Genomic DNA, 72,089 nt, shown 5'->3' with positions numbered 1-72,089 from the left:
GCTGTTCAGGTCCAGCTCTGTCGCTGGTGGGGAGAATCCAGGCAACACACACACCCACTGCTCCGAGCGTCACTTTGAACATACGCTCAGACACAGCTGGTCTCGGAGCTGTGCGCACACACACACACACACACACCTACACCCACACCCACACAATCGTGTACACAAACACAGCTGAGCTCCTCGACAGTCCTTATACCCGCACACGACCACACACACACGCACAGCTGGTGTATCCGCAGCTGGATGGAGACAGTTGTGATGTGTTTTCCTACGTTTCTGTAGGAATCCCTGTTTTAAGGAATCGATGAGACAGAGAGAAGGAAGTCGCTGTATCTTAATGCCTTGATGACATTAAGAGCCCTGCACCTTGAGTCTCACCCATCATGACTTATTTAGCTTCGGAGACGTATACATCCTGCTTCCAATGAAAGGAACCTTCATGTAAAGGTACATCAAAGCATTTCTGCACTTATATTTCCTCAAGCCATGACAGCAATCCTTCATCAGCCAAATCTCTGTAACTAGGCCATTTCCAGAGAGAGCTGGAAAGGTTCCAATCAAACCAGGGCAAGAAAATAGAAACAGCAAACACTTTTGAATACTTCACGAGTGCCTGGTTTATCTCATCTGGCAGTGATATATGCACCTCTGAGTCTAATTGAGTGGCTGACGAAGCAGATCCAGCATGTAAATCCACATTTACCACCAGGGTTGGTTCCAGTTCTAGTGGAAAAGAAGAGGGAATGTTCTAGTCTTGGTGCGGACTCATCGATCTGTCATTTCCTTGCTGTTCCCACTCTTCCCAAGAAATACCACAGTTGGTCAAAAACCTCCAGCAAGCGGAGCTCTCCTCGCCGGGTCTCAGTCTCGTAGGTCACGTTTTAATTTGCAGCAACGTCTCAAATGTACCACGGTCGGCTGTCGTTTGACACACTTTCCAGTGTAAAATCCGTTAGAATAAAAAATCAGCTGTGTTTCTTCCGTCTGTGTTTTCCCTCTGTGGTGCAAGGAACAAGCTCTTACCAGAGTGGCCTGTCAGCATCAATATTTAACAGGAACCTCTTGCTGTGTTGTTGTCACCGTTAAAGTTTCCGCGGCCCCCGTCGCCGCGCGCTGGATGAGATGTTCTCTGGTCTCCCCTGCTGTGGTCTGCAGTGTCTTTTGTGCTCTGTTAAGTCCTGTTCTCCTTATCTGAAGTTTGGCTTTCTTCTGATCTGCTTTGCACTTCTATGTCCAGTTCTCTGGTCTGTTCTGCTCTTCTTTCAATCTCTCTACTCTCTACCTCATGCTCTGTTCCTATGGTCTACCTTCTCCAAGCTTGTCTTCCCATATGCAAACCTCAGTCATGTTCTCTCAAGTCACACAGGACTTTCTTCCCCGTAGCTGCTCAAGTAGTTTTTCAATCGAGGCCGTCCTCCTGTCCGTCCCTGTTCTGCGTCCGCTGTCCGCCCCGCAGCAAACCTTCATTCAACCTTCCCTCAACCGGCTTCAGTCATACCTCATCAAATCCTCTACTTTCTCAACCCACCCTCTTCTCGCCCTCCTCTCCGCTCTCTCCCTCTAGCTGACTGATTCACTCGGCCTATATCTCAGTCACTAGCCTGTCAGTGTGGCTTCTGCACTCGTCCTCTCCCTCCTCTGTGCGAAGTCGTCGTTCAGAGCCGTCCCATTCTCTCAGTCTCTATCTATTTCTATCTATATCTCTCTTTCTCATTACCTCTCCCTCTCCCTCTCTCTTCTGTCTGCATGCAGAATACACTATATTCTAGCTGGTCTGTTCTGAGTCACACTTTGCTCCCCTCCCTGTTCCTTCCACAAGCTTGCATGTGTTTGGCTTTTCCTCTGTTTTTTTCCCCCCTCTCTCTAAAAAGATGTCAGGGTCCGTTTGGCACTTCTCTGTGGCCCAGACACCAAAACGACTCCTCTGCACCCCGGTGTTGCTCCTGCTGAGACAGATGGGCCGCCAGTCTATAGATAGACAGTCAGGTGGACAGATAAAGACAGAGAGAGACAGACACAGGCAGACTGTATCTAAATGCCTGTCTGTTTCTCTTTTTGCTCCTGCTGATGCTGATAGTCTTTGATCACAGGTGACTTCTTCTCTTCTCTCCTATGACTGGAGAAGTGTCTCTTCACTTGAAGGATCTCTTGTTTTGTAGTGGTCAATGATGCAAATTTGCTCCTTCTGTCTCCCTTTAGCTGCTGCTGCTGCTTCTTCAAGACTTTTGTCATAATCTGAAAAAAGAAAAACAGAAGCAGATGAAGCAGCGGTAAATGCTGCCTGAAAAGACACGAGTACAGCAGAGAGACTAGAGGGAAAGAGGAGGATGGGAGAAGGAGAATGGGGAGATGAATTAAAAAAAAAAAAAAAAGATGCCCTCAGGATCTGTGGAACTGACAGCAGAGGAGATAAGAGATGGGAGGAGGATGAAGAGGGGCAGGGAGGTGGAGGAGAAAAGCGTGTGTGTGGGTGGAATGGAGAGATGATGGTTCAATGGATACGGAGTGATGGGAGAGGAGGGGCTTGCCGGGGAAACGTAAGGGAGATGATGAAGGGATGAAGGGATGGATGGATGGATAGAGGGAAGAGTGAATGGATACAAGGAAGGAGGCATATATGGATGGAGGGAGCAATGGGTAGCTAGATTGCAAGAAGGATGGATAGATGGATGGATGGATGGATACATAGAGGGAGGGATGATGGACAGAGGGAGGTGTGAGGGGTTGTGTGGACAGACAGAGAGAGAGATGGACATATGCTTGGATTCATGGATGGATGGATGGACGGATGGATGCATGGTTTGTCAGGTTGAGTGTCATCGGCTCTTCTGTGACATCGTTCAGGAAATCCTCCTGAGAGAGAGCGATGAAAGGAGAGAGAGTGATGAAAGGAGATACATTAGCCTTTCTCAGTCTCTCTCTCCCCGTTAGTTTAATTAGTCAGAACCATCAGAAGAATTCAGAATGTCTTCCATCTCTCTCTCTCTTTCTCTCTCTCTCTCTCTCTGGATTTACCTGTACTTAAATCCTGCTGTGCTTTTCCCCTTTTCTGGTTGTCAGCAACACACTGCTGTCTGTGCTAAACCTGCTCCTTTCCTCTCTGTTAATTTCTACCTCTCCAATCCATTCTCTCTCTCTTTATCTCTCTGTCTGCTCCTGCAGCCTCAGTCTGGAACCTCAGTCTGTGCTATCACTAAAAAGCAGCACCCCCTCCTCCCTCCTCCTCCTCCTCCTCCTCTCTCTCTCCCACTGTTTCCCTCATTTCACTCCCTCTCCCCCTCCTTTCTCGTTCTCTCTATATTTGTCCCTTTCTGCCTCTGCCTGCATCTTCTACTCTCCCTCCATCTCGCTTTCTCCACCCCTCTCTCTCTCTGCTTATACTTCCTCCATCGCTTCTCTCTCTTTTCTCGCTCCCCCATAACCTCCTCTATGCCTCCCCCATAATTCAGTCGCCTCACTCTTTCTCCTCTCGCTTGTCCTCCCTCCTTCTGTCTCTCTCCTTCCCTTGCTTTTCTCACCCCTCCCTCTCTAAGAGAAGCTGCTAGAACAGAGTGGACAGGCTCTGAAAGTGGAAGGCTCTGAGGACACCATGTGAACACCATTCATAACCCCGCCATATGAATTATACACACACATACATTCATATTTTCACATGCATGCACACACGCACAACATGTGAAACACTCACACACACACACCTTCACCATCTGGCTGACTGAAAAGACGGAAAACACATCTAGCTGACAAACAAACAACGAGTGACACGCTGTGGACCAAGCAAAACATTCTTTTTTCTTCATGCATGCATACCTGAGCAACATTTGCAGTGCATACACACACACACACACACACTGACACACACACACACACACACACTCAGACACACCTACACACACACACTGAAACGTGGTACTTTGAAGACATAGATAATGGAAGAGGTTATTTTCTGCAGTGTGACCAGCGCTGGAAAATGATAAAAGATTGAACAGAGAATATATGTAGTACATGTTCATATGACTGCACCCATGCGCGCACGCACACACACACACACACACACACACACACACACACAGTCAAACAGTCAAACACAGAGAGAGGAACTTTCTCATTGGAAAAGGAAATGCTGTATGACAAACAGCATCTGAATCATTGAACAAATAAATGAATCATGACCCACATGATATGTGTGTGTCCACAAGGGAGTGTGCCTATGTGTGTTTGTGTGTGTGTGTTTATATGCTTTTGTGTCTGTTTCTGCATATAAAACGTGTGCGTGCATGTGTAAAGTATGAAATGTATTTGTATCACATTGTCCAGTGTGTGTGTGTGTGTGTGTGCGCGTGTTTGTATGTGTGTGTGTGTGTGTGCGTGTGTGTGTGTGTGTGTGTAGCTGGTTAGAACTCTGTCCTTTTGGCCTCCAGCATCACCCAGTACCACCATCTGTGCAGTCAGCCAGATGGGAAGGGTGTGTGTGTATGTGTGTGTGTGTGTGTGTGTGTGCGTGCGTGTGCGTGTGTGTGTGGGATGCACTTATGTGTTTGGGTGAGTTGATTAAAGATCATTATGTCCTTCATTGTTCTCACCACTGGCTCTACTGGTTATTGGTTTCTAGCATTTATTTTTCCATGTTTTCGTTCCATGGAACATTTTGAAAGTTGTCATGCAAAAACCTCATTTTCCCAATTAGATTTTTCAGTTTTGCAGTGATAGATTGGAGGGTAATTTCAATAATAAAATCACAGTTACCAATAACAAAAATTTTTACTTTTGTTATCATCCCCTCTACATATCAGATTGAAGTTAAATCCCCCCCCCAAAAAAAAGAATATCCCCATCCTGAGTCGTTTTCCTCATAAATAGTTGTCTCCTTCTTTCAGTTGACACCCAGATGAAAAAATTGTTACATTTACTTTTTCTGGCGTTAGTCTTCTTAATACTTTGATTTTATCAAGCAAAAAAATAAAGATTGCTCACCAGCATCCTGAGGCTTGAAATGTTTTGTTCCAAAACCCCATCTGCAAATGCACACTATGCACTAAAACACTTGTACAAATACACACACACACACACACACACACACACACACACACACACCACCCAGCTGTCATCTCACCTTACTCTCAGGCATCTGACTTGGCTCAGAATCAAGTAGGTCAGAAACAGAAACGGCAAGATAAAGACAGAAACAGAGAAAGATTTGGGAGTGAGATACCAAGGCACATTTACTTACTGACGTACTGATGTAATATCTAACGGCCAAAGTATTATTTAAAAAAAAAAAAAAAGAACGCCGAGATCAGTGGACAGATGAAGATCCCTGAAGTTTACTTGGCAACCACAAGATATCAAGGATGCATCGGATGGTGACTTGGCTGATAGGAACAAATGGGAAGCCCGGAGCCCCAAGATTCATTGCGAGAACGACACATCACGTCCAAACAAGCCGGCACTAATAAAGTCTATAGTGACGATTACAGCAGCTGGGAAACTGAACACCTGTGTGTCTCGATCTGTATGTACAGCATATAGTCAGTTGCAGCACTGTTTTTTCTTAATCTGGACATATTAGTTGACATTATCTGAACATAAGTCGGTACATATGACACTTTCTCTGTACTACCTCAATAATACACATGCTTTTTTGCACACTGCCTACACACCACAGCACTTTCTGTACATATACTGTGTGTATGGCCTTTTTTAGGTGTGCTAATGTACTGCTGTAGGATCACTTATCTGCTTTGTTCAGTTACTCATATGACTCTTATAGTGACTCTTATGCTGCAAATTCTGATAATAGTTCCACCATTTCATACTGGTATACATATTGATATTTTCTTTCAATATTTTCAGAATGTTAGGTTTATACATACTTATATTTACATACAGTATATAGCATATATTCCATATTTAGTAATTCATATTTAAACAAGTAACATATGTAAGGATAGCAACTGTAAGTAAATCCATACATGTAAGAAACTCTTTCCTATACTTCCCATTCATACAGTCTATTTAACATATGCTGAGCTGCCGGCTATGTTTATATAGCCCCACAATTGTTTATAATCTTTTTATGTTAATATTATATATTTCTTTTATCCCTGCTGTATTGTTTTACTTTTGCTGCTCCTGCAATGACCCAATTTCGCCACAGGGATCATTAAACTTTCATCTTATCTCATCTTATCTTATTAATTGATGGTGCGACCTCGAGCACCGCAGCCCATCTCACACTGTAAAGATGTTTTTTCTCTGTGCTCGTGTTCTTGAGAGGCTCGTTCTCCCCAAGACAACTTGGGAAGAACGTTCTCCACTAGGACACAAGTAAGATCACACTTCATTAATCCCTGGGGGAAATTAGGTTGCAGCAGTGAAAGTAATAGAAGTCAATGGAGTATCACAGTATCACTATATTACTAGAACGATAAACAGGAAAAGTGTTGACTTGGACTAATTGGTATTGATAATCACCTTCTGTATCTCAATTGTTAAGGAATGTAGACAGACACTTGGACAGGCAGACAGAAAGACAGACAGATTGGTAAACAGAATGAGACACAAACACACACACACACACACACACACACACACACACACACACACAGATAGACAAGCAAATAGGTAGGAAAATAGATGAATATAGATACTGACACATGGATATATGGCGGTAGGCAGGCACATACCACCAAGGTAGGCAGGCAGTCACATGCATTCAGGCAGTCTTTTAATGCAAAGTTAGCTGCTTCATTACCCCGATCAGGCCTAGGCTGCTCCCTTCTTCTCCTTCATCCGTCATCCATTCTTTCCTTCTCTTCTCCATCCCCTTCTATTCTTTCCCTCTCATCATCTCTCCTCCTTCACTCCGCAAACCCCAGCTTACCTCTATAAAATGCATTATTTTAAACAGCAGAGCAAAATGAGGAGAGAGGAGGGGGGTGATTAAGACAGAGATAAAGAGACAGTGTGAGAGAGAGAGAGAGAGAGAGAGAGAGAGAGAGAGAGAGAGAGAGAGAGAGAGAGAGAGACCTAAATAAGGAACAAAAGACAACAAAACATACCAGGGGCAGAAATTATGTGTGTGTGTGTGGGGTGTGTGTGTGTGTGTGTGTGTGTGTGTGTGTGTGTTTTTACACACGATGAAGCCTTATGAAACCGCAGGCAACTTAATTCTGTTTTTCCGGTTCAGTCCTTCCCCTCTTCTCTCCTCCTCACTTGCATTCTGTTTTGTTTCTGATCTCTCCATTGTAGGTAGGGCAATGCTAACAAGCATTACATGTAATGGGATTATAGTAATCTATATGACATAAACATTACAAAAATGTAATACATTATTGTTACTGAAAAAAGAACAAAATATTCACCATATTAGAGATGCCTTTCAAAAAGTAGGTGATTATTTGGTGGATTACTCAAAAATCTTGAAGGGGAAAAAAAGGCATATAATTGTAAAATTCTGTCTCTTCCAAGAACTGGTTTGTAGGAGCTGTACAGTACTTTTTGCTCATACCTGTTAAAAATAATTAAATGTAATTTCTCTGTTGTCAGTGTCTGTTATCACTTCATTTTCTTAAAATTTTGTGGACATAGTAATCCAAACGTGACAGAATAAAAAATCAGATTGCGTCATCAAATTTGAGTAATCCAGTGGATTATGCCACTGATTACAATTTGTATTAATCGGCGAGCCTCCACGCCCACTAAGTACGCCACCAACCCAGAACAGCCTCAATTACAACGTTCATGAATCTACACTGTGATATATGATCTGTGTTCCAGCAGATTTGTCTTAATTTCAAACCAAAAGACTAATGAAAAGAGCTTTAGAGGCTCCACTAAGCACTTGACAGAGCATCTCATGTAAATAAACCAGTCACTCATGATCTGGATGCTCACACTTAAAACATTTAGAGCAAGCTTAAGTGAAATTTAACATGCAACAATCTTGGGAGGAGTTCAATTAGTTACACATCAAAGACAGCTAACAGTCATAACGGTAACATTTGTTGGCATAAGCTATCACACATTGCCTTTTATATAGTCTACAATGCTGCATACATTTGTTTTCCATGGTAATATTCAAAATGTTCTGTTTATTCCAGTTTCCAAGGATTTCTGTGATTGAAAGACAGCGTATCCCAAATGTGACGTTAACAAGGATATGTGTGCATGTAATCACTGGGCAGCTCCAGCCCCTTGCTAATTTCAATGGCAGAACTGTTTTATTGTAGATAGATGGCTCTGGGATCATCCCATCCATTCCTGTCCAGTCCCATCCAACCAAAGGTTATACATTGTCTTAATCAGGCATTAGATCTATTAGAGGTAATTATAATGTCACTGTTGGCTTGTCTTCTACCAAAGATTACTGTTACTCTTGCTCTCTCGCTTTCTGCTCTCTCTCTCTCTCTCACTCTCTCTCTCTCTCTATACAGTATACAGTATATCAGTTCTGACAGAAATCTACTAACTCTAGCTAAAGTCCAAGTTGGAATGTGAGAATCCTGCCCTTGCACATGCACGCACACACACACACACACACACACACACAGAAAAGGAGACAGCCTGGGGGGGATGTTAAAGACTGAGTGAGAGATAACGCAAGGGATCACCAAGATATCAATGGAAGAGGATGAGACATACATGCAGGCATGTCCAAAATACGCACGTGTGCATGGACACGCACAAAACCTATCTGCAATATTGTGTGTGTGTGTGTGTGTGTGTGTGTGTGTGTGTGTGTGTGTGTGTGTGTGTGCACATATGTGTGTGTGTACGCAGAGACACAACTGTGTTAGTGTGAGTGTAAATCTGGGTCATCCCCTTGTAACCTGCATGAGGGTATGGCTCTCCCTCGTGTCGATGTTTGGGACTGCAGAACATTTATGGGGTTGAGGCTTCTGTAATGGAGTGCTTCTTAAAGTTTGGTTTGAGTTTCTGGTGGGTACATAGGCAATCACTGTATTTTAATGAGCCTGAAGCTTAGGCCAATACTACATTTGCCCAATTTGGCCTCTCAGATTAATCCTGGGATTGGGTTAGAAACTATTCACAGCTCAAATTAGGACCTGAGACATCAAGCTTCATATTCCAAGTCTTAGTGATGGTTAGGAGTAGACCTTGAACTGAATTCACCATGTTTTCACACAAGGAGTGATTCTGCAAAGTAAAGGCTGCAGTGATATTTGCATAGATTTGCTCTGATGACAGAAAATCTGACAAAACCTTTTGACAGTTCAAACCAATAGTCATGTGATGTCCTTTTGGAGAGGGGGATAACCAAATGGTTAGAGAAGGAAGCTTGTGGAGGTCGCTGGTTCCCAGGTGAATTCCCAGGCTGAAATCTGGATGGAGGAAGCCTTCCCTACACAACTACCTACAGTGTGTCCTTGAGCAAGGCTTAGTCCTCTGCTTCAGTGGCCAGGGAGCTGCTCAAGAGGAGGTGCTCAGGTGGGAGTGTATGTATGTGTACAACCCTCTCTGCTCCTTCCCCAGGCTGTAGCTATACATGGGAATATGTCCTCAGTCAACTTGCTTGGTTAAATAAGGGTTAGAAAAATTCCACCTTTTAAACAATGTCTCCCCTAAGGCTTTATTTAAAAGAGCAAATAGCAAGTTCACTAACAGCTGTGGCTGACTAGCCTGAAGTGCACTTTGATTGTAAGCATTTGGCTGACATTGTTATGTAGAGTAACTGAGAAACATGTGCAAATGGTAGGATAAATGAATTCATGTATTACCATCATCACTGCAAATAGCCTGGCAATTAAACAGCAATTAAACAGCAACACAAGATAAATTTTAACTGCTGGTTGCCGTAGGAAATCACCAGAGAGCTTCCAAGTCCCAATACAATGTTACCATGATAACTGGAGCATGATTTGATAGCATCGTGATTCCCAGTGCTTCTGTTATTAACTTTTGGCAATAAATATCAAATCAAAACTCAAGTATTAGATACATGTCAGTGCCTCTCAGACTTTTCAGTCACTCTTTCATGGATTCATTTTCAAGAACATCATTTGATAAGATCATCATTTCCATCATCACCCAGTAATTGCCTGTCCTGCCTGCCCACTTCTGTCTCTGCAGACTTCAGCTGCCACAGTTGTTAGTCTAATGATATTGGGACTGCATATCCACAGTCTCTACTCTCTGTTGATGAAGCAGGGGTCGAAGCTAGTTCTTGATGGCTGCAGGTCATGTGAGCTGTAGATGATGGGGCCAAAAGTTTCTATTGATGTGAGGGGATTGGCTGTAAGTAAGATGTAAGATTGGCTGATACTGTAAGCCTATGCTGGGGCCCAGCTACAACACCTAACACCTGTCAGTTAAAACTGTTATGATAGCTGGAGGTCTTCTGTTTATTCCCTATTGACATAGTGGCTCCAGCTACAATAATTATTGATGATGTAATGATTTTGAGGTTGGGGGCCAGTGAGTTGATTTGATGACAGCCGTCTAATGAAACCTTTTCAATAAAGATTGTTAAACAAATAATATTTTTCCTTTATTCCTGCCACTTAATCTCTCACCTCACATAGTAGGATAAGCAAACTGTATCACACAAACAAGATTTACCCTTCTAAAACAGTTTGGCCTGTTCTTCTGCACTAAACATTCATTGTGCATGGTGATGAAAACACCTTCTAGCCACAGATATTAAGGAAAATTCCATGTACTTTCCCCCCTAAACCGATCCTCCACCAGTGGTAAAACATGCTACATGACTGCCTCCTTCTGGTCTGGCAGCAGAAGTGAAAGTTTCTTCTGTGAGCAGACACATAATACTACTAATAATATTGATAGTAATGTGAGACTTTATTGATTCCTTTATTTTTTGACTGTGACTCAGGGATATGCAAGGTAATAAATTCCAAGTAACATGGCAGTCTGGTGCTCTAAAATGAATAGATAAAAAATCCCCAATGATACTTATATGTAAAATAAATAAATAAATAAATAAATAAAATATAAATAGGTTGTATACATTTATATTATATAGACATGATTATAACTTGAAAAAAGAGGACAGTGAGGAGGTGGCAAAATACTGAAATGAATATGTATATTTCCTATGAAGAGAAAGTAGGAGAGGAGCATCAAGGTTAGTGTGTCTTTGTCTGTGATCGTTCATCTGTGAAAGAAGTGCATTATGTGCTGTTTGTTTCCATTAACATCAATGGTGGGATGGGCTAGGTGTGTGTGTGTGTGCGTGTGCACGAACCTATTGCACACAACAGAAATCTCTGCATATTAGGCTTTAAGCACATTGTTCCCAGTGTACTGTTGATTAAATGAAGCGCAGAGAGGTTCCCTCCATATTAAGCAGTATTTTAACTGAGAGAACATCAACCACCCTTGGCGAAGAGAATGGAGGGAATATGCATGGAGTGAAAAAAGGGTAATATTAGTGTTTATTTCAAGAGGGGTGAGTCTTAGAGGTTGATATGGCCTAAAAGTGCTGTATCATAGCCTTAAAAATGATTAGACATTTGAGCTAAGTTATGTATATTGCCTTAGAAAATATACTAGGGATATTCCTTGCCAGTCACGTAGAAACATATGAGAAAAAATAAAGGCATGAATTCCCCAAAGAATTTGCTCATTTTCTTGCCAGTAGCAGTTCTCAATCTCCTTTAAAAGCAGCAGTGCTTGACTTATCTTGACAGACATGTAATTATTACGTTTTTGTGTAAAACAAAAAACTCCTCAATTCTACAGTGAGATTCATCTTGCAATACACATGTTCGTGTTTGTTTCAGCTATTCTCTCTAACATTAGAGACTGGAACTGCACCCCGGTCCCTCATATTTGGACCAGATCAGGTGCTGCTGCCCCAGGCTACACTTAACAGCAGCGCTGTTAGAGACAACTTCCTGCTGAGAACACACACACACACACACGACCACATGCATGCATGCACACTCATGAAAAGCATACACATGAATGTCCACACAGACACGCACACACAAACACACACACACGTGATCCTTGTTGCCTGCAGGTTCTCCATTCATTCATGCTCACTTCTTTGACTGAGTGCGTTGTGCTGTACCTTACTGAGTGTGCTGATGGGTAAAGTACTGTAAGGTGTTACACAAGACACGGCAGTCACAGTCTCAGCTAGTCTGATACTGATGATTTCCTGCATTTTTTACTTGGTGACTTTAAATTTTTATTTCAGAATGAGAGCAACATGGTTAAATAAAGGTTAAAAAAAAAAAAAAAAAAACATAACGCAGAGGTGTTATTTTTCTTTCACTTCACATGTTCCATCTAAATACAGTAACCCCTCTAAGGTGTGTGTGTGTGTGTGTGTCTGTATCTGTGTGTCTGCGTGCCATGTGAGGGCAGATGAAGCTTTCGGCACCTCAGATTCACCACAGTCTGCCCCTAATATCATGGGCCTTCATGCATCTGCTAACAGAAAATATACATCACACCCTGTACAAGCTTTATAAGAATCCGTTAATATACTGTAGAGTTACCTTCAGATTTGACACCCATGCAATTTTTAAATCCTTTTCGTGATGTAAGTGATTTCTACACCAGCCACTTTTTCTTTTTCACTCATATGGCTGTGATGTAATATTTTTTTTCTGCCAAAACCATCTACTGACTCTTTTTTTACCACATATTTTGTTGACTAACGACTTGGCCTGTGGGCTGACTTATATGATGATGTAACTGACTTGTACAGACAAATTGAAATGCGGGGGTGGGGGGGGGGCGAGAATGAAATATCACATGGTTTATTAATGAATAATGATGACATCTATAACCCTCCCTACTTTCTGTGCTGTAATCTCTATGTCTGTAAAACTTTTTCTTTCCCCCCCAACCCTAAATATGAAGAACATAGTGCATAAGAAGGGTGGACAGCTTGCCCTCCTCCCCCCTAAAAAATTCTGTTGCAGATAGCAAGATGTTGTTGAATATTTTAAATGCCTACAAGGTATCTTCCCCAAAACCGTCTGACACAGTCTGAGCACAGGCAGAATAGTTTCTTTAAGCCTACATGTATTGGGGTCAAGTCTGGTTTTATTTGCGCTTCACAGGATACGTTGAGGGCTCTTCACAAGACAGTCTAACCTAGAACAACCTTGAAAGTTTGTTTCTTTATGTCTGGCCCCATCACTTTTTGTGTGTCGAAACTCCAGATCCCATCGTGCAACTCTGCATGGCTAACCCATGGCAATTTGACAACTTTGATCACTAGAATGTGTTCATCATTCTCATTCCTGACAGTTCACTACATTCTCCACAGTAATCTCATCCCAAAATTGTCCATCTCCATTGCCTAAAAAGCCGAAAATGTTTCATTGTCTTTAAAAACAGTTAGAAACTTAGAATTGTTGGTAACATTTCAAAAAACATGTTTTAGTGTTTCCGCCCTTTAAAGGCCTTCACCCATATGTGCTAGAATACTTGAATCATGGCTGATAAACAACAAGACCTTTGGTTAGCAAAGACAAAGCAATAGATTAGGTAACAATGAGATGCAGTCTGTCAGTATTTCTCGAATTACACTTGATTCTGTCAATTTTAATAGTCTGCAAAGTTAGTCTGTGCCAATGACTTGTTGAACAATAATTAAATATTCTTTATAATAGGAGCCCAGCAGTTGTATAACAGCCTCACTCATGTGTATGCATGTGCTTAGATGAAGAATGACAGAAGATTCCCTCTATGTATATAAACCACATGCTCTGTCTGCTGCTCGCTTGAGACTGGCTACTGGAGGCTCCATTACATATTGAGTATGAACGATTGTGCCACAGCAATGGGTTTATATTGACTTTTTAAGATAGGCTAATAAATGTCCTTCCATGTCATCCTGAATATTTTTCGATTTTGTGGTTGGGTTGCCAAATCTTATTTTCTAAAAATCCCTGTTTAATTAGGAAATATCATTATACTGTACCATAGGCCTATAATGTATGTGTTTTTTAATCATGTGTAGTTTATAAACCATGTACAAATTGGGACATCTTTGTCATCAAAGTTTACTGGGGCCTGAGTTTCATCTGATGAGTCATAATGCAGCTGGACAGAATGAAGCAGAGTTCATAGAATTTAGAATGTCAGTGTCATAAAGGAGCGATTGACCTGAACACACACACAGACTCACAGTTGTCCTTTCTGATCGGTGTTCACCTGCAAATTGAGACAGAAAACTCACGTTGCATTAATTTGGAGAAACATCAACAACATCTACCGTTTAGAAAGGAAACCATGGAGAGTGATATCCATCTTGGTAAGCCACATGTATTTATAATTGTATTATTTAACAGGAAAAGATTAGTACATAAGCATAGGCATAAGATGAAGCTATGATGAAGCATGTTGACCTCGGAGCCTTGATATATGGGAACCAATAGCCAGCACAGCTTCATCAGCATACAAACTTCTCTTGGAAATGGAAAAAGGAGACTTTCCTCCCACAAAGAAAGAGTCTCCTCTCATGACCGAAGTTACAGCGTTAGGTAATGCTGGAGCATCCATCCACCCAGCTCAGCATGTTGAGGCTCAATCCAACCTGCTCCGCCTGGTTGAGACTCCATCCCATGAGGCTCCAATGACTGATGACTTCAAAATCATTGAGAGATTGAGGCTGCTTCAGCACTCACCCAATGGTTTTGATGATGACTACCACCTGGAGGCAGTTGGAAAAAGATACCTCTATGCCCCCCCAGGTGACACATCTGGATTTGTGGCTGACTGCTGCTCACCCTGTGGATCCACTCTGGGCTGCCTGGATGAGTGGTAGCCACTGGTCAAATCCCACTTTGACTTGGAGAAGGAGGGATGTGAGGAGCTCTTCTACACTTCATCTCATCTCTCTAGATTTGCAGTTGACTGCTCCCCACAGGATGTGCCAACTCTGGACCAGCTTGACAAATGGGAACCTGTTGTCAGTGGATTCTCACCTGATGCAGTTCCTCTCATTCCTCCTGGAGGAGGAGGAACTTGATCAAAAGCACATGAATGCTTCCTCAACAGTGAGTTCGACATTTATGGCTGCCTGCGCTGCACACCATGCCCCTACTCAAGATCATCTTCATGAATGGGAGCCAATCGTCAAAGCTGATTCTAAACTGATGCTGTTGCTCCAGGACTTGGAGAAGGAGGAAGAACAATGTCCTTTTATCATCAAGAGTGAAACGGTCGACTCTTGTGCACAGACTGAGGCCGCTGCTGAAAGCTCTGTTACCGTCCTGCATCAACCTGAATGTTGCGAGGGAACAAAAGTCACTGACAATAACTCCACCGTCTCTCTTGCTGAATACACCCTGATTCACCAGCTTAAGGAAGGCTCAACCAACCTCCTTCAGGAGTCCCAGGCTCCAGACATCCAGGTTGAGGTCAAAGCTCCACCAAGCCTTGTGGTTGAAACTGTAAAGGACACCAAAGATCTGTCCGGTCTGACCCTGGAAAAGACACTTCCATCCATCCAATTGGTCAAACCTACAGGACCTCAGAGTTCCAGTGCCAAAGACAGCCTGTCGACAAAACCAAAGAAGAAGAAGCGTGGCTTCTTTTCTTGGCTATCCTGCATATTCCGGGGGAAGAACAAGAAATCTGTTGACAACATGGCTGCAACAGCAGAGACGTCGCTCCAACAGACCTGCCAGACAGAAGCAGATGAGCCAAAGCCCTGTCTGAACAGCCTCTCACCTGCAGTCCACTTCTGAACTCCTGTCATCTTCCTATCCACTTTACACAATTGAACTGGATCATTTTATTTGAATGCATTTATTTGCACTACTGTTATAGTGTCTTTGCACATTTCTTCAAAACACACCTTTATTCCTGCAGTTCTGGGTAACCTGTAGCCTAAAGCAGTGAAAGTGTAATGGAATTAGTAAATATATGTTGGCCATTAACATTTTCTATACCTCTATTACTAACAATATAATCAATATTTATTCTAAATGTGGCTGTTTTTTCACTGAGAATCCATTTTGTTTTTAATATACCACTTGTTTTCTGTAAAAAAAACAAAAAAAACAACAAAAAAAAACACATAAAATCATTATTATTATGGTGACGCTTTATTTTACAGCCCACTAATTACGGTGTAACTAGTTTGTAATTATGGGGTACTAGTAAAATAACAATGCTGTAGTTACAGGGTAACAAAACAAGAAGTCCGGGTATTAAGGGGTAACAATTTTGTAATTATGAGAGATTTATAAGGTAGTTATGGTGTAACTATTTTTGTAATTACTGCATACTTAAAAATAATTACAGGGTAAAATAACGTAATTAGGGGGGACGGGAAACAATTCTGTGATGAATTTAATAAATCTGTTAGCAATATTGGTTAACTTATTACACTATAGGTTTAAGATTTTATGACATTATCGGCTTTTTATGATATTATCGACATTATTACATTTCGTTTTATTACATTATCAGCAGTTATACCTTATCGATAGTTATTACATTATTGGCCTCAAACAAACACTGTGGAAGCTTTTAGAAATCTATGGTAACAAGGGAAATATCATCCATCATTAAACCACCCAAGAGATGCATTCTGGGAGGAACTGTTTGAGTATCACATGCAGTGAAAGTGCTAAGAGCACTGTGGGAATAATACAACCTCAGAGTCAGAAGAACCCCAAATAGTGAGGTGAGCAAAAGTACTTGTTCGCATTGTTTTGGGTATTGCACCCTACAGGCAATAGGTTGTGTTTGAGGTGTGTGTGTGTGTGTGCGTGTGTGTGTGTGTGTGTGTGTGTGTGTGTGTGTGTGTGTGTGTGCGTGCGTGCATGCGTGTGTATGACAGTGAGCATGTGTGTGCACATGAGTGTGCATGTGTATGTGAGATTATTTTCAATTTTTGTATTGTAGCTATTATAAGACTGTCTAAGAGACAAATCAATGTGAATCTATTTCCATCGCTCTCCAGCTCATTAAAATAAGTGCAGTTGTCTTATGGGGACCCACAAGAAATATGCTTGAGACTCATTTTGAGTCTCTACATAACATAAGAACACAGGCATCAGGGAACAGTGAGAAAACCATTTAGCAGTGAAGTTTATTCATATCGCCAGGCACCCTGTGCCCTCAGATCTCTTCATATAAAACAGGAAGCATTTTATTCCATTTGTTGTACAGGATGTCCAGCATTTCCTTATTGTAGAATCTCTTGTTAGATTTTTTTCATCTTATGACTATATCCAAAACTGTATCAAAAAGCAAAATTATAAAACATCTGCATGTGAAAATAGACTTGCTGAGGTTATACAATACAAAAATACAAATGTCTTCACCAAACACAATCGACTATTTTAACTGGATATAACAGCACCTTCGAAATAAAATTCTGTGGTTTGTTTATTGCCTTATGGATGTCTAAGATGGATACTGCTCATAGTATTTGAATTGAATAGTAAGCCAGAGTGAAGATGTTTTTCTTACCAAATAGCATTGGACCAAGGGAACATACTGTATATAGAGAATGTCTGAAATAGGATGTGATCTTCATCCTCTTTGCCATTCTCTGTGTGAGAAGCACAAAGTACTCCTATGTCTTCACCTGTTCTTCTTCTCCCCTCTCCTCCTTTAACCTTTTCCCTTAATGTTCATTCCAACAGGCCATGATACATGGGAAGCATTTTAAGGCAATGTAGATGGGCAATTTTGCCTTTAGCAGTGGATGGGGATTTGATAAATGGAACAACATCAATATGGATAACAGACTATAAAGGACAATGCTATCAAGAAAAACACTGCTCACAACAGTTTTGGCAAAATTGCCAAACTACATTGCCTCTAAATGTTGCATTTGTCAAAATGTCATAGCCTTCCTAAACACTTCCAACATTGTCTCCTCCCTTTTCCCTCTTGCTCCTTCTCACTCCTCCCCTGTGTGATAACCACAGATCATTTTGTCATGGCTCCTCACTTTACTCTTCAGTGTGATAACTATATGTCCTCTCTTCCTCTGCTCTCTTTTTCCTCTCACTCCTTGCGTGTGACAACCACCAATGTCTCCTCCTCTCCTCTCCTATTCCTCCCCTCACCTCTACCTCGCCTCCTCCTCACCTCTCCTCTGTGTGATAACCACAGATCACCCCTACATCTTCCGCATGTGAGCAGTTGTGCTTCCCGACCGCCGACCTCTTGCACTGCAGCAGCGACCTCTCCCCGCCCTCGCACTCCACGTCGTCCAGCAGGATCCTGACGCTGCTGTCCGCCTCTCCCAGCGCCGCCCGCTTCATCACAGCCAGCGCCTCCGTGAAGCCGAGCTGCCGACACACCACCGTAGCTGCCTTGCTGGTGAAGAGGTCATCGCACACCGTCCCCCACTCCCCGCGGATGAAGATCTCCACTCTACCTCTGCCTGATAAACCGTCGGCGCTCACCAGCCGCACCGTACCGGCCCGTATCCTCCTCCCCCACCCTCCTCTCTTGTACCCGTTACTTCTAGCTCTCCCTCTGGGACTCTTATGGACTTGGTTGCCCTCCCCAGTGTTGTCCAGCTTCTCCCCAAGCCGCAGCTTCTCCTCCTGCACTTTGGGAAGTGTGGTGTTGATCAGGGGTCTCTGGGGCCTGGAGGATGTGGGGGGTTTTGGGGTCCAGTACGGTGGCCGGGCGGTGGACATCATCATAGTCGCCTGGGGTCGCCTCAGAGAGGTTGTGACTCCCAGGGTGGATGGCGGGGGAGGTGTGGTTAAAGGTCGGGAGGTGGTACTAGGGAGGTACTGAGGGGGTCTGCGATGACGCGGGGTGGGGTTCTGACGGGGGAGGGGACGGCCCTCTCGTCTCCTAGTCGAAGGTGTGGTGATGATGGTGGGGGTTTGAGCAGTCCTAGAGGAGGCTGCAGTCATGACGGTTGAGCGATAACCTGAGGGAGAAACAGAATCACCCTCTTTACTTAAACATATGTAGTGTAACAATGTAACTAAAGTGCCTCAGAAAGACAAAATCGTTTTATGTCCAGTTTTGTAATTTTGTTTTACTTTTTTTACTTGAACTAAAAGTTGCATTCAAGTGCTGAGTAAGTTTCATGAAAGCCATTCAATACAAGGTTTTCATCTGAGGACAGGCAAAGAAAGGACATAGACACAGACACACAAAGATGAATGTCCAAACTGAGGCTTTTTTGAGATGCAAATAGATTTATTTAAAATAAATAATGCCACTGTACCCGATTTAAATAAGGAAGTAGTGCAAATTATTAATACACAAACAAGCACCTTTTCTCCTGTTATGACTCTTGTACCAGCCAAAGTATAACACATTAGCAGGAGTTGAAATTAGGAAAAAATGCTATTTCAGTTATAGCTAATTCCTCTGTACCTGAGTTCGATAACACACTAGTGCAAATAACTGATCACCACTCTCTACACCCGTACAGGCAAAATTGGTCCTTTGCTACCAGTCAATAGTCAAAACTTATCCAGAAGTTGAGACATTGAACACTATTGTAATTGATATTAATTACTAACAGTCAAAACTTGATCAAAGTGGTGAATACTACTTTAATGTGTCAGTCCCTCCAGGATTTGGCAGTTGTTTTGTGATTATTGCAATCAAAACTATATGTTTTTGCAGTGATGGTTTTTTTTTCAATTGCATTGACTTTTGCAATATTTTGTATTTAAATTTGCGGACTAAGTGCAAGGACTGATGAAAAGTGCAAGTAAAAGGACAAAGTTGCAGCAATTTGCTTGCAAGCATATTGATCAGACTGTGTTTTGTTACAATTGTGATTTTTTTGTAAAGATTAAAAGGATTTCATATGATAAAGGTGTGGTGATTTCATCAAAATGGCAAGCTATGGTACTATGGTGCAGGAAAGGGAATTGCAAAGAATCTTGCATTTGAATATAAGCCTGGAGAGTCAGAAAATGTTAATTTAGCTATTAGAATGTTAAAACGTAGAGCAAAAGTAGAGCGCAGAAGAAGAGAGGACCTGGTCTGATGCTGGTGGCTTGTCCCAGGGCCGAGGTAGATCCTGGTCTACTGGTGGGTTTAATGGAAGGCCTAACAGTGGGCCTAAAGGTAGGACTAACAGGCGCACCAGCCGGCCTGCGGGTGGGGCCGGTGACAGCGGGAGTTGTTGCCATGGTCACCGGGACAGTCGTTGGAGAGGTTGTTGCTTTTATTGTTGTGGCTGCTTTTGTTGTTGTTGGTGTTGGTGGTGGTATTGTTTTTCTTGTTGTTGTTTTTCTGGTGGTTGTTGTTGTTGTTGTTGGTGGTGGTGGTGGTGGTGGTGTTTTTCTGGTTGTTGTTGGTGGTGGTGGTGGTGTTGTTTTTCTGGTTGTTGTTGTTGGTGTTGGTGTTGGTGTTGGTGTTGGTGTTTGTGTTGTTGGTGGTGGTGGTATTGTTTTTCTGGTTGTTGTTGTTGCTGTTGTTGGTGGTGGTGGTGGTATTGCTTTTCTTGTTGTTGTTGTTGGTGGTGGTGGTGGTATTGTTTTTCTTGTTGTTTTTCTGGTTGTTGTTTTTCTTGTTGTGGTTGTTGTCGTTTTTCTTGTAGTTGTTGTGGGAACAGCAGTGGTAGTCGGTTTCTTGTTGATCACAAACTCTGCAATGAGGAGGGGAAGCAATAAAGGCAATTAGCACATGAGATACAATCTAAATGTAAGATACAAACAGAGTGACAAAAACAACATAACTCCAAAATTCACACTATATGGCCATGTAATCAACTACAATTTGTTTGTATAGACGGCTTTAAACACTGACAAGAAGAACAGATGTTAAAGTGACTGGCTGACCCGTCTGTCAGCACTGAAATACTAATAGCAGAGAGAGAGAAACATAAAAAGACAGTCAGAAACATTGTTTTCAGATATGCCTTACCTTCTTTGGGGTAGAAGTGAATCAGCTTGCCCTTCATCTTAACTGGTGAAGGCTTGATGCTGCACTTGCCTGGTGGTGCTCGCCTGTGTAGTCGAGGAGAGAAATTCAACACACCATTAGTTCACAGTGGTAAGCTAAACAAAATAGATTCTTAGCAGAAAGATCATCTTTGTAGCTAATAGTTGGCCATCAACTCTGTTTTTTTCCCATAGAGTGTATGGATTCCCCAAAATCTTATAGGGACAGTTGAGGTAACTAACTGGATTATTTATTAATTTTGAGTCCATTTAGTCCATCCAAAAAGCCTTTGCCTGAGTGTTTTGGTTTATTTAGGACCCAGAGACCTATAAAATGCACTTTGTACCATGTTGACAGCCCAGACACAGGTGGAGTTTCAACTTGCTGAGTGACTGAGGTCCATCTGGACCTTGGGATCTTCATAACACACTCTACAGCCCAGTCATGGTGGGAGTTTACTTAGTGACCAAATTTCAACACAAGAAGTGATTGAGTGACATTCAAGTCTGGGCCCTTGACAACACCAGCAAACATTTTCCTTTTAAAAATAGTATTGAAAAAACTATCAATAATGAAAACGTTTCAACACTACACAGCCATAGGTTTGATAAAAGGTTCATTGTTGCTGATCTGATGTGTTGTATCAATTTCCTACCTGGAAGGATCCACTATCTTATAGATGACTCCCGCTCTGGCTCTTGCACTGGGGGCACCTGTGGCTAGGAAATACAACTCACCTAGAAGGAGAGATAGAAGAAGGGAGAGAGAGAACGAGGGAGACAGAGATAGGGGAGAGAAAGTACAAATAGAGTGGTTGGTTGAGAAGGGAAGAGGGAGGGAAAGAAGACAGAAAGAGCAAGGGTAAGCAAGGGGGTGGAGAGGGAGAAAAGGAGAGAGGGAGAAAGGAAGAGAAAGAGATAGAAGGAATGTGATACAGTTAAAATGGGGGTGGGGGTGTTTGAGGAAGTTAGACTTGGCCTGAACTTTTAAACTTTAATCTCCTTCTCTCTCTCAGAGAGAGAGAGAGAGAAAGAGAGAGAGAGAGAGGAGGGTTAGTGAGGAGATTATTCAAGACCAGCAGCATATGTGCAACACTCCCACTAGTAAATCAAGGCAGCCTGCTCTGTTTAAATCCATTTAATTCAAACCAGCTTTGAAGTGAATAATTCTTTACTGATCATACAGTAAAACATCTGAACCCCTCAGACATGGAGGTTGTTTAGAAAAATTAAATGTTCGAAACATTGAAATGCATTGACCAACACTCATTCAAAATATGTAATGCGTGAGCTGACACACTCTGAAATGCTCTTAAGTATTTTAATGTATCGGAATCAGTAATTTCATGTCTCAACAAGCAAATTCCAAAACTTCTGCACAAGCAAAATAATATTTTTTTCATCACCAATATAGAGCTTGGAATAAATTTGGCAACATCAACCCAAAGGCATCCACCCAGGCTCATTAAAGGTCCATCGCCTTTACAATAAAGTCATTTTATATTGGGAAAAAATCCACTCAAAATCCAAATCTTTTTTTGCAGAATCACACACATATTCTCAAGCCATAACACCTTAATGCCTAATCCTAACCCTAAACTTTACATTACCCTCATTTAACCATACATTTAGCTTTCCCACACAGCTCTCCCATTTAGCTTTCATTTTTCTGGCAATCATGCTATATTTGTTTATATAAGTTTTAATCTGTCTATCATATGTTTGGCACTGGTTCTTTGCACCTTATGTTAGGCTGTCTTTCTTTGTACCTTGTGTTAATATGTACTGTGACACTCCATACAGTAAGTTATAAATACTTATTGTACTTGGCAATACATGGCAAATAACATTATTGTGATCTGCTCTCTCATACACACACTCACACACACACACACATACACACACAATCAGTTAGTACCTGCCTCATCCTCAGCGAAAGAGATGATGTATCTATAGTAACTGTTGATGAGCTTGGGGAATCTGCAGGTCTGGTCTTTTCCCATGCAGATCTCATTGTACTCCCATTTACCTGTAGCGGCATTCTCCTTCAAAGACATCAAACGCCTAAACGCACACACACACACACACACACACACACACACACACACACACACACACATATGCACACAAGCATAGATGAATGCATGTGTACCCATACAAATATTCACATACACTCACACAAACATACATTTAAGGAATAAATGACAGTATACTTCTTTATTGACTTATTGGAACGATTGTTTTGAGCATCTGAAAAAGTGCTGCACAAATCTAGTGCATACATGTGCAAGTGTTGTGTATTTTAGAAAGATGTTGTAGGAGCACACACCCACTCATGAAATCCCCAAAGATGTAGAGTCCGTTGAGGTTGGGCATCTGGCAGCCTCTATAGATGTATCCTCCGGTCACCGACTTGCCCAGCTTGTGGGGGTAGGCATAGATAGGCAAGATGTCGTCTAGATAGGCATGAGCACAGGTCAGCAGATCAGTTTCTATTTTTCATCACTAGAACTGCCAACTTGACATTGTTACAGTTACGTATAGGTGCTTTCCGGCACTGCTGCCAAGTATAAATAGGATATACAGCACATATTTAAAGGAGGCAGTGGTAATTTTTGGAAAAGTCTCACAAATGACCATGTAATTAAATTCATTAAATTCATTAAAAATACAGTTATGAGGTTTTCACAGCCCATTAACAGTTCAGACATTGTAACCACTTATTTGTTTTCAAAGTGAAAGTCAAAACATCCACTGATTTTACCACCCATCTGCAGCCACTTTGCAAAGGCCACTTTGTGTCCCTTTGTGTAAATAGTGGATTCAGTTGATGTTGGGACTCCAAAATGAGTGAAAGCAACCCAGAAACCCAGACTCACCTAGAGAGGAGTTATGACAGAGTTTGCGATCGTAGCAGCTGAAGCCTTCTTTGGCCCTCCATCCATAGTTCCCTCCTTTAAAGGTGTATTGGTATGGTTAGTGCAAGTTCTCAGCAACACAAAGCCCATGTACTCAGCTTATCAACTGCAGTAAAGAGTTTTCAAACAGCTCATTACTGCTGTTGAATATGAAAGCCTTAACTGAAGAAGTGCACAATTTTAACCTGTGAAGCAGTTTTATTCCTGTGCTGAAAGTGCCATGATGAAGTGGAATTGAAACATGAGACATTGTGTATGCTTGTGTGCTTTCTAAATTGAAAACGATCATTTCAATTTGGCAGAACAGTTTCACTTTTATGCACACATACCTTTGTAGATATTCACCCATGAACAGTCACCAGCATTGACAACTGCACATCATCACAATATGTCATCACATCATGATTGCTACACTCCTCCAATCACGTTTGTTTTGAAAACCTAGTCTAAAAATCATAATGTTATCACATCAAAATGGTAGTCCCATATTATTTGACTGTGTCAAGGGCCGTGCCTCTTAAAGGAACAGTTCACCACACAATGAAATTCTGTCACTATCTACTCACTCCATATCCATTGAAACTCCACTGAAGCTGGCTCCTGAAATCCTATGGTAGTATTCATTCTAATAAGTGAAATCTCTTTCCAAAGTGAAATGCTTCTTCAAACCTGTGTCATCATACTGTACCTTTAACAATGAGGTCCACCTCCTCGTATTTGTTCTGTCCCACGTCACCACAAAACATCCTGCCTCGCCCCCGGCCCGTAGCAGAGTCTCCACGGTCTATGGAGCAACGCCACATGTTACGCACTCCGTAAGCATAGATCTCTGCAAAGAAAGAAAGAAAGAAAGAAAGAAAGGTTTAGATGTTATTGACGTAATAGGCATAGACTTCCTGAATGAATCAATGAATGACAATAACTGGATATAGACAGAAAAGGCCTATATTTCTGGAGACAGGGCTGATCAACATCTTAGATGTGATGTTATCTGGGTGTTGTGTTTCCAGGTGTAAAATGCTTTGAGTTGTGAAATATCAATGAACATGTGATTTTGCCCGAAGGTATGTTTTTCCATTTAAAAATAACAATGCCCAGGAGGACATTCACTTTGATTTTCTGATTTATTTTCCCTCAATAAAGTGACACGCTGTTCCCTGTTGCTTTGTCACAAATCATAGAAACGCTTTAAGAAAGCTAACATAAGGACTGAATCAGTATTCACAATTGTGGCATGTAGCTGTTGGTGTATGAAGCTCTTATCAGTGTGTTACACACTGGAGTTCATCTTAAGTGTTACTTGATATAATTACATTACATCCTGATTATTTGGTAAATATAGGATGTTGTAGCTTTTTTTGGTGTGTACCAACCTGGCAGTGCTTCCTTCTCCCCCAGGAATGGGTTATCTGAGGGAATGCTGTAGGGGGCGCCATCATCGTTGTTGTCAACATCAATACGCAGCACCTTGCCAAGGAGGGTTGACCTGCACATGTACAGTAAACACAGACAGAAGGTAGATGAGTGAGTGAGAAAGACTGTCAGAGGCAGTGAGACAGAGTGGTGAGTGAGTGAGCACATGAGTGTGTTACTGTTAGGCATGACATAGACTACCATGTAAGACTTGGACTTGACCTGAATCTTTTAATCCTTTTCCTTTTAATCCTAATTTCATTTGAATCTCTCTCTTCAGTGTCCCCTCACTTTTTAACCCCAATCCCATTCACCCTGTTCTCCACTTCTCTTCCTCAGCTTCTTTTCATCTCCCCCTCAGTTTCTCCTTTTTCCTATCTTACCCTCCTTCCCCCCTCTCTCCTTGCATCCCCCTTTGCTCTTTCCCCGCTCTTTCCCTCAGTTCTTTCTCTCCCCTCACTTTTCTCACATTCTCTCCCTCACATCTTTTCAACTCCCTTCTCCCTATCCTCCCCTCTCTCTCTCTCCTCTACATACCCCTCTCTCCCTCTTTCCATCCCCGCCTCCCACTCTCTCTCTCTCTCTCTCTTTCCCCTCCACATACCAGTGTGTGGCGGCCGCAGTGTGTAGTGTCAATATTAGACTTGGCAGTGTAGCCTCCCTCATCCCCAGCACGGCTAATACAGCATGTCAACAAAACCTCTCATCTCTTCTCCCCTCAGAAACAGCAAAACAGCTAAACTATAAACTTCTAGTGAAAATTGCCTGCAACTTCAGATGAACTAAGCAGTGTTTCTTAAACTATGGGTCATGAACCTGCTTCTGAGGAGTTTCTTCCTTAGTTTTTCAGTATATTCCCCAGGCAAGGGGAGCCAAACAATAACATTGATGGTAAAAGATGTGGCCAAACTACTTGCAGTTCACTTGGCTTGAGTAATCAGACACACTGGTTTGAAACTGGCCTCACTTACCACTAACTGGTTACAGTGACTGAAAGGGTCAGCCTGCTTTATTTGTAGCTGTACCTCTTCCTATCTGTGTGTCTTATGGTGTTGTATTTGTATCAATGGTTTCATGGCCTACTACTAGACTAGAAATTTATTTTAGCAAAAAGCTTGTAGAATACAATTTAGATGTTGTAGATTAGCATTTAGACCCATATAAAGCTTAATCCATGTGCATGACACCTGTCCTATGTGTTCTGACCAGCCAATAACTGTCATAACTACATTTGGGTTTGGTGTGAAAATAGCATAGCGCATATTTCCCTAAGGTGCTCTTTTACTTACTGTACAGTACTACTACTACTGCTACAACTAAACAATACTATTACTAATACTACAACTTGACCTGCTACTTATTACTACTTAGAAATGCACACATATACATGAATACTATAATGATTCTGCAGCAGATCCATCTCCTGCAGTACAAATGCAAGACAGATGCAGACTGGAGGCACTTCTATAATGGCTACTTCACTTCATTTTCAAAGTAGCATTATTCAATTTGGTCACAGTTTTGACTGGCTTAGTCTTGGTTACAGTGCCAGTCTGGTTTTCATGCCAGGCTGAACAACATAGAAACCTTTTGGTGCCAAGACTGACACTCTGCAGCCTCTACTGCATCATGCCAAAGTGCAGTGGCATTTTGGCCAGTCCAGACTGAACCCAACAGCAGACAACTAACTATGGCAGTAAATCCAGAACATTAGCATGACCTTTAATGTTATTTGTGGCCAAATGCTATAAACTTAGTCTCATTTAACTTCACAGGAGACCTGATTTGCATTTCTTTATTCAACAATTAATGATTCATACAAAATAAGTTTTTCTTCCCCTGGCATTTGCAACATTATAGGAAAAAAGTTTCTACTTTACACCTATAGCTAGTCAAAAAATGACTTGTTATGACTACTTTTGAGGCAATCTGCAGTGCCAATGCTAACAGCGATTACAGTAGCAGCTCTGTCTCAGAGAAGTGGCTATACTGATGGAGCTTGGTCACAATGGACCCGACTGCAAGAATTCAGATGGGGCCCTCTCCCTATATTGGATTGTGGGTAATGTTGATTCTGAAGGGGTCAGTCAGTCATGTGGGCCCCTCAGTGTGGCTGTACTGCCTGTCTCTCAGACCCCGAAGGTCCACATTGCTCTGTGCTGCTGAGAGTTTGTCATGCTGGACGGGCTGCCTGAATGCCTGAGCTAAACTCACAGATAAAACGTTTGTTATGAATACTCGTAAATTATTTTAATACAGATTACCACTGCCAAAAAGAACACAATCAGTCTTTTCTTTAGTAACTAGGACAGATAGAGTCAACACAAGAGATGTATGAATTACACACCAGAAAAAAGCAACATATCCCAGTAATATTATAATGCATGACAGAAGAAGAAGGTTTAGGTTTAGCCACCTTTTTTTCTTAATATGAGGAACTAAATGGATACACTTTTTCCATTTTATATCATAGTCATATCAGATTTTGTCCTAATATTTGTCAGCTCCACATGCACGTTGTACTGTTGTGCGATGGTACATATACTGTAAATGACTAGTAATATTTGTATTTCCCACCTCTTTCTCCTGCGACTGTAATTCAAATTAAAACCATCAGCCATTGTGGGTCGATCAAATGTGACAGCCAATCAGAATCGAGAATGACAGTTAGATAGCCAGATAGTTGATAAACTAGCTCACCCAAGAAAGAGTTTTATCCTTAGAGACACAGAAAATAGGTTTGCCCTTTATTACAGTGAGAAATGCACACACAATAGTAAATAATGGATATATGGATGCACACATTAGTGCAAATTAACATGCAAGCTTGCAAACACATAGATGTACACTATAAACACGCACACTGCCTTAAGATACAGCTATATGTATTGAATGTATGTTTTTGTATAGTAGTTACTCATAATATAAAGGTCATGAGGGTTGGGAGGTGAGTAATAATGTTTGCCAACACAGTAAAAGGGAAATAATGCCCTGAAGTCCCTTTAATAAAAGGTCCATAAAGTGCTTGCACACCGCCCTCGGCATAAACATATCACGCCATCTATCCATGGCTTTCAAATGATGTCACAGCTCCCATCTGCAGCCATTTTACCTCCCACCAAATACTAATTTTGTTTCAATCCTTTGTTTCATTCCAAAACAGCAAGAGTGAAAACAACCAATCATCTCTGCCCAGTCAATCCAGGTGTAAATTGGTCAATGATATTTGACACCCACCGATGACAAAACACATCCATAAATGCTGCTCTACGCACGAGTATACAATGAGTCATTGCAGATGTGAATTGGTCAATGAATTGGATTTGACATCCACCCATCATCCTCCATCTTCAAGTACCAAAAATATTTAGTCTATAAATGGAAACCTCTGTCTCGTAATCACTGGACAGTGCATTCTGCCCTCGGCATAAACATGTGATGGCACGCTATACTTTCTGCCCTGTTAATGCAGATATACAGTCCCTTCAGAAAGTATTCAACCCCCTGGACTTTTTCTGCATTTTGTGCTGTTGCAGCCTGAATACAAAATGGATTAAACTGAGATTTTTTTTGTAAAATACTCCATAATAACAACCTGAAATCACGTTTTTAGAAATAGCTGCAAATGTAAATGTAAAATGTAAAATGTAAAATATAGAACCTCACTTAAATAAGTATTGAACTCCCTGAGTCAATACTTGTAATAATACTGTAGAATAATATTTAGCAACAATTACAGCTTTGAGTCTTCTTGGACACATCTGTATCAGCTTGGCACATCTGGATTTGGGAATTTTCTCCATGGTCAAGCCTGGTCAAGTTGGATGGGGAGCGTCTGAACAGCTATCTTTAAGTCATTCCACACATGGGATTTAAATGCACAGTATGTAATTTCTGCCGCTAGGGGTCTCTCAATCAAAGCAATAACAAAGACGTAGTTTGATGACGTCGTGAAGTAGCGTGGGATCATGGGAGTTTTTTTACGGGGACAGCTTCGGCAACAGAATGCGCAGCAAACGGGAATGAATAATCGTGATCTATCACGAGTGAGCAATAAAAACAATAGAATGAAAAAAACAACAGAGTGGCTAGAGTGGCTAGCTAGCTAGTTGGCCGACTTCCTTCCTCACTCTCTGACGTATCATCTGGTGTTTCCCGTGTTTCCCCGGAAGTTAGGGGGTAAAGGGGATATGACGCCATTGACAGGCGACCAAATGAAACGCACCGTTACCTTGAATAAGATTACGGATTTCTCTGGGTTTGAACATTGTTGGAAACATTTGGGATAATGTAAGTACACAACTCAACAAAATATATAACATAGGTCTAGTCGTTTTTAGATATTTTAATGCGGAAATGTTACATATTATACCTTTAAGTCTGGTCATTGACTGAGCCACTCAAGGACTTTCATATTCTTGTTCAGAAGCCATTCCAGTGTTGATTTGGTTGTATGCTTAGGATCATTGTCCCGTTGCAGTTGTTGTGCCACTCTAAGGTCTTTGGCCCTCTAAAACAAGTTCTCCTCAAGAATTTGCCTGTATTTGGCTCAATTTATTGTTCCCTCTATGCTTACAATCAGACCTGGGTAAAATAGTAATTGGGTAAAATAGTATTTGCAAGTACTTTTTTTAGTTTTGCAGTGTTCATTTTGCCCTCCTTAAAGGGCCAAATGGGTGGAGTTTGTCATGTATTGATATTTAGCACAGATTACACATATTAGTCCAGTCAGTGAATGTTGTCTGAAAGCTACCAAAATACAGTTGTGAATGATAACTTGCCTACACTAAAACACTATGGAACTAAAAGGCAAACCCACCCACTTGGTACTTCACGTTGACTAAAAAAAACAAACTTTGAGAAGTATTTCAAATAATAATACTGCAGTCTCCCAGTCCCTGTCACTGTCCCTGTCACCCCAACAGCATGATGCTGCCACCACCATGTCACAGTAGGAATGGTGTTAGATGGGTAATGAGCTGTGCCTGGTTCCTGCCAGAGGTGGTGCATTACAGCTGAGGAGTTCAGTTTTCATTTCATCAGGCTACAAAATCTTTTGCCTCCTGCTGTCAGAGTCTTATATGTGCCAGACAGAACAGTAGGAGGGATGAGTGGGATCCCAGCCAGGATATCTTATATCCTAGGGCTGTGTGAAGTTTCATAGTGTGGGATAACTGGTATTTAAAAAGCCATCATTCATAGTTGCCACTGTTATTTCTCAGGAATCTCCCCAATTTTTTCAGTTTATGTTCTCTATTATTTTAATCCTTTTCAATAAACTTTAATTAGCTGGAATAGGTTCTTCTTTTTCGCAACTCATCCTTGGCAGATATGCCATCATCTGGCCCTAACTAAACCGGTCCTAAATAGACTCTGGTATTCTGTGAAACTATTTTTTCTGTAGCCAACAACTCTGCGTCAAATGAGGAGGTTGGTTGAGCACCTTCATTTTCAGTAATCAGAAGTATATGTTTATCTCATCTGGGTAAGTCATTTCCCCTGACACGTGGAACTGCCACTTCTCGCATTCTCATTATCTGCCAACCAGTTAGATATAAAGTTGAAGCTTTGAGCAGAGTATGATTGTGCAAAAAATTATCAATCAAATTCTTCCTTGGCAGGCATTGTTATAATGGAGGTGCAGCTTATTATCAGTTTATTAGTAATTGTTAGCTGCTCTGGAGGAGCCAGGCTCTGTGTGTGCCTTTGTTTATGTGTTTATTTGTTTGTTTGTGCGTGACACTTTTTGCTGTGAGAATTACGGTATGCACTGTTTAGGTGGCGCAGAGCCCCAAGAGCCCTGCATAAGGGAAATACAGTGTGCACTCGTACACCAGGCAGTATGGTAGAAGTCATAAGCACAGACGGGGTCCTTTAATTACACTCACTTGTTCTGAGAATTGCCAAACTTTCCAAAGGGATCCCCGGCACGGCCACCATCACCAATGAAGATGTATAGATAACCATCATGGCCAAAGAGAAGCTGTCCTCCGTTATGATTGGATGCTGGCTCAACCACCTCCAGGATGGTTCTAAACCGAGAGAGAGATATGGGGATAGAGGTGGATGAATATACACACCGCGCACACATGCACACATATGTGCTACACACACACAGAAACACATGCACGCTGTATGGCACATGATACATGAAAACACACTGAGACATACATGAATACACTGCAAGCACATGTGAGTATACACACACAGAAACATACAGTTCACACACATGCATGCACAGCAAGCACATGTGAGCATGAAGATACACAGTGTCCCTCTCTCTGTCTGTCTCCACTCCTGTGTCTCTCTCTTAACTCCCCCTCACCTCTCAGAGGAGTGGTCTAGCTGGTTATCATCGTGGGTTGACAGTGTGAACTCGCTGATGCGTATCTTCTCCTCCTTCTTGACAGATACAGAGTAGTAGACGTAGGCTTTTCTGACCTTGGTAAACCTATGAACAGGAAGAAAGCTGGTTACTGATGTAAATGTCTAAGCCATATTTCACACTGGCACACAGTTCATGTGGATGGCACAGTGGATTGCCAGAGCCAGGCCATCTAATAGTTGAAGTGTTGCTGTCAATCCCAACAGTTACAACAGTACCAAATACAGAGTGCCCTGAGCACGACCATGTAATGCATACCAATATGCTGCAAAAATGGGTATTGAAAACTAGTATAGTTTGAATTAGCTACAGTAAATATTGTGCTACAGCACAACTGGCATTTTCTTGCAGAATATTCTGTTTTTTGTTGAAATGTTGCAGTTAGTGCATAGCCAGCCTAGTTCACCTAAATAAGTATCATTAAGTTACTTAATAGTAAATAATACTCTTAACTAGCTACTATTAGCTAAATTATTGTGATACAAAGCAACAGGCTGTTGCTTGCAAAATGTCAGTGAGTGCATCTGTCCTTTTAAAAGTGAAACCATACATATACATTTAAGTTAATAATGGTGAATGAATTATTCTGAGCCTTGTGGAAAAGGTCTCTCTTCTTAACCCTAATAAGATAAGAAGTATGGTTGTTAAAGAAGTATGAACCTTGGATGTAGGGCCATGCAGAGAAACCCCCTCTCGTCCCCAGCCCACGGCGAGGTGAGGACGGCCTCGGTGAGGTTGAGGAAGGGACGGTCCACCCTGGAGCCGTTGGCCAGGTAAACCCACACAAAGCCCAGCTGCTCCGCCACAAAGAACCGGTGCGTCCCGTCGTCTGCGTGGATCATGGCCACGGGGTTACGGAGCCCGTTGGCCACCTCCTGCAGGCACAGCTCCAGACAGCCCTCAGGATCCTCACGCACCAAGCCTAGGTTAGCGTTTAGCTCTGGGGAGGGAAGAGGGGATGCACAAGGAGAGGAGAGAGGAGTTGGTGTTGATGCCCCTGCACCAGATCCAGATATTCACCCAAGCATTCTTATTCTGTTTATTCTGTCTATTTTATGTTCTTTCTGTTGAACACACATCGAATTTGCCCTGTGTATGAAATGTGCTATATAAATAAAGTTTGCCTTGCCTTGCTTTGCCTTTCCTTCTGTTTTGATTTGATTTCTGATTTCTGTTATCTGTGTTTGCCCACTCAGCACCTGTTGCACACCTGGCCGTCCTGGAAGGGGGATCCCTCTCTGTGAGGCCCATCCCAAGATGTCTTCCACTTCTTTTCCTAATGAGGTTTTCATGGGAGTTTTGCCTTGTTGGCCACTGAGGGTCTAATGTTGGGAGGCTATCGTTTTCATTTATCGTCTCAAAATGTGGCTCTTGTGAAGCCCTTTGAGACTGTAACTGTGATTAAGGGCTATACAAATAAACTTGACTTGTATGTGTTTGTGTATGTGTGTGTGTGTGTGTGTGTGTGTGTGTGTGTGTGTGTGTGTGTGTGTGTGTGTGCTGGTGAACACCCAAGCGTGTATATACACCCTACCTGCATTTGTCAGTACATTAGGATAGCAGTACTGGTTGTCCTTCAGCTCCAGAAAGTCACAGAACCTTCGGCGATCCTCTTCTATCCCAGAGGTCAGGTTGAGAAATTGGGCAAAGTTGCCAGGTTCTGTCCTCCCCAAGTCCTCCACGAGCAGGCTCAGAGTGTACCGACACTGGTGCCAGAAGTCGGAGCAGTAGTCACCGCACAGGCCGGGCAGCACCCGCATAGGTGTGTTGGCATCCTCAGCATCGAACAGGTGGGCAGCGTATGGAGAACACTCCTGATGGGGGAAAGGAGCATTTGATTTGACACCTGGAGTATTGGAAATCCTATTGAGATCAATGTTCTATTTCACCAGGAAGGCAAATACAGAATAGATGTTAAACTTGGACAATACCTAAATATATTTTATTAAATCTCTATAACTCTAGATAGATGTTTCTGCTCCGTTCTTTGCAGATCCTCATCTGGGTTGGAGGAAAACTAGGTATTTTTAGACTAGAATTACAGAGATACTGTACTCGTCTGGGTATTGCATTTTAAGAGACTTTTACTGCATTACCTTTCAAAGCAGTAACGTTCTTTTTATTCCACTATGTTTATGGCAGAATTAAAGTAAAGGATGTGTGTAGTCATTCCACCACAGCTCCTAGCCACCTCACCATGGCTGGTCAGGCCCAGGCTATATCCAGCCCATGTGTTTGAGTGTAGCTTGGTATAAATGGATCTCAGGAAGGTCCAGTCAGTTATTAAGTCACAACCACACTGTCCACACCCAGCATGGTGAGCTGCCAGCATGGGGAGGCACGACACCCAAACCATCATGAGGTTGACTGGTTCTCGTTTAGTCACTTAGTGCCAGATCAGCCTAACCAGTCATCACCAGGGAGCAGAGCCAGCAGCAGATAATAGCAGCATAAAATCAGGATATCAGCTGAGAAGTCTAGTGTGAGCCTCTTGCTAGATGTAATTAACCAAGTGAATTAATTTTGTAAAATGCTGACTGGTGTTGGTGGAGCACAGCACCCTTTGGTGCTAAGTTGTCATAATAACTCCCAGCCTTTAGGAATTATGTCATGACGAGTCAGTGTCTGCAGCCCAGTGGGAGCAATCATGATGGGAAATGTCTGGCTTTAGTTCATTGCAGGCTAGAACATCATATATTTCATTCAAGTCTTGCATTTCTGAAAAGGTAGTTTGTTGAAATGGTCACACACTTTTCCAAAGGTCCTTTTTGGCACATTTAGCCAAAGCAGTAACTTGGGTATGTTCGCTTTCATTTCACAAGGACAGATAAAAACATAATATATAGCAAGGAACTGTCTGTTGAATTATGTCACAGTCTCAAGCTTAGGTAGTTTTCACTATTTGTCCTTAGACAAGTTGGAAATGTTGTCGGTACAGAAGGTTTTAACCAGGAACCCACTGCTACAGCTTTAAACACTATTGAAATACCGAATTTTGGAAATCGTTGCCAAATTGTTGCTGTGACGTTTAGTTTGCTTCAGCCAACGCTATGTAGAGGCTTAACTACATTATCCATCTTAACTGGTCAACTGTTTTGATCATAAAACGCTGTCACTAATTTTATGTTCATGTAATTTCACAATGTAGAGTATGATAACTTTCCTGGTCATTTTGGCCTAGTTAGTCAGCCCTGTGAGAGAGAGAAAATCAACAACATAATGTCCTTTTTTTATGATAAAATGTAAACATAACAAGGAAGTCTGAGGTCCGAGGACAGAGGAAGATCTGGAGAGACCAAGCAAGAAGGGAGGAATTCAGACACAGAGACCAGTCTGGAGAGCGAGGCAGAGACAGGGCAGGAAGGAGAGCAGGAAACTGAGACCGATAAAGACTTTGAGAATGAAGCAGAACGAGACTTAGAGGTAGAGAGTGAGGCACAGAGAGAGACAGAGGAGCGATGTGCTCCCACCAGCGCTGGACCACCAGGTTCATCAGTTTACACAGACGGCAGGAGATAAGAGCATGTAGTCAGTTCAACAGATTTTTGTACCTCAAATCAATTGAAAATTGTATTAAGATAAAGAGGACATTTTCTATTTATGATGCCTTCATGGTCAGTCATAAACAAAATGTCTAGTGAATGAGTATTCTCATTGTTTATTATTGTAAAATGCATTTAACTATTCATATTTTTTTGCAACGTAGCGTGAATTTGCTTAAACTAGCATTTATTTTTTTCAAACCATGCATATACAACTGTTAAGCTTAAAATAATTGCTACTCCCAAAATAACAGCTGGCCCCAGACTGGCTCCCTGATTTAAGAGCCGCCACTGCTTCTACATGGCCTCCATAACCAAACTGCCAACCTGCATTTTCTCAAAAGGACTGTAATGCTCATCTCACTGCTGATACCAAGTTTCTCTTTTGTATTTTCTTAGTTGAAATAAAAGTTGACCTAATCATCTGCGTACTAAGTTTAATGACACTAGCACCCATGAAATCATTCAAAATACATTATGTCATTCCAAAATTGCATGGGCATCAAATGTGAAGATAACAACTTCTTTCTTAATTCCTGAAAATGTAACTTTTTGGAGATGCAGTTTTCTATGGAAGCGTAATGCATTCACTTGAAAAAAAAATTGCCCTGTTTTTCTGAATTAACAAGATAATTATCTCAGAAAAACAGAGCAGAATTTTTATTTTTATTTTTTTAAATGCTGTTTTTCTGAATTAACAAGATAATTATCTCAGAATTCTGAGAAGTTTTCATGAAAAAAAAATTATTCTGCTCTGTTTTTCTGAATTAACGAGATAATTATCTCGTTAATTAAGAAAAAACAGCATTTTGAAAAAAAAATTATTCTGCTCTGTTTTTCTGAGATAATTATCTTATTAATTCAGAAAAACAGAGCATTTTTAAAAAATAATAATTCTGCTCTGTTTTTCTGAATTAACGAGATAATTATCTCAGAAAAACAGAGCAGAATTATTTTTTTCCATGAAAATTTTTCTCAGAATTCTGAGATAATTATCTCGTTAATTCAGAAAAACAGAGCATTTTTGAAAAAAAAAAAAACATTCTGCTGTTTTTCTGAGATAATTATCTTGTTAATTCAGAAAAACAGGGCAAATTTTTTTTCTTAAGTGAATGCATTATGCTTCCGTAGTTTTCACCTGACACCAGCAAACATGTAGCTAGTAGCTAGTAATCTGTTTAGAAGATCAGAAGTCAAAAACTGGGTGAATGCTACTCATACAGCATGAGGTGAGGTGCTTTGATGTTGTCATGATATTAACGATGACCAACAGAGTTTTCAGCCACTATTGGCATTAGTGAGCAAAGAGGGTCCCTAAACAACAACAAAAACAGTTAGCACATGGTTTTCAAGCACGCGTACAAGGACGTACGAGCATGCCACAAACACAGAGGTGATACAATATTGTGTGTAGGCCTACAATAACCATGACGGCAGAAGAAAGAGACACAACTGAATTCGGACACATGGTATTACAATACTGGAGAAGCTTTTGATCGGTGGAGAAAAGTGAAGTTAGAGAAAGCATTTCATACCGATGAGGACATAGCATTCATCTTACTTGACTGGTAAGTTAGCTTGCTAGCTAGTCTAGCTATGTTACTTGTGTTACAATTGTGTAACAATCTTGTGTTACAATCCTATGTTGAGCTGGAAAGTAAATGATGTGCTGGTATGGTCACCTGCAGCTGGCGGGAGCTTCCTCTCCGAGCTGCCACACTGACATCCGGATGTAAACACTGTAGCCTTGTAAACATTAAAAATTAAGACTTTCCGAACGTCTTTGAAGGAAATACATTCATTCAACATAGTCATGGGGTCTAACAACATGCTCTGTCTGTACGAGTGAAATTATGAATGTAAACAAATCCACGTTGTTTACATGGAAAACTCTGTGTGCGTGTGTGTGTGTGTGTGTGTGTGTGTGTGTGTGTGTGTGGTGGGGGGGTACTGTAATTTGTTGTAGTGCGTAAATGACTCAGTGAGTTGCATAATCTAACTACAAACATGATGTCAAACACTCACACTCACAGGCACACACACACACACACACACACACACACACACACAGGCAACACCAAGAATGACACACATAAAATGACACACATGCACACAAAAAACAAACACACACAAGAATCTGTACATCAATTGCACACGTATTTATATATAGCCTACACTTACACAGGCACACTGACAGACACGCACAAAGAGTGCCTGCTTGTACCAGGGTTTTACTGCGTATAAATCATTCCCTGCTTTTTTTGTCTGTGTCAAGCTAGAAGAGACCCATTAACTGACAGATTGTTTATTACTGACATAAAAGAGACAAAGGCTCTGTCTCAAACCCAAGGAAACTTCCTATTAAGGTAGCATTTCTTGGTAGGAAGTCGGAATTTTCAACTTGCGTCTCATTCAGGAAGGACACAGGAATCTTTTAAGGTACCTTGTCTTGACTGATTTTGAAGGAAGCACAGTGGTTCCTTAGGTGGAGTAGGAAATCCCACAACACCTTGCAACCTTCGCACAAACATCCACTAAATTAATGGCGGGCGGAAGTTCCAGCTTTGAGAAAAAGTTTTCCAAAAACAAACGTAAAAAATAACACATCTAACATTTTCAAGTCATTTTTACGTGAAAATTGTCAATAGGGAATCATCAATTGTTTCTGGAAAGCCACTGAAATTTAATTTTACCGATTGGAAGGAGCGTCCTGGTGTAGCTTAGCTAGCAATGGGTAATGTCACTATAGATCGGTAGAGCATTTATGTTTTTAGCTTTGTTTGATTTGTCCTTAAGTAACTTTGTCTTCATTGAGCTGAAAATGAGGTCAAAATAAAAAATCAAATAAATAAATAGATAAGTGAATAAATAAATAAATATTAGAATGGCCCCGCTAACTGTAACAGAGATTCTCTGTTAAAGGACATGAAAGCACATCGCTGGGCAGAGATCAGAGCCTGCCTGGGAAACAGCTTTAGCTCTACAGGGCAAAACAAAAGCTGTGTTCAGTCTGAGCTGGAAGGGACGGGACATGATAGCAGCCTTTTGGAACAGACTGATGTGGAGCGGATGGAAGCTTGACTGACTCAAGGATAGGACTTCCTCAATTTTGAATTTCTTCTCTGCAATAGGACACTATAGTTTGCAAGAGTCATGCAGATGTTTTGGAGAAAAAATATGCTTTCATTCTAACTTTTTGCCTTCGTTGGAATCAACTTTGGTTTCAACTACATACTTTTTATGTCACAATTCACCATTTTTGCTATGCTAGCGTAACCGTATAGCATGATGCTGTTCCTGAGCTAAATATGTTTATTTCATATCACATCTGACAAATCATCTTTGTTGGCAGAAAGAAACAAAGTATCTCAGAGGCTTTGTTTTGGGGGGAAATGAGAGACATGTAATAGATAAAGCTACAGAGTATCTTAAGCCAGACAACACTGGTCTAGAGCCTGGTGTCTTAGGTTCTCCTGTTTGACCCTTGGAAATTGGAAGACCAGTCATTGGTCTGAGACTCATTTCGACTCCTACTATCATTGGGCAGGATAAATGCATGTAACTGCTGACAGCTGTTCTCTAACAATGCAGCCACTTCAAACCACTATAATTTTGTGTTTACACTAAACGTTTCAGAATAGACTGGGATTCAGCTTTGTGCAGGAAAGAAAAAAACTTTTTTGGTCTATCTGGCTACCGTCTGGCGTTCCGTCTCTCTGTCTCTCTCTCTCTGTCTCTCTCATCTTTGTCATTGTCATTGTTAAGTTTATATGGTCTGAGAAATACCTTTTAATGAGCCTGGTTCTTTACTGCTAATTGGAACTGTATGGTTATGGACCCTGATCAGAAGAAAAGACTTGGCTGACACCATAAACCTTTCTATCCACAACAGAGGCTTTTAAACTTAAAATAGGATTCAAATTTCAGTCAATCTAGTCTCACCCTGGCCCAATAGAAATATAGCTCACAACAAATCTTGGTTCCTGAACCAGTTTAAGCAACACTGGTCTACACCCTGATTTTTTACACTATTGGTCAAGTGCCGAATTTGTTGTCAATAGTAGTTTTATTAAGCCTAGCTGCTAGAACAAGAGAAAAATTTGCTTTTGTCCAGTGCTGAAATAGCCGTAAACCTAGCATGATTAGATGCTTAGATTATCAAGATGTTGATACTGTAATTTATTTGTATTTACTTGCATCTTGGATCTGAGTGTGGACAGTGTAAAACACAGAAAGAAATCTTCACGATGCTCCACAGCTGAGACTCACTAAGTTGATTTTGAGGACAAAACTGAGCCTTTGCGTGACTTTCTTTACATGTTGTTCATATCCTTAAGGCAGGAGGCATTTTTTTTTTACCGTTTTTGACCAACTGGTTTTTGCCACTGTCAAGATTTCCTGCTTTCGGACTCAAGGCGTAAGTTAATATAAATCAATGATAGCAACATCTTGATGCCATGTAGGCGACCATAAACGTGGATTAGAGTTAGAGCTATGCTGCACTGATCAGTCCACATGGTTGTGCTTTGTTATACTAAAGAGAGAGAAGAGAGTGATGGCAACCAGATGTCTGCTAAATGTGTTAACCTGGATCTGGACTGGCTTCCCTGAAACACACGTGGTGGAAATCAAAAAGATGCACGTGCGCACACACACACACACACACACACACACAGAGAGAGAGAGAGCTTCATAATCAGTTTTATTTGGAGATACTGTAATCAGGGCGCAATTTGCTGTGTCTAAACTTTACACGGAAATGATATGATGAGAAGATTATATTTATGTATTTTCCTGTAAACTCTACATTTAACAAGGGGGATGCACTGAATTATTTGTGTTTACAAGGATCACAAACACACACACACATAATCTCTCACAATACAGTTGGCAATGCAACAGTCAGCAGCAAAGTTACTGTAGGGCATTGGTTCATACTCTGGGGTTTGGAAACCTCCAGTGGGTTGCGCAAGTTGATTTTGGAAGGTCTTGAAAAGATTTACAGAATTTATATTAAAAAAAAGAGCAGTGGTGTCTGATATATCATGTTTCAGTTAAAGTTTTTGATCTTTAATTATAGCGCCGTCATTAAGCCAATCAATACAACTTGTTTAAACGCTTGAACAGAGATGCGAAGATGCATCAAAGATGCAAAGATGCATCATCCCTGCAAGTCAGACCAGTGGTGTCTGAGATATTGATATTGAGATATTGATATTGAGATATTGATATTGAGTTATGACGGACGGACACGGCCCGATCCATTCCCTACCCCTGATTTCTTAAAGAGGAGTTGGACAGCAAAATGCGACTGTGTATGTCAGGGAGAAAGAGAGACAGAAAGAGAGAGATAAAGAGGGAAAAGGAAAGAGAAGGGAGAAAGATGCCACAACGTTGTCCAAACTGCCACATAGCAGAAGGATGGGCAGCAAAATGAGAAACAGGGAGAAAGTGCTGCATGGCCTCCCTCTCTCCTGCTCTGCTTCATGCTGCCAGTTGCTGCTGATAGCTGAAAACTTCATGTCTCAATGAGGAAAACTGTTTTTAAATAGCTTTCAAGGGGCCTAGGGCCTTGGAAAATGTAATCTTATATTCACTTAGAAGCACAAAAATCAGAATTACATGGCCGTGTCCAGTTAAGGAATTTAAGGAAGTTAAGGAACAGATAGAGAGACTTGGTGTGAGCGAATATTTTGGCTGGTTACAAAGTTATTTATTGAATCTGCGCTCACAGTAGTCCATCATGGGATGCAGTCAGAGGTTCAGGAAAGCAGAGCAATAACTTCAGTCATACCAGAGTATTCTGTTACAACTGCACTCAACAATTAAACTTTTCAACTCTTGAACTCAGAAGCACCTCATATCTCCCCTCTCTATCTGTCTATCTATCTATCATTCTCTGCTTCTCTGCATTTGTTTTTCTGTCTCTTTCATTCTCTGCCTCGTTTCGTCTCTCTGTCTCCGCCTCTCTATATCTTTATCTCTGTTTCTCTGCTTCTGTGTCTCTCTTTCTTACTCTCTTTCTTTTCCTCTTTTCTCTCTATCTCTCCCCAGCAGGAACCTGATATATCCTGTCTCCTGGCCAGAGGAGGAAATAGATGTTTGTTTGGTCAGTTAACCCAAGGGGACGATGACAATCTCTCTCCTGTCTCACTGACAGACACTAACACACTGACACACATACACCCAAATGCCCTTCATACACAGACACACACACACACACACACTCACACACATCCCTTTCTCATTGATATCAGTGCCAGGGAGCTCCAGCGGTGCAGCTGCAACAGAGGCCCTCAGTGTGGTGGGTTTACCCAGGATAAGTGCCCTGGCAGTGGGGTAACCTGACCACCTCTAGGGCCTCCTCCACCTCAAACCATCGACCCAGCAGCTGACAACCGCAGTGGGGCTTCAGTGGCCCCAAACACAAGTAGGAATGTTGTTGAAAAAACAAAACAAAAGGTTTTGTAACAAAGCAATGTTGGATATTCTGCACAATAAATAAACTCCATCATATTTTACATAAACATTTCTAAAGGCACAGCATGCCCGATGATACGATTTAACTTAACAGCTGAATGGTTTTCTTGCTCTTCTTGTTATTTTAAATGCCTGGGTCATGAAGTCAAGCGAGATGGGTTGAGGGCCCCTACATGAGAAGAGCGGCGTTTGTTAGTCTGGATCTGTGGGTGAGAGAGGATGTTTTCATGCGGGCTCCCAGCTGAAACTGCTGTGGTATTATGGTTAAGGCCACCAAATCACTGGGCTGCAAAAATAACAAGTGATTTCATCTTAAAATCAGACATATCAAGCTCATTTTAAGCGATTCTAAGTCACATTATCTCACTGCAATGTCTATTAATCTTACTAGTTTCAATATGACTTGAATATGGCTAACACCCATATAAATTGCTGTGTAACAAAATTTTCTGTGTTTTATCAATATCATTTTGTGTTTTTTATTGTACAAACAAACTGAACTGAACTTCACTGAACTGAATTAAGCTACACTAAACTAAACTAAGCTAAACTAAAGTAAGGTGAACTGAACTGAACTATGGCCCGATTTAAGAAATAATCATAAAACATGAAAAAAAGTCTTGAAGCAAAAGGCTTTTAAAGATAATTCCACTTATTACATTATCGGTTTGAAAGACATGAAATTTCTGGAAACCAACAAAATTATCTGTGCAGTGCAGTATTTACAGTGTTTTTAAATGAGTTTGTTAAGTCTAAATACCTGTATATGATAAAAAAAAAAAAAAAGACTTCCTAAGCTTCTCATCTTTTCAGCGTTCTGCACTCTGCCGTGTCTCACTGAGTGAGTCTGACAGTTGGAAGCCATGTGCACGCTGCAGCGCTGTCATTCGACCCAAGATGCAGCCTGCGCTGCTTGGAAAGAACTACTGTAGGCTGTAATTACCACAATGATAGAAACCTATATTTTAGGGGTGAGAGGATTTGTCACTGTCTTAACATAGTGTATGATGTAAAAAACTTCAAACTGTCTGGAAGATTTGCAGTTTGTTTTTCCACTTTGTCCGTGTTGTTATCGAGGATGGGCATGCTGTTCACGTGCCAGCCCTTTGGCCTGTTTATTTCAGCCTGGGCTAATGTAAAATTATACTCACTAGCCAGAATTTGAATGGGGTTTAATGAGGATGGTCTAGAGAAGGCAGTGTCCAGAATCCTAAAATCCTTCCCTGGTTGATGTAACACTAATTATACCTTCTAGTGTTACTACACTTAGTGAATCAACACATGGCACTCATTGTGTGTTTTCTTTCTGATGTCTTGAACATAACAAAACTACTACTATTTCTACTAAAACTACTACTAGCCGACTAAAGTGCTTCCATTTTTGTCATGTATTTCAAATTCTGGTGACTAGCTAGTTCATGCCTGTCTCATCTGAGAGAGGACACTAAAGAAATGTTTTCAGCAAATGTGAGTCTGGGCTGAAGGATGGTTTACTCCTTGTAGATTTACTGTAAATGTACCACGTTATGTGCAAAGCTTAGTGAAGGTGCTTCATTCAAGTTTTGTTTGACATTTTCAAGTAAATAATTTGGTGTGCTGAGAGATTTTGTTGTCTCACAAATGTGTCTCAGTGTCAAAAACTCAGTTTCAAACTTTTGGCCTCAAGGATTCCTTCTGGATTTGGTCCTAATGGTGCGATCACACCTATAGTTTATTTTGTTTATTCCAAACCAAAGTGGAAAAGTTTACTTTGCTGCACTGCATTTTTTCTATTCGGTTCATTTAGGTTCACACAGCCCAATTACAAGCGAACCCAGGATTGTAAACATAAGTCACATGGACTCACAAGTCATTTGTTTACTGGACAGTTTTGGTAACCTGTCATCCTGTAGAGTTTGCTGCAGGGGGAGTCAAAGCAAATCCGATTCCAGTCCCTGTAACTTGAAGTAAGCATGATGGACTTGTCTGTTCTCTTTGACATAACTTACCTTCTCTGGTGTTCATACAATCAAGAGCACATGAAGATGTAGCTGAATACGAACATCAGTCAACACTGCGGTTTTCCCTCAGTTCATTTTGTTAAGCCAGGCTTTCCAAGCATGTGTAACTGCTGTGTAACAGATGGCAACCTCTGTCTCTTTACACCGCATGTTTTGGGTTTCCTGTTAGTTCGTTCGGATTACTTTGCCGCTCCTAACGAACCGCAACACAGTTCGCGTGGAAGAGGACCGAGCCAGGCGTCTTGGTGCAGTTATTTGGTGCGTGTGAGTTCAAATGGCTTCATTCTCACCAAACAAACCAAACTAAAGGAGTAAACGCTCCGGAGTTCGAATAAACCGCTCTAAAGATGCTTGGTGTGAACGTGCCCTGTGACATGTTAAAGGAGGTCTTGGTGTAATACACTGGATAGCTATGGGACACCAAACTTGCCCGGTCAGCCAAAATTAAACTGTCCTCTATATGAGGGACAGGTAAGGTCTGGCACTGTGCATGGTGGAAAAGATGCACCTCTTTATTTAGTTGAGAAAAATCTAAATTTAGGTGGTTCCTACAATAAACCATATGAGGTGAGTCTTATATTCCTTTACATTAGGATGTGACAGGTGTATGTGACCAGTGAAATGATAATTGATTGTTGTATATTACCCATTTTGCTATATAAAGTCTAGGAGAGTCCTACAATCAAATGTGATTAACAACAAATGGTATCCCTATAACATATGGATGCTCTATGATAGTGTCTTTACACTATGAACACACACACACACACACACACACACACACATATACAGGTGACAGGTGTCAAGCAGAGGACAGCTTGGCCTTATGATCAAATGTGATGAATTCACACAAGTAGTATCTTTGATATAATTACATGTTATGATTCTCTTACCTGGCACAGAATGCTGCGTATGAACTTGCCACAGGTGACATAGCCCGAATAGTCAAAGTTGTCCATTATGGTGTAAAACCTGTTTGAAATCTCCTCATCCTTTTCCCGATCACAGCATCCAAACTTGCCGTACTCCTTACAGAAGACCAGTGGGTGACGGGGCTCGAACGGAGGCTTGTAGTCCAAGCACTGGGGGTGACAGCTCCCCGGCCAGGTGTGGAGGAGCAACAGCAGGAGGAGCACAGGGAGGTGGGAGAGGGAGGTGGTCTCCGGGATGAGCCGGGGAGAGCGGCCGGTCCTTAGGGTCATGGTGTAGGCGAGAGGCGCTCACTTCAGTTCAGGTTAGCCTGGCACCACACCCAGCGTTACAACAAATGGATGCAGTTTGTGATCTTCCAGCATATGTGGTGGTAATGCAAACTTCACTAATGTGTGAGCAAAGAATAAGGCTTGTTGTGAGAAAGCTTACTTACATACACCTACACCAGTCTTTATCAAGTACAGGTTTGAGACCCAAAGATAGGTCTCAAGAGGTTTAAAATGGGTTCCCGTAAAAATTCTGGAGGATTTGACATTCAAAGTTATTGGCTATGTGTGTGTGTGTGTGTGTGTGTGTGTGTGTGTGTGTGTGTGTGTGTGTGTGTGCGTGAGTGTGTGTGTGTATCAAACGCACTGACCCAGCATCACACCTGCCTGCAAGTTGGCCAGAGACGTACAGCGCGTTCAGGATTGCTCTGGTTAGTTTATCTATCCACACACCATGCTTAATTAGCAAGTGTGATAAATATAAGGTAAGATAAGGTAAAACTGATCCAGATGCAATGAATTGAGTCTCGGAGGTCAATACCTGTTCATCTGTCTTTTGAGGAGTGAAGACAGAAATGCAGATATCCAGGTAATGTGTGTCAACCTGAGAGTTTGGCAGAACCAATGTCCCAAAGTCCTGTTGATGTGTGGAGATTCACCTCATTAATTTATAGAGTGACTTGCTCTTCATAAGCACCTGTGAGTCCCACCATAAACTGTTGAAAACCTCTCAATGAAAGCACACATTTCCAAATGTTTCCAAGCTCAATCAGTGAGACTCATTCTGTAATATCCATCTCATGAAGATTTCTCAAAAAAAAAAAAAGTTCCCAAAAACCAGCACATCTCTAAAAAAGCAGCCACATTGTTGAGGACGTCCAACTTCTTAGAAAGAGGGAGAAACCACAAACAGAATCAGATTGCTCAAAAAGTGAAGCGGCAGCTTCTGTCACAGTTTCTGCAAAAAGTTTAGTTCCAACTATGAGGCTGTTGGAGAGTCTCGCTGTGTTTGCTCTGGACATGTGCTCGCTCGCTGCGACGGACAAAAACCATACGTGCAGCGCAGAGAGAGGGAGAGAGAGAGAGTGAGAGAGAGGGAGAGAGAGAGAGTGAGAGAGAGGGAGAGAGAGAGAGGGGCTCTTTCATTCAGACACACAGCCACGCTGCAACCTAAACTTAGATCCCTCCCTCCTCGCTTCTTCCCTCCACCTCTTCTCTCCTTCTCTCCTCTTTTTCACTCGCTCCCTCACTCCCCCACAGATGCACATGCATTCTTTCCCGGCGCACGCGCTCTATATTGCCCTGAAGTTGCAACTTTCTCTCCACCTCGCCTGCGTGTCTCTCCCCCCTTCAACATTCCCAGACCTCTCCCCCGTCCCTCTACCATTTCCAGACAGACTCATTCACACTGGTGTGTGTGTGTGTGTGCGTGTGCGAGTGCGAGTGCGAGTGTGTGTGTGTGTGTGTGTGTATGTGGTCAAATGAATCGGGACGTGTGCTGGAAGTAGAGACCAATGGATTCTCCATGCATAAGTCCAAATCTTACCATGTATAAGTACATAATTGGGCAATGTGTGCAGCTGAATGCAATGCTCAAAGTATTCTGTAGCTGCATTGTGCTTCAACTTCCCTCAGCATAGGAACCAGTCTAACAGATGATGATCTATCCCAGTGTTCTGCACTTTATTAGGCTGAATTTGCTTTGTTATACTCACATAACCTATGACATAAACTTTCTCATAAGCTGAAAATATTGAGAACAGATTCAGTGTATGAAAACCTAAACACATGGTCGTCAAGCAGGAGTTTAGCTCTACAGTTCCTTTGATGTTGTTGTTGAGCTGGCTGAATTCTGTTTTGATTGATGATCATTTGGCAATTCTATGGAAATTATATAAACAAATTCCCCAGAAAAACATACCCTGCTTTCTACTTAAATTATATTTATAATCTCAATGATGACATAAAACTGGATATTTATCCACGCATAACCTTTAAAAAAGTTTTTCAAAAAGTTTCTGAAAAAAGCATAGTCAAGTGAAACATACTGTAGACCAAAAAGAAGAAGAGCAGTTGTGTGTATGTGCACGTGCGTGCACATGCGTGCATGTGTGTGTGCGTGTGTGCGTGTGTATAGACATACCACTACCATCTGTGTCTCATTATTGCCCAGCCACCCTTCAGATGAGCGACTCCCATCTGGCTGGCTGGGTGTCAGACACTTTATCACTCTACTCTCACAGATAGAAACCATAATATACAGCCACACTTCCCCTGAATTGACTTTATCATGTTATGTAACTTAATAATTCATCTCAATGCAAATCGATAAACATGGCAAATAGAGACTTTTTTTCTGATAGATGGCAGTTTAAAATCTCAATTTATCACTCTACACACAATGATAGTATATTACTCAACTAGGCTTTCTCTGCTAGCGACACTATCACACGCCTAGCTAGAAGTGAATGTATTCTAATATAATTCATTTTTCGCTGAATTAAGTTAGCTACATGATGACTCTTTTTTTGGAAAGACAACTTGATAGTTAGCTAGCAGCTAGCTAGCTTTCCTTTCTTCCCTTGTTAGGGAATTACATTTTCTTTTAGGAGGCATTTCTTTTCATTGGTAACTTTAATTGTTTCAGTCCGGCTCAGCGTTGTTCGGGCATCTAGCTGACGTGAACTGGAGATGAGACTGAGACCAGAGGCTGTGCTTCTGTTTGTGAGGGGGAATCAGGGGATTCATTGACTGTGTACCGTCACTGATTGTGCCCACTGTTGTAGTAGTTGTGAGTAACTCAGGCAAAAAAAAAGTTTAAAAAAAGACATTGAATTGTGTGACCCTCTGAGACGTGTGTGGCCCTAAATGACCGCAACGAGTGTTAATGCCAGGAACCCATTCTGAACATAAAAATGCAATTCATCACATCATCATGGCAGCCAGGGACTTTCCCTTACTGGATGGACACCTTATAAAGTAAATTATTCTTCACTGACCCAAACAGAAATAATTCACAACTGCAGACTTAGCCAACCTCTGTGGAAATCGTTCAAATCTACTAATAGTGTCATCTTGATTTCTGACTTCACAAACAATGAAATAACAAGACTGTTCAGGTGATTTGAGGTTAATTTTCCCTTTAATTGCTTCTTAGTTAAAACAATAAGCAAGAAAAGGTCATCTATGATTTGAACTGACTCAGGAACATAAAAACCAGATTTTTAACCCTTTATGGCAGCAATCTTTTCATCTTTTTATGGCTGTTTAAATAGTATTCAGATTCTGCGTGGTTCATCTGTATTTAGCCAGCCGTGAGAAGATCAGACCTGTGCCACGAAGAACTAAAAACACTGAGCTGTTCCCCAGCCTGTGTTTAAACTCGGCTTGTAAAATGTACTAATCTTTAGAATGACCAAGTTGGTGAGTCAGCCTTTACTGGAAAACACACACACACTCAGACACACATTCGCACACACACACTCTTACACAGACAGCAACACCAATAAAGACGACCAAACACACTGACTCAGATCAGACTGTATCTCTTTTTATCCTCTCTTCACGCACAACTTACTGTGAGTAGTCATTGCTGCAAATTCTGTGGTCATTTTGACATTAAGCACTCTGTCTTACTGTAACTACTGATAACACACACACACACACACACACACACACACAATGGACACGTAGCCCAGCCCAGTCATGTCATTGTCCAGATGTTTTAGTTCAATAACATGGCTGCATTCCTTCACAACAGCTCACAGTAAATCCTGCAATAAAATTTGTATTAATGTGCTATTTCATGTTGAAAAAGCTTACAGCAGTTCATCCAGTGTATGTTCCTGTGTGTGTGTGAATGTGTGTTTGTGTGCACATGTGTATGTGTATGTGTGCAACTACTATGGCAATAATCATCTCACAGTATTCGGCGTATTATATGGCAATCACATTACAATCATCAGAAAAGTTAGGATTAGTATATTATTATTACTATAGTGTGTGTGTGTGTGTTATCATTAGTGTTGGGGGTTACGTTGTACTTGAGTACTCAGTACTTACGTTGTACTCGAGTACTCAGATTATTTTTTTGTGGTAAATCGTAATTTAACACATCAATTCTTGTAATCTGTTGTTTCGTACTTTTTCCCACTGCGCAGCCGAGGGCATCATGAGGCAAATTCAGGTCAGTCAGTCAGTCAGGTAACGCTCAGTGAGATGATGCGCTTCATCAGATGGCCTCTAGAGGGCGTCTTTGACTGTGAGATGTGTGTTTCCCATACAGAGGCACAAAATCAAGTTGGTCAGTGTATAGAAATTGATCTAAATCGATCTCTGCACAGACCAGCAGTATTAGGTAACTGAACCGTGTTGCAGTGCTTCAGTGCATAGAATTGAACACGTGCCATGGGTCTGTACAGGATCTGTGCTTGTTAAATTAGAATGTCATCCTACTATAGAATGAGGAACACTATGTCCGTCCGTCCGTCCGTCCGTCCGTCTGTCCGCATCCATTTTGCTCCTCAACGGGTTGGCCAATCAATCTCAAACTGCACATGGGCATTGAGCATTGGCATAGGCAGGGACTGACGGAGCTGATTTTTCCATTTTCCCAAATTTACGCTGTTTATGCGCCTTTTTGGCAAGTCTGCACATCCCCGGGTACGGACTAGTAACTTATATTTTTCTTTCATATCGTTTCATTTATGTTCCCAATTTCTTTTTCTTTAAAGTAGAAAATAAAGTTAAAATTGTGTTATTCTTATTTTTATTACATGTCAATAGAAGCTACTTTTAAAAAATGTAATGCATTTTTATGTCTTCTAAAAATTAATATCATATTTTAGTTATTGCAGTAGTTTATTGCACCTGTCAGAAGTATTTCATCTAAAATTGCACTTCACAAAAATATTTAATACAAATTTCACTCCAGAAAAGTCAACCCACATTAGTTTGAAGTAATTACTATTAGATTAGGGCACATATAAAAAAAAAAGCTTTGCAAATAAAGGGTTTAAATAGGGTTTGTTTAATTTAGTTATTGGTTTTGGTGATTTATCGGTCATTTTCAGGCAGTTTCATGTGATGTTTCTTATGTTTTATTGAATTTCATTTGTACTTGTTTATCTTTTGGTTTCAAAGTGCATAAAACTGTTCCAACTGGAAGCCTGTGGTGTTTTTCAAAGATGTTACAGACAGAGACAGAGCTCTAGCTCTTTGTTTTGATTATGGTGAAGGACTTCTGGGTACCAGCCGGTTTGTTTTTCTAACAGATTAGTCTGTTAGGTCAGGCAGCCCTGCTCTCAGGGTTGAAGAGTTCGACATTTCAAATAATTTTCTTACAGCAATCTGATTCTAAAAATGTTTCTTTCATCCTTCATTTTCAGTGTTCTTCAGTTATTGCCGCTTGGTCCTTTCCTCTCCCGGCATGACCCCGAGGCTGCGTTATACGCATTGCAAAATAGATCAGAAATTACATGTTACTAGTTTTCTGTTTGTTGCACATTTGCGTGTTTAGAAATCTGCCTTTGACATGTGATGCACTTACTCATTTTCAAAGGGTGCAAATCTTTAAACATCCATGCTTGAATTGAGCAAGACACTAATGACTTGTCATTTCTTGATCATGCTGTAGGTTCAATTTCTTATGACTTGTGTGTCTGTTTTGAGGATGGACAAAAAAAAACTAAATCGCCTTATAGCCAATGGGATGATGAAACCATCTTGCCTTTTGTTTTTAGAGTAGCTTTACGGTGTGCTCTCTCCATCTCCCATGTTACTTTTCACCTTTTCTCTCCTCTTCTGTCTCTTTCGTTAGGTGCAGCTGATGACAATTAGTGTGCTCGTTAGCACAGAGAGACGGACAGCACTCCCATTTGCAGCTCACTTTTGCTTGTGTTTTATAGTTGTTTTCTTTTTCCATTTTTCTTTTGGGAGACGGAGGGCCAGTAGTCCAGGTATCGCTGCTTTGTTTGTTAGTTTAGTTTGTTCTGTTGTTTTGGTAGTTTAAGGGGAGGCATTGGTTCTGACAGCCCATCGTTGACCCAGTATTTCCCCCTCCTTTTGTTCTGTTTGGTCGGACATTCCAACTCTTCTTGTGTTTCATTTTTGTAAAAATAAATCTTATTTTTGCTCTTTTGTAACTCGGGTCATAAAGTTATATTTTGTGTCCTCTTTTTGAGCGAGCCATGATTTGAAGATGTAAAAAGTGAAAAATAGAAAGAAAAGGATTGTGGTGAGGAAGCTGTATTATTATGGTGATAAATTTGAATATAGTCTTATGCTGTCTAACTACAGAAATTATAGTTTGTAGGTGCACTGCCATAGAAATAGTTTTAAAATTTTGAATCACTCATGTTGTCATAGACAGAAAATAGTTATTTTGCTAAGCACTATGGGGTATTCCGTGTGTGTGTGTGTGTGTGTGTGTGCTGTGAAGACGAGAGCCTACCCAAGATGAGACAGCTAACAAGAAACAGGACTTAACACGTTACCATTGATATTGTGGCATTAGTCAGGTTTGACATGCACGGCTACTACCGGATTTCTCTCTTTCCCTTTGTTTAACTTTGGTTCTTTTCTTTTGATGGAGCAAACTGTTCAGCCTCTTGACAAATGCTTTTTAATCGATAGATAACAGTATGTTGCTGAACACTTTGGGGTATTCCCTGTGTGTGTGTGTGTGTGTGTGTGTGTGTGTGTGTCTGACCATGTGCATGTGTCTGCCCAAGCATGCATCTTTGCACGTGTGTATGTGTGTCTGGATGTGCGTACATGCGTGTATCTGCGTGTGTTTGTGTACCCCTCATCTCCCCAAAGACACTTGCCTGGCAGAGCTACAGATGGAGCATCTAGGATCGCCTGAAGTCCTTAGCATCAAAACACACACACAGACACTGTATCGCTCACTTATACAAAGCCTTATGATGCTCACATGCTGCATTTCTGCATTTGAGTCTCCTCAAATCTATCCTCCTCCTAATCAAATTTCATTGGTTTATATCAAGCAAAAATATTAAATGAAATTCACTCTGCTCCTTTATTGTATAATTCTAATCAGACATTTCCTCTGAGTTCAAACCCAGGGTCGTATGTATGCATGTGTTTGGTCACTTGAGATTATCGTTGGCCTCTGCCACTCTGTCGAAGAAATGGATAGAGAGAGAAATAAAGATGGACACAGGAAGAAAATGAGAGGAATAGAGAATGACAGTAGAAAACAGAAGAGGAGAGAGAGTATGACACATTGGATTTCCATTAGATAGCTTCTCAATATAAAGAGGAAGGCATTGGAAAGAGAGACACACACACACACCCTCTCTCTCTCTCCCTCACACACACACACTCACACTCACACACACACACACACACACACAGCCCCGAACGGCCTCTTCTCTGCAACAGCTCCTGCTTCTGAAGTCTGTCGTGATTTATCTGAGAGACAGAAAGCACAAATTATTAATTGCATCACTCCATCTTCTCCAGTTATTGGAGTGACACCTGCAGACTGATGGCTCCATTAGACGACCTAGTGGTATTGTCAAAGGGAGACAACAGTCTGTTAAGATCAGATAAGATGAAACATTAATGATCCACATGGGAAGATGACATCACCCAACTTCAGCATCCTTACACTGGTTCCCTGTTTGTTTCAGAATTGACTTTGAGATTTTACTGATTACCTTTAAAGCTGCAGAAGGCAACTTTGCATGTTGGCGGCCCCAAATTAGAAACATTAGTAAACTGCACACAGCATGCTCATGTTTGCCGGTTCATCATCACTTTATACCAAAGGAAACCAAATACACTGGGTGAGTGATGTGGTTTTCCTGATTATTCCAAGACTGTGGTAACTTCAACCACAGCAACAGTTGATGCTGCACACCTAGCTAGGTGCTGTGGGACTGTACAGCATCTGGTTACTACTTTGTAAAGCACTTCTTTGTTTTGAAAAGTGCAATACAAACAAAGATTATTATCATTAATATTACGTTTAAGCACTTAACACATCAAACCTTGGAGTTCAAGTTCAGTGTTGTCAAGTCAGGGGGGAAAAACAGCCAGTAACAGAGAGAGTGAGAGTGGGATTCAATGTGAGAGTGCTGATTGGCTGGGAAAATGACAGACTGCAATTGTCAATCATCCCAGCTTCATTCTTCAGCTACAATTTTTATTACTTAGGTGAAAAAAACAACAAGCCTTTTCTCTTGTATTTTAGAGTAACAACTTGTAAAAGTGCACTTTAATGTCGGAAACTGGACTTCAGATAGACCAGTTATCAAATTAGCAATTTCGGAAATAAGAACCACAACTTAGTTAACGTGTGACGTGCGTTGTTTGCTCTCTCTCCTTGTTCCCGTATGATCTTTATCATCCCAATTCACACCTACTTCCTATTGTTTTCCCAAGTCCATGGAATATAAGGTTGACAGAATAAAACACAGTATAGGCTACAGGGTTAGGAGCCTAAATATGAGTGGATTTTGCTTTATTATAACAAAATATTAAACAAGATCTCACAAAGTCAGTGTGGAGCTGTAAAAATATTTTGAAGATGTGTTTCCCCATGAATAGTTCAAATACATCTAATGAATAGATTAGTTTGAAACCTTTCACATTGATGATCAGTCTTGTGAGATAAAAAGGTTTCTGTTTCTATGTCAAATTAAGATGATGTAAGACTAGTGGGGAAGCATGATGCCTTTGCTAATTCCATTCCTCCAGACTCTGCATAATGGAGCTGGAGTAAGATTCGTAGAAACAGCTTAGCCTGAGGCAAAGCCTGGTCATTATTCGGTCGCGAGTAGTTGAATCAAGATGAAGTTGAATCACCATTCAGTCACGTCAGTTCTGTGGGGATGAAGCCCCGTCGCTTCTCATTCACCGGTACAAATGAAGGCTGACCACTTTGAATTCATCGTTAATTCTGTGTTAACAAATGCTGATTATTATTCATTCATAGTTACACTTGATGCAGACCAATTATAGCCATTCATCATAAGAAGAGTATTCATTCATAGTTACACTTGATGCAGACCAATTATAGCCATTCATCATTAGAAGAGTGTGACAATCAATTATCGTTCATTTGATTTAATGCGTAAGACTTAGAAAGCTCATAATTTCCAGTGGTCCCTGTGTTGAATTTTTAAACTTTGTGCCTTATCCACACATTTAGTGGAATTTAAACCTTGTTTTGACTGACTGAATAAAAGTGAAAACTGTTGTAAGAACATAACTGTGATATCAATTAAGACTGCAAAGGTTAGTGACAAGGGAGAGTTGGAGCTTTGTACAAATTTTTAGCAGCATATTGACCTGTATAATATGATTTTCTATTCCCATAACTAGAAGGTGATAAAAATGAATAAACAGATCTGATGGGACAGACAACCATCTCGCATTCTAATCATTTTAATGAAATTATATACAGGATGGAAAATCATAATGATGGCATTATAATACAGAAAACTGCTAATGGATTGTTGATTCATACAAAGTTCCACCTTTACAAAAATCCCTCTGAGCATGAAGAAATGTGATTCATGAAATGATCGGACATGTACAAAGAAAATGGATTGTTAAAACAAAATGAAATATAGAAAATACATTTCTTGTAGGTCTAGAATCAAATCTGAAGCCAAACCTTTATAGCAAAGCATATCTTGTCTAATAAATCTAACATCTAAAGCTTGTAAATTGTGTTACTAAAGTGCAAATGACTGAAAAGCATTTGTCAAGAGGCTGAACAGTTTGCTCCATCGAGGAGAAAAGTTAAACAAAGGGAAAGAGAGAAATCTGCTAGTAGCCATGCATGTTAAGTGAGCTGCACACATGTAATGCTGAGATGACTGAGATGCCATAAGAGCAATGCTAGTGTGTTCAGGTTTAACACTGAAATGTAATCCGGTCTCTTGCTAGTTGTCTCTCTTGGGAAGAGTGCAGCAGGTCTTCACAGTAGTTTAGTAGTTTCTGTTCACTCATCTTGTGTCCATATGCTGCAAACTCAGTGGAGGTCAAATTCTTGCTAGATATAAGCATTGACAATCTCAACCATACTTCATATTTGCATAACTAGACTCTTCTTATTTTGTCTTTTTGTTATATCCTTCCCCTGTCTGTTTGTGTGTGTCTATGTTGCGTGTGTGCTTGGTGACAAGGTTTGTTATATCTTGAGTGGGATATAATCACAGAATTTCTAATCTCTTTTTCAGTCTGAACATTTTGGCTTTAGCCTTCAAAGTGTTTGTGTAACCATAGATTACCTTATCAGAAATGCAAATACATTTTCCCGTACTCAACAAAAAGATAATTTCAAGGTTTTACAAAATTGGTCAAAAGTAAGAAACAACTATTGCCTTATGAGTTGCAGTACGGTTTAAATGGTTTAGCTGACATGTGCTTTGGTGACTGTACAACAGTGTCTTTACTGCTGGTCCAGCACCGCCCTCTCCCGAAGTCTGAAATTACCACCTCATCTGCTGCATTTAGCCGTCCAAAACAGCCTCTTCTGTTGTCTTCTGTAACTGTGGCCTCTTCTCTAAGATCAAAACGTCTCAGTACATGTCTAACTAGCACCCTGCTATTGGATATTTGGGGAGGGAGGGGCTGTTCACACTGTTCAGTATCATCAGGACTGTGGACTGGGGGTGGGATGTGGATAACCAAAGAGAAAATCTGTTTATTAGTCATGAGTACAGCCCATAATGTTTTGTTCCAGGCCCTGGACACACTTAAAACTCATTATGAATGTCTGTCCATTCAGTCAGTCATTTATTGCATGCATGCAGGCATCATTGCATATTCGCTTCATATCCAGACATTGTTGACTGTGAAACTGTGACTGTAAAAATGGTAAGTGCAATATTTTTTCCTTCCTCACCCATTCATTTACCCCTCTATCCATCTCTCCCTCCATCCTTTTGATCTCTGTGTCCCTCAGTCACTTCCTCTTTGTGGTAGGGGACATTTGCCATCACTGTGTGTGATAGTGTGGTTATTCTTCCCATTCATCCAGCCATCCTTGTTTGCTTGTGCCCTTGTGTCCCCACAATGCAGCCTTTGTATCGTCTCGACAGGTTACAGTCACTCTTATTGCCACCTCTCTCTGTATGGCGGTGTCCAACATGGCCATTCCTCCTGATACTGCAGTCTATCCATCTGTCCTCTCTTTTGATCCAGGACTTCACTCCCATTGCAGTCTCTCTGTGGTCTTTGTAAAAGACAGGTCAGTTTAGTTGTCACCTCTTTGTCGCCTATCAAGCTGTTGTTTCCAGTCTCTCATGTATGGAGAATGATGATGGGGATCTCTAGGGAGACAGAAGAGATGCAGAGGTAAAATTCAGCTGACTGATTTGTGACAAAAAGAGAGATTCAAGACATTCCTCTCATAGCAAATGTTAAAAAGTTTGTAAATGCATTGAATGTAATTTGTGACTTTGGCTGAAATGTTGACTTCACTTGAAGTGTTGCTCAAAACAGAATTTATAAAGCCCTTTACAGAAAGTCAATAAAACTCTGGCATAAAACAAATGAGCATTAAATAAAAGCAATGGAGGCATTAATGAAAGAAAAGAGCATAAAATCAATACATTAAAATTGAAATGGTCAAGGCAATTAGAAAAACATAAAACCCGGCCTGTAAACATGTGTTTTACAAAATGATTTAACATCACACTGATGCAACGTTTTAAATAATAACATAACTCCCTATAAATAAATGAGGATTCTTAATGAGTCCCTTTGGCGCCCCCTGGGCTCGAGGCGTGGGACAGCTGGGCTTAGTTCCCCCGCAGCAGGCCTTGAATCTAGAAAGAGACTCATGTCTGTTAAAGTGAGGGGAAGTGTGAACTGTAGCCGTTAGCCATAGAGATCTGCACTTCTGTCTAGTTTGACATAATAACTGTCTAGAAAGAAAGAAAGAAAGAAAGAAAGAAAGAAAGAAAGAAAGAAAGAAGCTAAGAATACAAAGAAAGTAATTCCTTGTTGTGCAGATGCACCACTATTTTTTGGCCTTCTGCTGGGGTCTCACCACATCACTTTTAGCCCAGTTTTAGGCCCAGTTTGGAGTCAGATTTGAGTTACTTGGGAGTGATGGTAGGCACCAATTCTATTGTCATGTGTGGATCACTAAGGTTTCTTGCAAAAGTTTCTCCCAATCCACTCGGAGCCATTAAGATTACTTCAAACAAGACACAAATATGACAACAGAGACTCATAATAGCCAGTGAGAGTTTAGGTTGCATATCCTTTATCCTTCACATTGTGTTGCCTGTGTAGAAGCACAAACACTAGGATATGTACATTCTCTCCAGTGTGCACAAACATTTTTTGTACTAAGCAAGTCGCCTTTCATATACAAGTCTTGTGAGACTGAAATCCTATGATCATATCTTCGCTGTTGGGTGAAAACATCGTACCTCCAAAATGTCAACTATTCAGGAACTAAGAAAAGCTTTTTAGCTTGGGTACGATGCATTTTTGAGTTTACCCAGCAGGTTTTGAAAGGGTTTCATATGCCCAAGTGTCATAGAATATTCTAAACCCATGTAATCCTTCAGTTGAAGTTCAAATATGGAGTTGAAAGGTTTTCACATGACAGCAGCAATATGGTCATCTATCCAGCTTCTCTTGTGAAACTTGTGGGTTTGTCTTGTGAAATTGTGTGTTTTTAGAGGATCCATGCAGATTTAGTCGTTAATGTGTGCTTCCTGTTCTTTGCCTTATCCCATACTGCAGTGTCTGCACCGTTGTGATTCTGCAATTGTGAAAAGACCTGACCTGAAAAGTTTTAAATGCTCTCTGTTTTCATAGTCTGGTGAGATATTTATGATTTTTTTTCCACAATGTAGACTTCACGGTCTGGCGCCTCACATGGATGAATGGATGGAGAGAGGACAGAGCAGAAGGGATGAGAGTGATGAAGGAGATGTATAATACGACATAACAAAGGAAGAGAGAAATAGGATGAGAAGAGGACAGAAGTGAGAGACAGAATACAATACAAAAGAGAATTGAGAATATTGCATTGAATATTTCAATATTCTAATATCGTGAAAGATCGATATTTGTTTGTCTTGTTGCTTCTATACTTTAGCAGCTAGCTGCAATACAAGTTGAACCTTATGAATAATAATGACTTAGTACACTTTATTCAATTATACTCTCACTCTACTCTGCTCTGCTCTACTCCACCTTACTGTACTTTACTTTAGCCCATGCCACTCTTCTCTACTCTTTTCTGCTTTACTCGACACTAACAATTGTTAGTTGAATTTAGTTTAATTGAATTCAAAATTTTTATTTTCAAATATCAGTAGTTGATAAGTGCATGTTAAGATGACGTGAATTAGTTATTTTTCTTTACAAGGCATTTGTCACATTCTGCTGAACAAATCTCAGGATTCAGTTTACTGAAAAACAGCTTGTTAGCAATGTTAGCATTCTGCATTCAAATCAATGGGTGCTGCTTGCTGCAGACTCTCATTACTTTCAATGAGATGGTAATAATGCTAACAAGCAGGTTTTTAGGATAGATACAGGACAAAAATGTGGATGTTTTTCCATTATGTAGCAAGCATCTGATGAAGATGGGAAATAGACTAAAATTCAAAATCTGAAGTGCATAAATAATACAGTATATGAACATTTAGCAGAGACAATGCAGCATGACATCAAATACAGAATGAGTGTTTTCGTTTAACTGTCACATTGCCCCTCTTTATTTTGACATTTTTACCATAGATCAACAACTTGGCTTGGCCCCAGTGTTATCTCTATACTGAGGAGATGAAAGCTTTAAATACAATAAAAAAACAGTGGAGGTATGAGGTTTCTGCACAACACCAATGACATGTATTGCTTCTTACCTTCCGTTAAAGGATAAATGGCATTGAATACACCTTCTAGCTGGTAGTTGATTAGGATAGCTGGGTTGGTAACAGGCTTCTATGGAGTTGGAGAGCTGGGCTGAACTCGTCCTTTGCTTTCAGTTGATGTTACAGACAGGCCTCCTCAGCAGCCATTTTGCATCCCTCCAATGAAGCGTTCAGTTAATATGGAAATGCAAGATAGAGGCATTTTAAAGCTGCCTGGTTGGAGCCTGTTGTAGGCTGTGATGTCCAAGGTGACAGACGTTAAGGTTTGTGTACAACATGCTTTCTTCTTTGTGACGTCCATGGTGTCAGCTCCAAAAGCTTGGGACCACTGGGCACAGAACGCCTTGAAGGTATCTAATTGGCTGATAGGTCCATGCTTCCAGAGAAACTGGCTGCCCATTGGACAGTAGGGGTGATGAGGGATTTGAGGCACAGAATCTCAGTGGTGGACAGCGGACGCCTGAGCCTCGACCGACCAAACAAAGACCACAGTGCACTGTCTGGAGCATATTTATGTGAATTTGGGTGTCTGTGTCATGATCCATATATTTCTCAGTTATTACATTAGTTATTTCCCAGTAAAGTTATCCCCACACCTCACCACTCAAACAAATCCCCCCAAAAAACGAATTCCTGTGGGGTTTCCTGGTAGCTCAATGGGCTAAAGTGTATGCCATGTAATCATCATCATGTCATGGGGGTGAAATGAGTTCATTTGATTTACATCATACGCTCTCTCTCTCACTTTTCCTGTCTGTCTCCAGTGTGTTCCATCCAATAAAGCAGAGGTATCTTTAAAAAAAAATAAAAAACTCTGCATCTATTCTAACAGTAATCTACAGGGTCATAACAGAAAGGCTCTGATCTGGTCTTTGGTGCACAGTTGTAAAGATGCATCTATGATGAAAGACTGCCCAGCACACAGGGGTAGGTAGTGGCCCAGATCATGCTGCTCGTTTCATGTCTGAGAAACAAACCACACAGCATTATTGAAGTGAGGAGATGTGTGACATGTTGGCTATAGAGACACAGTAAAAATGTTCTTCTGTCTGCCTGTTTCAGTTCAGTAAATAGCTCTGTTTTGCTGCATTGTAGTGCTGTATATTTCAAATTTAGAGACAGAGACCAACTGAGTGGTTACACAGGTTTCTGTGGTGTTGGCTGAATCTAAGTCTATTATTTTCATATCCATGTTTTTAATCCCAAGGTGTGAATATTGACAACTAAACCAATAAACTTCAAAACCACTACTTGGTATGATAAGATTTAAGTGTTCTTAATTGGTTGTTATTGTTTAGAAATATCCGGGTGGTAATATTTTTGGAGCTGGGGATTTAAGTTAGCAGTTTTGAAGCTAATTTCATCATCATATGGGGTTCAAGCGAGGACACTCTGATCCTTTTCCTCTATATTCTTCAAAGGTGTCATACCCGCTTCACTGGATAGATGAGACAAAAGAGATGATTTCTGTTTTTCTCTCTGACTTCAAAAGTCAGCGATTCAAAGCAATCAACATGAAAGTTTCGGTTGGCATTAATTGCACAGGCTCTTTCCATTTTCTCCTTCACCTGCACACCTTTTTCTTTGCTTGCCTCACTCCTTTCATCTATTTTTCTTTTGTCTCCTACTCATCTTTCCTTTCCTCTCGTTTCCCCTCTTAAAAGCTCCTCCTCTCTTGTCTAGTCTTCTCACCCATTCTCCTTCCTCAACTATCTCCTCTCCTCTTCTCTCACGTCTGTCTTTGTGTCTGGTGATGACCGCAATTAATCCTGTGAAAGATGATCATCATCCTAACTTCTCCTCTCTCATCTCTTCCCTTTCTTTCTCCCCCAACCCATCTTCTCCTCTCCACCCATGTCCTCTTCATGTCTCTTGTTTCATGTCTCTTTCTTGTCTATGTTGTCTTATGTAATTAAAATTGCAGCAATGAGAATAATCATCTACTCTCCCATTCTGTCTCCTTTGTTCATCCGTCTCTCCATTTCCTCTTCTCTCTTCTTCTCTCCTGGATTCAATATCCGCCTCATGTCTCATTCAGTGTCTCTGATGGCTAAAGTTATGCAAATTCTGTTTCCTCACCTCCCTCTCTCTTTCTTTTTTTCTCTCTGTCTCCGCTGCTCTCAAGTCTATCTTTGTCTCTGACAGCTGAAGTTAGTTCTATTCGGTCTGCGAAATCATCTTCTACAAAAGTTAACCATGGAGATCCGATCTGCTCTGACCGCCCTAACGGCCCCCGGGGACACACTTCCCTCTGGAACGGCGAGCGAGGCGAAAAGGAAAGGAGAGGGAGAGGAAGCTAAGGCTGGAGGAAGAGAGGAAGCACATTACAGCTCATTACTCTCCAGAGGACTGACAGGGCGATGACGCAGTTCACACAGGCTGGATCTCAACACGGAGCGAGTGAGATACACACACACACACACACACACACACACACACACACACAGAATACTGGAAGATATCGGCAGCATGATCCATTCTGACTGGACTGGGTTTCATACTTTCAATAGGAAAGTCCAGCTGGCTCTCTGGCTCAGGGAGTTTTCAGTATGTTGATCAGTGGACTGAGCATGTTTGGTGGCATGAACAGTGGCATCAAGAGTTTACAGGGCTATCGCCGGTGACTGTTTTCATATATAGAATACAGATTTAGCCATCAAAGGAGTCTCAGTTTTTAAATACTTGATGGCTTGCAGTTGCCCCATACTTTATAGCAGTGGTTCTCAAACTTTTTGACTTGTGACCCCTTAAAATTTAAGCAATGCCGACTCGCAGCATTGAAATATGTTTTTTTCCTAGCCCACAAATCATGTCAGGACCCCCCAAAATGATCTTGCGACCCTCTGGGTGGTCCCGACCCCCAGGTTGAGAACCACTGCTTTATATGAACCGTTCAGGAAATCCTGCTATACCAATATAGGGAGAGGCAAAGAGTGGTGAGGGGTAACAGCCTATTCTTGGTGCACAGAGATATGCATATGTATTCCAGTTTTCTTGTTACAAAGTTTCTCATCTCCCAACCCCAACCCCCCACCCCCCCACCCCCCATCTCCATACATTTTTCTCCTCTCCTCTCCCATCCTGGCTTTCTGTCTTGCCTCGTTTGTTTCTCCCCTATCAACGGCAAGAAATCTCATCTCTTCGCTAACAATCACAGGGTGATTTGAGGGGTGATGAAAAGGGATGATATTCCCACTTTAATGATGTGCTTCTTCCTTATTTCAGGGAAAAACTGACAGAAAGCAAGGCCCCGCCGTGTTCTTCCCCCCCTTGTTAAATTTGAACAAATCACTGCTCACAAGAGAAAGGGTTACATCAGGGACTGTAAACCAGCAGCTCACAGTGGCTCAGTGGTTAGCACTGGCCTCACAGCAGTAAGGACCTGGGTTCGATCCCCTTGGCCCTTTCTGTGTGGAGCTGGTACGTTCTCCCTGTTTTTTTTTTCAGGGTGCTCCAATTTCCTCCCACATGCAAGACATGCAAGTCAGATGGATTGGAGACTCTAGATTACGTATAGGCTCGGTACAGTATGTTTGTGGACCCCAGGAAGACTAGAATTTGCTGCATCAGCTAATGGGGATTCTAATAAAGAATAAAGCTGTCAGAGCATGAGACCGACTTTACTGGCCTTAATGGCCGGTGGATTCAGAATGTCACTAGCCAAAAACCTAATAGACAAGACTGTTTGAATGCAGGCAATCTGCCAAAGTGACTGGTAGAATTATAAAATTTACAAGTCAGACACAATTTAATTGAATTTGACTTGTGGCTCCTGTTAATTTTAAGCCCTGGCAACAGTGTGTCAGCTCAGATCATATCAAGTTATAACATAAGGGAAATCTATTCAATATCTGAGATCACAATGTGTCGGGACACACCAGACAAGAAACCATTCTGTCACAAACACATTTACATTTTAGGCGTTTAGCTGACGCTCTTCTCTGATTTACTCTGAGTGAGCAGGTTGGGGTTCAGTGTCTTGCTCACGGACATTTCAGCAGGACATTTGGCTGTTGAAAGATACATTGGCTGTTGCCGGGGTCAAACCTCTGACCTTCCAGTGACAATTGAGTCTCTCTAACCACTAAGCCGCCCTAACACACAATCTACAACAAGTCTTGATGCATCTCTGGATCCCTGTCTGACCTCAGATCCCACCAAGAGATCAAGCTATGATCTTGTCTAATCCTTATTCAGTGATGACGCTGACCTCTGATGAGCCTGTGGTGTAACCGGGGCTGAGAGATTTATATAACACCAGCTTGGCTTGCATAACCAATTGACCATTGGACACTATTATGTTAAGACCACAGTTCTCATGCTTTTTCAGCCTGGGATCCAAAATGAGTAAATTTTGCCCTGGGACCCAGGCTCACCACAAGCAGAACTGTGACCCATTTTGCGCCCTGAACCATAAAGGGCAAACCTGAGGACAAGTTTATTTTGATGTGGTTTCAAATGTTTTAGCTATTTGAGGGGAACTCGGTTTATCTTGCCAGAGACTAAAACACACTCAAAAATGGATAAGCACTGCCTGAAATAGCAATGCTTTTTTTTTTTTTTTTTACACCAGGACAGCGATGAATAATGGCTGAATTAAGAAATCTGTCAAAGTAATACCAGTGTAAGGTTAATGATAAGCTATGCTGAGTGATAGTAGTTTTAGGCTTGTCAAGGGTTGGGTTAGTGGCAAGGGTGCTGGTTCAAATCCCCAGACTGGGTGAGAAAATCAGTGTGTGTTCAGTGAGTGAAGCTCTGCCCTCCCTGAACAGCTACCATCAAGGTGCCCCTTGAGCAAGGCACTTATCACCAGTTGAGCTCAGTAGAAGGTTTATAACAGAGTGAACATTCCCAGTAAACCTTTCCTGGGTAATTAAAAAAGTTTTAACTGTGTTATGTGTTTTGATTTGGTCATCATGCAATATTCATCTAATGTGTCCACTGTGTGCTGGGTAGCTTTCTTCTTCCTGGCTGCTCAAATAGAATGGGCTGCAAAATAATACAGCAACAAGTGATACACATTGAGCAATTTAGATGTTTGCAACTGTTAAGTGTAGATATTTGTGAAGCTGGTTGTGGGTTGTCCCTGAAGGTTGTGGATGGCAAAGTCTTAGTGATCTAGAAGTTTCTCTATCTCTCTGTCAGCTCCATTAGAAATCCATCTCCAGTATATGACTGTGTGCTGTCTGAGTTTGGTCGGTATCAGAGTCCTTCAGTGTTTTTAGTTAAATCTACTTCAGTAGCCATTGTTGAAGTCTACATATCTATCATGCATCTATCTTGCATATACCCTGCTTTAGTTATGTAGCAGGCACTGGAACCTTTTCTTTTATAAATGTTACAATATAGAACTGAATAGGAATATTGAAACACACTTGTCTATCTGTACAAGCTGGATATTAGACCATTCTTTGGATCTGCTGACAATTGAAAAAAGAACAAAATTGGTATTTTTCATATATTCCTTTCGCTAGTGGAGCAACATGCAGTAAAAAGTGGAACTTCCACAATGGCTGCCACTGTAGTGTCTACCCACATACATACAAATACATCCACATCATAATGCTACTGTCACATGAAAACCTCATAACTCCAATTTGGTTGTTTTCCATTTTTTACTCAAGTTGAATATTTTCATGGTCCTTTACATGCTGTATAAATTTCAAAACTATAGTCTCCAGAAAACCCCTTTTTCAAAACTCAAACTCCCACTTCAAAAATCCATGGTCATCAATGTAAAAGTAGGCTGTGTTTTTTTTTTTTTATAAATTTCAGGAAAAAAAAAACAAAATAGGAGATACAAGATTTTTCATCATCTGACAGCAGCAGTGTTTCTCCCATCTCGTCAGAAGGCACAGGCGCAAACCACAGCCACCACCACTATGTTGCCAATGGTCGCCAGCACAGCGATCCACAGCCAGATGGTATCGCTGGACACCTTCCCATCATCCTCTGCTTCCGAGGGCCGAGAGTAGCCGGCGTTGAGGTTAGAGGTGGACGTCTGCAGGGACGCGTTGCCGTTGTACGGGGAATCCATGAAGGCCCCGCTCACAGCCGGGAAATGCTGTCGGGATAGAGGGAGGGGGAGAAAGATGGAGAGGGATGGATGGGGGAGAGAAAAACAGGGAGAGAAAGATGGAGAGAGTGACTACAACTGTCCAGGAAAAAGAATATACAGTATGTTACAGAAAAGAGACTGGCAGAGAGAAAGACAGAGAGATGGGGGATGTTATACTGTTGAAATCAATTGTAATGTATTACTTTGATAAGGCTAGATAAAACTAATAGACATATAAGCAGCCAGAGACCAGAGTATATTAAAACTCCCTCTTGAATGAACACACAGACCTACACACACACACACACACATATTATCCCCTCATTCAATACAAATGACAGATGCCCTATGTCCATAAAGGCATTGTGAGTTTACGATGTATCATGTATGTCAAGAAATGAAGCGATCGTGAAATATTGTCAACAACATAATTTCTAAAACGAATGTAAACTACTTATTGAGCTATGCTGTGTCACAGAATCAGAGAGCCTTAATAAAATACAGTACAGAGTATAAATACATCTGTCTAAATTGGGACAACGATTGCTAAACATACAGGAAAACTACGTCACATCAGCTAATCACATCTGATTAAAAATCAGATTTTATCTTCTTTGGTTAATTCATTTATTAATTAATTGGCAATAATGGACAATCCTGCCTGACACCGGGATTTAGTGCTAGGCATCTTCAATGCAGGCTAAACATGAAAAAAAAAAAAAATAAATAAATAAAAAACATCAGTTCTGCGTCCCAAAAGGCTAAAAATCAGATGCATCCAGCCTCAGATGAGTCGTACAGTGATAAGGATGGCATGGGTGAACAATGATATGTTCTGTTCAGGAGGTTGACCCGACAGCTGTGCCTGGTCTCAGGACAGATATACTGTACAGTAAAGAGAAATCAGCATCTCAAAGGGATTTATTCTCAACAAAGTCCTACACACACATGCATGTGTGTGTATGTGTGTGCACTTGTACAGAGAGACACAGAGAGAGAGACAGAGACAGAGAGAGAGAAAGAGGGGGGCTAGTTATCATTGAAACACACACACACACACACACACACACACACACAGGATGGAAGAGAAAAGAGGGAGAACAAGTTAAGCGAGGCAGAAGATCGCTTCTAATTTTTGTCTCTGCTGGAACTGTGTGTCCCTCGGGGGCTTCCATAGCACCCAGTCACAGAGACAGGAGAGAGAAGCAGAGAAGACTTTCGAGGCTCATCAATAGGAATAAAGTTATTGTCCGTAATTAATAGTCTAAAATAATGTTAGCTCCAAGTCCATGAGTACAGAAGAGGAACACACACACACACACACATACACACACATACAGTACACACATCAAACTACCTCTAGTTTTAGTTGGTTGTGTTGTCGACACCTCTTTGAACTAGAGGAGTGACACCTGTGTTACAGACACACGGATGTGGAGTGGAGGTGTGTGAACTGAATCCACCTCTACCAGAACACACACGCACACACACACACACACACACACACACAACAGCAAAAACAGCAACGACACACTAAGCATGTTCTCTCTCTTTCTCTCTCTCACACACACACACACACACACACACACACACATACACACACAGAGGCAACTCAGTGGCCCGTAGATGTTCCAGCTTTCACTGAGACAGCTGACAGGCTTCAATGTGACATGTTGAGTTTGACCCTGTATCTTGGGGAGTCATATCTTGTTAATCTTTCCATTGACTTTGACATTAGTTCCAGGGGCGGGGTGACACAACCTTTCCCTCTACAGTATGCTCTCTTAAAGAGATGCAGAAATTGGACTGTTATTGCAGCACTTCTAGGTATTCCTAAATTATAAGTAATTCATGCTCACATTAGGCCGGGCAGGTGGTAGATCCAGATATCATTAATTTTCAATGAGAAATGACAGTAAAATGTAACTTTGCTGAGGTTGACTGCAATAGCAGAAGGTGCTGCAGTAAAGGTTCAGATAGCGGTCACACATTTCATAACCGGATGTTGAGTTCAGAAGTTTGGCTTTTCTTTTAATTCAGAAAACAAGTTAGACCCTCCAATAACCTGCTGTCAGAATAGTTCTTGGGAACTGTGATGCAAATTAGATAAAACCGTACAGCTTTTAACTATACGTTTTAGGGGGCAATTGAGATTCCATTGCTGTTCATTAATTTATTCATTAACAGAGCAGCAGAGCAGCGTAAGCAAGCTCTATTTAGAAATGGTGGGTTTATAATACAGTCAAATTTACATCAATATCTGTAATATATGTATAATATGTGTATGTATAGAATCAGCCATACAATACAGACAATTACAAAACACATAGCAGATATAAACAGAGAAAAGATGGTGTAATAACAAACAAGTGCATTAAAAAATCATGAGCTTTGATCAAGCAGATTAACATGAATGTCTCTGACACGTAGTGTCAGTGTGACCCCTGACCTCTGCATTGCTTCTGCCCTGTGCCCCTGTGTCACACACACAGCCCTGAGCCCCCATCCCCCACACCACTGAGGAGGTCTGGCTCTCTGAAAATCAGTCTACAATGTCCACAGTTGATGTCTTTTTTTTGTTTGTTTTTTTTACTTTTTCTTAAATACAGCACTGAAAACAGCCATAAGTTTGGATTCAGACCCATCAGATTGTGAATAGGTATGCACTTTATTCCAGAGAGCCACCAGGACGCCTAAAGTATCAGGTTGTGTTTGACCCCGGGTGCTTCTCAGGCCCTCTTGTGCCCTCGTCCACTATTTCTATAGTCAAACTGCAGATCTGCCTCGGAGGCAAATTCCTATTGAAGCAAGCAGTCAAAATGAGGAGGGATGAAGGAACAAGACTAAGAGTCTAACAGCCTCGCGACATTGAATTTTGTGGAAGCGTCCCTGCCGGGAATCGAACACGGGTCTCCCGATTGAGAGCGGCACACTTTCATCCACGTGACAAAAAGTGGTGAACAGAGGGGCCGTCCGACAATGTGATCCATAGAGCCCCTGTTGTCGTGGGGCTAAAACAGCGTCCTTCTCATTAACTCTAAATATATGGAAAATAGGGGCGGGCACAACAACTCACCCACTGCAAGATGTATTATGCTACGGAAAGGAATGAAGGCAATTAACCTAAACATCCTTCCCTAGATTGTAGGAGTAAACTGAGGGAAATTACAACTTATATCATCACCATCGCCCTTGTTAAATTTCAACCAGGCACCCATTGCGAACAACGTCTCAAGTAATCACATTCTCAGGGGGCATAATTACACCCGACACCCCCTGTCAGAGTGGAGGTCTAGGCCACTGACACATGATTCAGATGGCTGCTGGGCTCGGTCAACTCAGCTTCGTCCATCTGTCTTCATGGAAATTAGAGACATCACTTGATGTGCGCATGATTTGCATTAGAAAATACACTAGGATCAAAAAGGATGTTCATAGAATCAAAAGTCAAATTACCTCCAACAACCTGTGCTACAAAATTTACAGAGGAAGCACTAGTTCAGAGACAAGCATTTTCAACTGTGGCTTGATCGAAGTCGACAGTTAAAAAAAAAAAAAAAAGGCCTTTAAAACCAAGAGTTTTTCAGATCAGGATCTAAATTTGATAATGTAGTCTCACCCTGGGTCAAAGTCTAATGAAAGAATATCTGTCACATTGGAAGCCACCAGAAGTAGGTCTACTACCCATTTTATATCCCAGGTTACTAATAGTTGAGGAATCCAGGCCTCAAGTGGGATATATTAAGTGCCACTGATGGAAACATTTCCATTATGCATTATTATTCATGCACAACTGTCTCATCTCATCCCTTAGCATAGACAATCATCATCTGTGTGTGTGTGTGTGTGTGTGTGTGTGTGTGTGTGTGTGTGTGTGTGTGTGTGTGTGTGTGTGTGTGTGTGTGTGTGCGTGTGTGTGTGTGTGTGTGTGTGTTCATTCCTTCTCTGATGAGATAAAGGAGCCTAAAATGTTGCAACTGTAAGATATGGGAGCATAATTTATGAGAAAACTTTAAGAGTGCAACCACTTAATATGTATATTTAATTAAAACTGCCTCCTAGGGTTTTTCAACAGTAAAAGAAGGGTCCTTCCTAAAGAGACAGGAATAAATAATGTTGTTCCAGTTCTGGTTTCTGTGTACGAATACAATATGAAAGCAATTAATTTTCATTACAAGCCACACAAAAGTAATCAGGAGCACCCAACAGGCAATCGACCATAAATTCATATGGGGGTTCCACAACTTGAAGAGAACCCACTTCCATTTTTTTTTGGTGTTTTTTTTTTTCATTTTCTACCAAAGGGAACACTCTGACCTCGTTTACCTTCTCATGAAAAAGTCATTACCTAGGAGCTGTATCTTATTCTGCCGGTGAAATAGCACAGAAAGGTCATCAGCGAAAACAAAAGTGATGTGACGTTAGCATGCTGTGCAAAGTTACTATAGGAAGACAAACTACCCAAAGCCCAAAGCACTTAACGGCTCACGAGTGCCTTTGCTTTCAGAACCATAAGTTATAAAGTCATAAAGTCATATACCTAACTGTGCTGCAACACTGAGTGGTGAAGACAAGTGGCAAGAGTGAAAGACGTGGGTCTACTGTGACCAGGAACATACTGTAACCCCGCCCTCCAATTGATTTTATTGTTAATTAGGCAGATAATTGAGTACATGTTTTAAATGCCCAGAAGAAGAGGCTATACATTTGCAAAGCCTGTACCTGATTTGCTCAGGAATTTGTTTAGGGATTCCGTTTTTAGGCTGTTCTGTTGAACTGCACATGTAAACTTGACTTTAAAGGAAAAATCAACGCTTTAACACTTTAAAAAAAACAGCCATTGGCAATGTACCTTGCATTCTTGGGTGGTGTATTTTTCTTATTCCCATAAGTGGCCAAATTTAGACATTGTGATATTACGTTACAATGGAGTTGAATAGGAGAAACTCTTTCTCAGTTATAAAACATCAACGGTAAACGTCAGGTTTTGGTGTCAGTCAGTTAGAACTGAAGCAAAAGGACTTATTTCTACACTCTCCCTTTTGCACCGACGTTCAACAATCATACAGGGAGAAATCCATCTCAGAAGAGACAGAGATATCAATTTCAACACTGACAGTAGCCTCAATAGGCCATGATGCAATGCAGCTGCAACACATGTTGTGTTTTGAGTAAGGGAAGCAACTATCGCTATTGCTATATCGCTCTCTCCACATTCACGGAAAACCCAGCTGGATGGCAAGTCCAGGCAAGTTCTCTGGGGAAATGTAGTTAGTCACTACCTTAAGTCGAATTAGACGAGGCAGGTTGAAGGAAAGTGAATACAACAAAAAGGTAAATTACACTACATCACAGAATAACTCCTGGAATGTATTGAACATCACAGATTGATGATATATTACAGTGTAACAGGTGTGAGGGTGGAACTTTCCTTCAAGTACCTATAGTGAACTGAAAGTAGGCCTAACTGATCTTTTTTGCAGCGACCTGTGCCCACGTAAATAGACACCAAGTTCAACAGTTGCTTGAGAAGGTAAGTGAACTGACTAAAACATTAGAAAATGGTTGTTGGATGTAGGTTTTCATGATTATGTAGAAGTCTTTTGTATAAAATTAAACGCGGTGTAGCTAGGCTCGTCATCAGGCCTGACAGCTGTTTAGCTCACTCACAGGATAAGCACCATGATGTTGGGTAACCAGGAACAAGGCTAACTAACTCAGGGAGAAGAAGCCCAGTGGTCTAGTCAACCATATTGAACTGAGGAATAAATTCACCACAGCCAGAGTTTTGGTAATGAATGAGGTAGCATAAGATTTGTTAGCCAACACTGCTAGCACATTTACATAGCTAAGCTAACGTTAACCACACACACAAGGAAAACATAGAAAAACAGCAATGTTCCAGGTGTCTGCTAGTATAAATCCCTTGAATTTAAACAAGAGTAAGAGTCTAACAGCCCCACCACACTGAATTTAAAGTTAAATTAAAATTTTTAGCCAAAGTTTTTCTCATTTAACCATGACCAAACTCTTTTCCTAACCTTAACCAAAGTTGTTCTACTTGCCTAAACTTAACCAATAGCCAACCTTTAGGTGAAAATGCCATGTCCAATCCAAGAATCCAATTTGTTTGACTGTCACAGAATCCTGTATGGCGCTGTATGGCAGTGTTGGCCGTATATTGTGAGATATGGCTTACAATATACGGCCAACACTGCCATACAGCTCCATACAGGATTTATTAGAATTTGAAGGCATTAATGCATTAAAAGACAAATAACTGCACAGAAGGCTTTTGTTGGAGCAGATGTTTTCACTCATACTGGATTCAGTATGTCACATACAAATGGTAAATATTGCTCCCATGTGCTAAGCTACGTAACATTGTTTACCAGCTACCCCTGTGATTTCCACGCAGCGCACTGTGCCTCCACTCTCTGACGGCTTCTGATTGGTTTGAGCATTTAGCGTAATGCAAAGCGGCAACGCCCCCGAGTGAAATCGCTCTCAGGGAGAGAGACACCAGATGCGTCTCGCAGCGTGATCAACTCTCAAGACTCATCTGGTTTACGGGGATAATTCTGAGGTAACTTAGATTGTTAATTATACCAAGAAGAATATTTTTGTTTTTATCTGCTGCTGCTCACAATGCCCACTATGTTATCCACTTTGTATTAGCCCCAAAGGTGTCAATCTTAATCTCTCTTTCATGCAAATCCCATATCTTCACTCAAAATCTTGCCAGTTTATCAAAGGCTCTACACATATGTGTTTTAATGTGTTTCTAATAATGCACTGGATGGTACAGATGGTTTACAAGGTTAAAGGACCCCAGACTCACATTACATAACCTGCTGCAAGACATGAATCAGATGTTACACTTCCGTCCATTGATTGTCTATTGCCTTTTTAGTAAGTGTCTATGTTGGAGGTAACATAGTGAAAGAACATCAGATGAGTTGAGGGAAAGGCACACACACACACACACACACACACCCACACACACACACACACACACACACACGCTTACAATCTCTGTGCTGAATAACAGTGAACTGTAGAAAAGCGCCAATCTGTTCATTCAGCCCAGACAGTCACAGTTACATAAGGAGCTGTCCAGTTAGTTAAAAGCTAGTTACTAACAGCCTCACAAAAGGAAAAGAGTAGATTAGATGGAAGAAAAATGTTGACTATCTGCATGAAATTATACTTTTCTTTTTTATTTGTTGATATTTGTTTTTACTTGATTGAGAAGTTTACATGGTCATTTTAGAGTTGAGTATGTTTCATGACCTTATGGCCCATGAATTATTTCTGCACAGCCCATCAATTACAGAAAACTGATACCAGCTGCAACACTACAGATCGCACACA

At 41.2% G+C, this 72,089-nt stretch overlaps 1 protein-coding gene across 1 annotated transcript; it reads right to left on the bottom strand.

Annotated features, from left to right (window-relative positions):
- Window positions 1–17,052: 17,052 nt before the first annotated feature.
- LOC139920201 (HHIP-like protein 1) lies at window positions 17,053–44,783 on the bottom strand. Its single transcript, XM_078284264.1, has 15 exons — window positions 44,475–44,783; window positions 33,094–33,373; window positions 32,220–32,499; window positions 31,500–31,625; window positions 31,063–31,206; window positions 25,135–25,247; window positions 24,450–24,590; window positions 23,723–23,797; window positions 23,173–23,299; window positions 22,762–22,907; window positions 21,500–21,581; window positions 20,827–20,909; window positions 20,348–20,548; window positions 20,057–20,155; window positions 17,053–18,865 (listed from the first exon to the last, which is right to left on the bottom strand). Exons 1-15 carry the CDS (start codon window positions 44,781–44,783, stop codon window positions 18,060–18,062), a joined length of 3,012 nt encoding a protein of 1,003 aa, XP_078140390.1. The 3' UTR covers window positions 17,053–18,059.
- Between the last annotated feature and the right edge of the window lie 27,306 nt (window positions 44,784–72,089).

This window comes from Centroberyx gerrardi, chromosome 6, assembly GCF_048128805.1.
Source record: "Centroberyx gerrardi isolate f3 chromosome 6, fCenGer3.hap1.cur.20231027, whole genome shotgun sequence".
Taxonomy (NCBI): domain Eukaryota; kingdom Metazoa; phylum Chordata; class Actinopteri; order Beryciformes; family Berycidae; genus Centroberyx; species Centroberyx gerrardi.
Note: the sequence above shows the minus strand (reverse complement) of the source record. Positions and strands in the feature narration are given on the sequence as shown.

Excerpts from the sequence above, each read along its gene's own strand:
- LOC139920201 (XM_078284264.1), bottom strand. The coding sequence starts at position 44,783 with ATGACCCTAAGGACCGGCCGCTCTCCCCGGCTCATCCCGGAGACCACC. Across the intron at positions 33,374-44,474 it reads TACGCAGCATTCTGTGCCAG|GAGTGTTCTCCATACGCTGC; the intron begins GTAAGAGAATCA and ends TTCCCCCATCAG. Across the intron at positions 23,798-24,449 it reads GGTGGACCTCATTGTTAAAG|GAGGGAACTATGGATGGAGG; the intron begins GTACAGTATGAT and ends ACACCTTTAAAG.